Here is a 72089-nt window from a genome sequence, read left to right on the forward strand (position 1 = left end):
GTCTCTCAGGTCTTTTTGCTCCTGCATCCTGTGTAATACTCCACTCTCGACAATGGTATCAAGTTTTTTTTTCTTTTTAATTATGCACACTGAGAGAGTAATAGAAATAAATCACTATTAAAATTATGACAATATTAACAGAATCTTACTTCTTTTCATGTAGGATCAAAGGACTAGCTCCACGGACACGCTCTATAAAATTTGCCTTCTTAGTCAATGATCTTATATGAAATTAATTTATAAATATATACAATAAATCAAAAAATTTATGCACTTGTATGTATTCTCTTCATTTAAGATTAGGTGATATCCGTGAATATATATACTCTTATCTCACAATAAGATGAGATTCATATCTCATCATTAATGAGATAATTAAAAATTTATGAATATATAATGTACTAAAAATTAATACATAATGAGATATCTTATAATTTTTTTTCCTTGAAAGCGTTCAGGCGTTGCTGTATTGCAAAATATTGAGGTTGAACTCTCCACTGCATTAATTGTATAAAAAAAAAAAATTAAACCGAGACCTAAATTGATCAAATCAAACCACTAAAAAACTGGATCAAGAATTTGATTTTTAATTTTAAAAAAAAAACTAAAATTTTGATTCGATTTTAACTTTTCAAGAATTGAACCGTATATCCACACCATAATAAGCAGCAAAATAAATTAAATACCAAATTACAGTCTAAAAAATTACGAACAGTCCATAATAAAAATTAATTATTTTAATATTGTGTGATTTAAATCTCACTTATTTTATTTTATTTTTTATGACACAAATATTTTTAAAATAGTAATGTTAGAAACACCATTTAACGGCTTAAAACACATAAAACAAATTTTTAGAATTTCCCTTGCATCTATTTTTTTTAATGAGTTATTAAAAAAATGCATTATTTTTGCTTTGCCACCACCCATAGAAGCTGTGATTTCATTTAAACAATGATAAATTAATAGAAGTTAAACATGTAAATAATTTCAGTTATTAATAATTTTGTAAGGTCTAATTTATTTATACATTACTAATTCTTATCTGTTTACCATTTTATGTAGGATATGGCACATAAAATCAACTTCTTATTAGATAATTATTCCAAATTGCAGTCTATCAAGTCACCCTTTCTTGTTTGCTACTCTATTAATTCGTCTTCCTCCCACTCTACAGACATTGGTGCCAAAAACCAAACTTAGCCCTACAACAGCGACCAATTATAAAATACTCCATATTTTACTTTGCATTCTCAAAATTTTAGTTATGGGTATGAATCCTACACATGTATGTGTTAGAAAAGAGGTCCTATATGTAGGAAAATTATTGAATTTTTTATACACGTGCATCTTTACTAATAAAAATATGAATTTTATATTCTAAATCTAATTTGTAATTGCCATTTATGAGTATTTGGTACGCTAATTATCAGGTGTATAAATTAATTTTCTTTATTTTTATGTAAGAAAATAAGCATATACCATAAATAGATAAAATAATTTTTTTTATAAAATTTGCTTATTTTATACGTAAGTTACTATTAACTTAAACTTTTTAAAATATAATTATTGTATATATAATAATTTTATTATAATTATTAATAATAATAAATTTATTAAAATTAATAATTAAAATATATTTATTATAAATACTACCACCGCATAAAATAATTTCTCAAATTTCCCATCCACTTTTTTTTTTTTTTTTTAACAACTTCCTGCCGAAGGAGGCCTCCTGTGGTCGTTGCATGATAGAGCAGGGATAATTTATAATCATTAGTTTTTCTTCTTCTCGAACTTTGCACCCGTTTTTCCACGAATATAATAATAATGAAATGTCTACTTTTTCTTTTTGAATTGTCTGCCACTTTCGTTTTTGTTTTCTTTTATTATTATATTAGCTAATTATCACTAAAAATAAGTGTTTCCTTATATATATAAAAAAAGGAAACCTTTACGCTCTGTTTTTATAAATTATTAAAAATAAAAAAATAGAATTTTTTTTTATTTTTATTACTTTTTTTTTGTGCTTAGATAAGTAAAAAATAAATAATGAAAAATAAGAAATAACAAAAGATAAGTTATTTTGATTCTTTAATTTCTTATTTTCTCTCTAATTTAGAGAGAAAATAACTAGAGAAAAATAGGATAAATTTTCCTTTTCCTTCTTATTTTCTCTTTTATCCAAATAAGAAAAAAATTTCTTTTCAACTTTATTATTCTCTTATTATTTTCTTTATTCTCCCTTTTTCACCTATCCAAACAAGGTATTAGCGTACAAAAAAAAAAGTTTACAAAAAAATGTATAGATAACTTGAAATGTCTACTCTACCCTTGAACTATTTTAGCTCTAAATTAGTTTGCTTTCCCTCCAAAGCCATTACCCTCCAAAATACAATCAAATAGTCCTCCTCTGCTTTAATCAATCAGCTTTCACTAATCTTTCGACCAATCATAGCCCTCCTCTTTTTTGACCAGTCAATTCTCACAAATCTCTTAATCAATCATAGCTCTCCTCTTCTTTGACTAATTACATCCCATCAAAATTATAACCAATCAATAATTTTTATTAATCTTTCAACTAATCTCAGTCAACAAAAAATTCAACCAATCATGCTTAACCACACAAAAAATTCAACAAATTACAATTGATTTCATACAGTATTGTTAGAATTGGGCTGGGCTGGACTGGCTAGTCGGTTCAATTTAAGCTAAAATGGGAACAACGATTCGTTTGGTTTGACTGGTTTGGTCCAACCTTCAAACCCTTTGTTTAGCATATCGGAGTTGACATATTCGAATCGATTGGGTAACTGGTGAACCAATTAGATTAAAAATTAAGTAATTACGATCAATTAAATCAATTAATCAAGTAATTATAATTAATTATATTATAATTAATTAGATCAACTTATCAAGTAACTACAATCAATTATATATTAATCAGGTACTATCAAGCAATTTATTAATTAATCAAGTATATCATAATCAATTAGATAATAAATCAAGTAACTATGATTAATAATCAAGGTTATTTTATCAATTAATTAAGTAGATCATAATCAATTGGATAATAAATCAAGTAACTACAATTAATTAGATCATAATCAAATACTATTGAGTATTTTATCAACTAATCAAATTGATCATAATCAATTAGGTTATAAATCAAGTGAATATGATTGATTAAATCATAATCAAATACAATAGGGTATTTTATTAATTAATCAAGTAGTCATATTCAATTAGATCATAAATCAAGTAATTATGATTAATTAGATTATAATCAAATACAATAAGGTATTTTATAAATTACTCAAGTAGATCATAATCAACTAAATTATAAATTAAGCAACTATGATTAATTACATTACAATCAAGTATAATTGAGTATTTTTTTTTTCAATTAATCAAGTAGATCATAATCAATTAAATCATAGATTAAGTAACTATAAGCAATTAAATCATAATCGAGTACAATATGTTAATTTATAAATTAATAAAGTAGATCATAATTAATTAAATTATAATAAAGTATAATAGGATATTTGATTAATTAATCAAGTAGATCATGATCAATTAAATTATAAATTAAGTAAGTATGATTAATTACATCACAATCAACTACAATAAGGTATTTTTCCAGTTAATTTAGTAGATATTAATCAATTAGATTACAAAGCAACTAACTATGATCAACTGGATCATAATCAATTGCAATCGCGTATTTTACTAATTAATTAGGTAGACCATAATCAATTAGATAATAAATTAAGTAACAATGATCAATTACATTATAATCAAATATAATCAGGTATTTTATCAATTAATTAAGTAGATCATAATCAATTAGATCATAAATCAAGTAGATATGATCAATTAGATTATAATCAAATATAATATGATATTTTATCAATTAATCAAGTAGATCATAATCAATTAGATCATAAATTAAGTAACTACGATCAATTACATTACGATCAATTACATTACAGTCAAGTACAATTGAGTATTTTTCAATTAATTTAGTAGATAATAAATCAAGTAACTATGATTAATTACATCATAATCAAATATAATAAAGTATTTTATCAATTAATCAAATGAATCATAAATCAAGTAAATATGATTAATTAGATCATAATCAAGTACAATAAGGTATTTTATCAATTAATTAAGTATATTATAATCAATTAGATCAAAAATCAAGTAACTATAATCAATTACAATACAATCAAGTACAATTGAGTATTTTTCAATTAATCTAGTAGATCCTAATCAATTAGATTATAAATCAACTAACTATAATTAATTAGGTCATTGTCACACCTTACACCTCCGTAAGGCATAACATGATCCCGTAGAATACTTAATGAACTACCGAACTTCACCTACCGATAACTCATTAAGTACCCTACAAGGGATTTTAAAACAATTTTCTTACATTTTGGAAGTGGTGAGCATTTTAGTGAGAATTAAAAACCATTTATTCAAAGCTTAAGGACTAGTAAAAATTTTTGTCCATTTAAATTTTACCGCAAATTTTATAAAAATTTTGACAGAGTTCCCTCTATATTTTGAGAAACCAGTTCTTCAAAGACCTGAAAAAAACACTTCCAAAATATTTCACAGCTCCCAACCACCAATAATTCTCAAATCAACTCAATACAAGGCACTTCAAATAATTTCACAATACAAATCAAGATTTCTCATATCAAAATATTTAATATCTTCATTAACAAAACATAAAGTAGTAAATTCATATGTACAAATATTAGATTTACAGAAGAAAATCAAAGAAAAATATTATTATAATTTATTTACAACTGCTCAATTTACATTGATACTTATGACATTACAGTATTTACATCAAAATAACCACAAGGGTCTAAAATAATACCCGTACAAAAGGGATCAAGAAGTTCTTGTCAATCCCACAGTTCACTCTGCTGCTTTCTCCTTACTCTTATCTGCGATAGTAAATTAAACTATCGCTGAGTATAAACATACTCAGTGGTGCACAATAAAAATTTAAAATGCGATACATAAATCATTTATTAATGAAATATAATTTGAATACTTCATAACCACATTTCACAAATATCAAAGCTCATAATAACTCATTTTTGTCAAATAATATATTAAACACAGTTTAGTCAAATAATTTCATAAACACAGTGTTGCCAAAATCATACACAACTTAAGCCATGACACAAAATTTCCGATCAATGTCTCGTTGTACACCACGACAAAGCAATCTACAACCCTATTAATCGAAATCAATGAGGGAGGTGGCTAGCTAGCTAATGAGTACTCATCCGATCTATAACCTCAACTGGCAAACCAGAGAGGAAGGAAAATAAATGATCTCAACCCCATAAATGAAGGAGGAAATGTGATACTGTCATGCTAAGTGTGAATCCAAAATCAATTTAAAACAATTATTTTCAATAATTTATGAGAGATCCCAAACAATTTTCAAAGTCATTTTTGTATTCACAAAGTGGCAACACAATTCATAAATAACATAGCGATTTCATAAAGTATAGCAACTCAAATTTTCAATTGGAAAACAATTACATAAATTTATTGTGCACAAACCTGACTGGAGTCGCCTCTAGGCATTGACTCAGTCTCTCCGAGCTTCCAAGTCTTTTTCAGCTGAAACACACAATTTCATAGTGTTTCAGTACCATAACTTAACATAAGTCTAAAAATAAATTTAACTTCACTTTAACTAGCTCTATTGCGTTAAATTCGACGTTCTCAAAGTTTTTGTGTTTCGGGTTACTATTCACTACACTATTCAAGTCAAATTGTTGACTTTTTAAGGATTAATAGGTATGGGAACTCCAACTTCACCCACATACCACATTTTGGTCACCAAACTTGTTGGTTTTGGTCATTTTTTCAAAGCGTAGGTCATTTTGGCAAAATTGCCAATTTTCGGTTTTGGTGCTCCAAAGTTGCACTGTTCCATTGGTCGATCTACTGTTGGAATTTGACAAAAATTCCTTCATAGAAAATTTTCCTTATTGTCTTAAGTGTATTCTCATTTTCTGATCACCTCAATCGGAGTTTTGTAGCTCAAGTTATGACCAAAATAAGTTTACTGTTCACGCAATCGCTCATACCGGGTATCTTGGGTTCTGGCAGATTTTGATCCAACTTTGGTCAGTAATTTGATCAAGTTAAGTTCATAATTTGGTCTAAATTTCTTCATATGAAATGTTCTACTATGTCTTAGGTTTCCATCGGTTCAAGAATCGCATAAATCCGAGTTTCCTAGAGAGAGTTATAGCCATCCAAACATTACTGCTCAAATGAAAATCTGTAGAGTTGCAGGTTTGGTAACTTAACTTTGCTCAATAATTTGAATGGGTTAATGGCATAATTTGGGGTGATGTTCTTCATGAAAGTTTTAGATCTATATCTCCTCTAACCCCTGGCCAAATTTCAGGTCAATTTGACCTGTCTAACTCGAGTTATGACCAAATGAACAGTTACTGTTCATTTGGTCAGTTTGGTGCAGTGGCAGCCTGCTCTCATTTCACTTTGGTCAATTGTTTCACTAAGTTTTAGTCAGTTTTTGGCCATGGTTCCTTAATGAAAATTATGCTATTTTATGTCTATTTTCATTCCCAATTGGTGGCATATCAATTGGACTTATAAAATTTGAGTTTTGGTCCTTCAAATTGGGTTTGGTCATGCTGCCAGCAGCATGACCATTGGACCTACGAATTTGGTTTTCATTCCAACAATTCCCACACAACTTATTTGGCCATAATTGACCATTATTTCATTTCACAATAGGTCAAACATGCCATTTATGCATTTCTCCAAATTTTGGTTCATAAACCCTAGCCTCCAAACCTTAATTCACTTAAATTGTGCAATTAACTAAATTCAAAACTTTAAACTATAATCAATCAACTAATTAAGACTTTTAAACTCATTCTATCTCATTTAATTCATGCAATTCATACTCCCTTCAACTAGGTCAAAATTTCAGTTTAGTCCTTCTCCCATGTTTGTTTCATTTAATCAAGTTCTAAGCTCACTTTCAACCATCACATATGCATTTGAATGGGTAAATAAAGAGTTTAGCATACTAACCTCAATTTAAATGCCAAGCCTTCAATTGTTCTCTTTCTTTCCTCTTTCTTTCTTGTTCCTAGGTTGAGATTGCAAGGTCTAATGAAGTTTTTAGGGGAGTTATGTGGATTGGGTGAAGAAATTCAAGCTTAAAAGTAAGCTTAAATGGAAGAAGCTTTCATGGAGATGAGAGGGAGAAATGGGGCGGCAAAGAGAGAAGAAGATGAAAGGATTTTTTTGTTTTTTTTTTTTTCTTTATTTTCTTTCATCTTTATTCCTTTTAGAAGACCAAAAATTCCAATTTAATAATTCACTTAATTAATTTGTTTATGACATCATTCATGATGTCATCAACTTTGACTTTTCCATCTTTTTTTTTTTCTATTTATTTTTTTCTATTAGTTTTTTAATTTAATTCTCAATTCCGAAATTTTCTTTTCTCCGATTTTATTGGACAGTTAGGTCAGGAGTCAGCTCTCGGGGTCAATTGACCAAATTGCCCCTCGCCGGTTCATCCCGGTTTGCAAATAATCCAATATTTCTTCCGGCTCCCTGACCTAATTATTTGACTGGCTTAACAGTTCTTTTTCGTGACTTTCTCTTTTCCACTGTGTTTATAAGGGTCCTAAGGACCACAGCGTCACTTTTTACGGTTCGAAATTTGAGTTTAAAATGACTTGTGATCGTTCAGGAGGTCACTCATCGCCGTGACTCGGCTGCTTTAACTTCTTATGTTCTGCTTTTTCTTATTTATGGTTAACTAATTAAACATTACTAATTATTTGTGTTTATGGCTTCTCAAATTGTCTTAAGTGTGGCCCTAGTCCCATTAATTGTCCGACCGACAGGCCACGGAATCAGTTCAATATACCAGGCTATGCAACGGGGGTGTTACAATTCTCCCCCCCTTAAATAAATTTCGTCTCGAAATTTTTACCTGGTATCAATCTCTGAACAGCTGTGGGTGTTGTCTCCTCATGTCCTCTTCTCGTTCCCAAGTAGCCTCTTGGCCCGAATGATGGTTCCACAGCACTTTTACCAATGGTATAGGCTTATTCCGTAGCTGCTTCACCTCATAAGGCAGAATCTTTATGGGTTCTTCTTCATATGTGAGGTCTGGATTCACTTCTATTTCTTCTACTGGTAGTACATGAGATGGGTCTGATCGGTACCTCCTCAACATAGACACATGGAAGACATTATGTATCTTCTCCAACTCTGGAGGTAGTGCCAACCGATATGCCAAAGGACCCACTCTTTCCAGAACTTCATATGGCCCGATAAAACGAGGACTTAGTTTCCCCTTTCTGCCGAATCTCATAATCCTCTTCCAAGGAGAAACCTTGAGGAAAACTTTCTCACCCACTGCATACTCAATATCCCTTCTTTTCAAATCAATATATGACTTTTGACGGTCTGATGCAGCTTTAAGTCGACCTCTGATCACCCTGATTTTTTCTTCAGTCTGTTGAACAATTTCGGGTCCAATCATTTTCCTTTCACCCACGTCATCCCAACACAACGGGGTTCTACATTTCCTGCCATACAAAGCTTCATAGGAGGCATCCCAATGCTTGATTGGTAGCTGTTGTTATAAGCAAACTCAATCAAAGGCAAGTGTGTATCCCAACTACCCTCAAACTCAATCACACAAGCCCGTAGCATGTCTTCCAAAATCTGAATCACCCTCTCAGGCTGGCCATCTGTCTGTGGGTGGAATGCCGTACTGAAGTTCAATCTAGTTCCTAGGGCTCTCTGAAGACTACCCCAGAATCTAGAAGTGAACCTACGATCTCTGTCTGATACAATGGATACTGGCACTCCATGCAGTCTCACAATCTCATCGATGTATAACTTGGCCAATCTTTCTAAACTGTAGTCCATCCGAACTGGCAGAAAATGAGCAGACTTAGTTAGTCTGTCAACAATGACCCATACTACATCATGACTCTTCTGTGTTCTCGGAAGTCCCATCACAAAATCCATTGTTATTCTTTCCCATTTCCATTTTGGCACTGGTAGTGGATGTAACAACCCAGTGGGTACTTGATGCTCTGCCTTTACTTGCTGATAAGTTAGGCATTTGGATACAAACTCTGCCACGTCTCTTTTTAAACCCATCCACCAGTAATGCTCCTTTAGCCCTCTATACATTTTTGTACCACCAGGGTGCATGGCAAAAGGAGACTCATGTGCTTCCTTCAAAATGATCTGCCTCAAATCAACATTATTAGGAACACATATTCTACCCTGGTGTAGCAATAGACCATCATCTCTGATTGAGAACTCTGGTTTCTTGCCCTGCCGAACTTCTTCCAACGACACGATACTTTTCATCATTCTGAGCAGCCATTCTAATCTGATCAATCAACACTGGCTGTACATGCCATGCAACTGCTGTCTGCTCTTCATCATTAATCTCTAAACTGGCATGTAATGATCTCAACTCATGTATCAAAGACAAAAGAGTAACTTGTAGACTTGCCATAGTCTTGCGACTTAGGGCGTCAGCCACAACATTAGCTTTTCCTGGCTGATAGTCTATCAGACAATCATAGTCTTTTATCAACTCTAACCATCTCATCTGTCTCAAATTCAACTCTTTTTGGGTGCCCAAATACTTCAAACTCTTATGATCTGTGTAGATGTAGCACTTCTCCCCATATAAATAATGTCTCCAGATCTTAAGAGCAAATACAATGGCTGCAAGCTCTAAATCATGTGTCGGATAATTCCTCTCATGCGGTTTTAGCTGGCGTGATGCATAGGCAATGACATTTCGATCTTGCATCAACACACAACCTAACCCGTTGTGGGAAGCATCGCTATAAACTGTATATTCTTTACCCAGTGTAGGTAAAGTCAGGACTGGAGCCTCTGTCAAACACCTCTTCAATTTATCAAAACTTTGCTGGCATTTGTCCGTCCACTGAAATTTCACATCCTTTCTAAGTAGCTTAGTCAATGGAGATGCCAACATGGAGAATCCCTTCACAAATCTACGGTAGTATCCAAAATCTAAAATGCGAATCTCTCAGAACATTTCGGTGGCTTCCAATTAAGGATGCTTCAATCTTGGTAGGATCTACCTTAATACCCTCTCACGATACTATGTGCCCCAAAAAGGATATCTCCTTCACCAAAATTCACATTTTGACAATTTGGCATATATTTGCTTTCTCTCAAAGTCTACAGTACAATCCGCAGATGTCTATCATGCTCTTCTGCATTCCTCGAATAGACCAATATATCATCTATGAATACCACAACAAACTGGTCGAGGTATGGTCTGAAGATAGTGTTCATCAGATCCATAAAAGCAGCCGGAGCATTAGTTAACCCGAATGGCATGACCAAGAACTCATAATGGCCATAACGGGTTCTGAAGGAAATTTTTAAAATACTCTGCTCTTGTACTTTCAGCTGATAATAACCTGATCTCAGGTCAATTTTGGAGAATACAGCTGCACCCCTTAACTGATCAAACAAGTCATCAATGCGGGGTAATGGATATCTGTTCTTTATTGTCACCTTAGTCAACTGCCGATAATCAATACACAAACGGAGAGTGCCATTTTTCTTCTTTACAAACAACAATGGAGCTCCCCAAGGTGACACACTAGGGCGGATAAAGCCCTTGTCAAGCAATTCTTGCAATTGCACTTTCAATTCTTTCAATTCTGCTGGTGCCATTCTATATGGCGTTATGGAGATTGGGTCCACACCAGGCATAACATCAATTTCAAACTGCACCTCTCTTTCTGGAGGTAATCCTGGCAATTCATCAGGAAATACATCCGGAAAAGTCACATACAGTAGGAATGTCCTTCAGTGCTGGACTCCCCACTTGGGTGTCTATCACATATGCCAAGTACGCCTCACACCCTTTTCTAATCATTTTCCTGGCTAGTGCAGCTGAAATGATGTTTGAAGGCAATAACTGTCTCTTCCCATGTATTACTACATCACCATACTGAGGAAGGCCAAAAGTGACTGTCTTCAGTCTACAGTCAATCGTGGCGTGATGCCTGGCTAACCAATCCATGCCCAAGATAATGTCATAATCTCTGAAGGGCATTTCAATTAAGTCAGACAGAAAAGTGTGTCCTTGGATCACCAAAGGACAGTCCCTATATAGCCTATTTACCCTGACCTCCTGGCCTAATGGACTAGTTACTAGCACATCATAGTCCATTGGTACACACTGAATAGCAGTAGGACACATCACACTAGCACTAACATATGAATGTGTGGAGCCACGATCAAATAACACATACACATCTTGGTCAAGGATGGAGAAAATACCAGCTACTACGTCTGATGTTTCAGCCTCTTCCCTCTGACACATAGTATACACTCTGACTGGTGCGCCACTAGGTACTGGCTGGTTAACAGTGCTCTGACTTCCAGGAGTGTTACCAGGACCCCTACCTCTGCCTCTACCTCTAGCAACTGACGGTGACCCTCTAGGTGCAGAGACTTGGGTTGAACCTTCAGATGTGGCAAAAGATCCAGACCGGCACGGACTAGTGCAATCCTTAGCGAAATGTCCGCTTCCTCCACAGTTAAAACATGCACCAGTAGCCTTGAAACAAACCCCACCATGAGTTCTACCACACGTTTCACACTGCCGGACCGATAGAGATCCTCGAGGAGCTTGTTGGCCTACCGACTGCATCGAGGTGGTCTTTGGCCGTAAAATCGCCGCTCTCTACGGAGCTAGATCCCCCAAACTGTTTCCTCTTGCCAGAACCACTTTCAGATGCTTGTCCAGTAGTCTTTTCAGCCTTTTCTTTCTCTTGTGAACCCTTCTTCACTGCCCCTTCGGATTCTATCCTTTCTAATTCCAAGGCTTGTGAGATCAATTCAGCAAAATTCTGATGTCTGAAACCCACAACTTGCATTCTCAAACTCTGCCTTAGCCCGGACTCAAACCTCTTGCATCTGTCTCTGGGGGTGGAGACTAAGCTTCCAGCATAGTGGCTTAGCCTTGAGAAATCTTTCTCATATTCTGCTACAGTTTGGTTCCCTTATTTCAAACTCAAGAATTCTTGCAACTTCATGTCCACATATGCATCGGGAACCCATTTCTGTCGGAACTCCCTCAAAAAGTCTGTCCATGTCAGCACAGGTGGCTCAACCAGCCGTGGGGATGGTCTTCCACCATACAAACGCATCCCCTTGCAACAAGGACAAAGAATACTCAAACATCAATTCCTCTGCATGCTGTAGCTTCACGAAAACTCGTTCCATTCTTTCCAACCACTACGCCTCGGTGGATCGAAAGGTGCCTTTAAACTCAGTGGCCCCAAATTTCATCAATTTTTCATACTGCCGAGCTGAGGGCTGTGGTTGGGCTACAGGTATTGGCATCTAAGCTTGGGGTGGCACATTACCCGCCATTTGCTGAAAGAAGGCAGCCATCTGCTGCATAAATTGAGCAGGAATCGCGGTGCCGAGCAGAGCCGGAGTGGTGACCCACTCACATTCTGGAGTGCTGGGGCTTCCTCTTGAACCTCAGCCTCAACAGATTGTTCTTCGGAATGATCTCCTCCTTCCATTCCGTTTTTCACAATTTTCTACTTCCTGAGATCAAACACAAGGAGGTTGACCTCTGTTAGTACATATTCATGATGTAAATATATCATATGTATCAATTAAAGACACTTGAGCAGTTATACTTATCAAAGAAATATTCATATACATAGTCAAAATTTATTGCAAAACCATGCTCTGATACCACTAAAATATGTCACACCTTACGCCTCTGTAAGGCATAATATGATCCCGTAGAATACTTAATGAACTACCAAACTTCACCTACCGATAACTCATTAAGTACCCTACAAGGGATTTTAAAACAATTTTCTTACAATTTGGAAGTGGTGAGCATTTTAGTGAGAATTAAAAACCATTTATTCAAAGCTTAAGGACTAGTAAAAATTTTTGTCCATTTAAATTTTGCTGCAAATTTTATAAAAATTTTGACAGAGTTCCCTCTGTATTTTGAGAAACCAGTTCTTCAAAGACCTGAAAAAAACACTTCTAAAATATTTCACAACTCCCAACCACCAATAATTCTCAAATCAACTCAATACAAGGCACTTCAAATAATTTCACAATACAAATCAAGATTTCTCATCTCAAAATATTTAATATCTTCATTAACAAAACATAAAGTAGTAAATTCATATGTAAAAATATTAAATTTACAAAAGAAAATCAAAGAAAAATATTATTACAATTTATTTACAACTGCTCAATTTACATTGATACTTATGACATTACAGTATTTACATCAAAATAACCACAAAGGTCTAAAATAATATCCGTACAAAAGGGATCAAGAAGTTCTTGTCAATCCCGCAGCTCACTCTGCTGCTTTCTCCTTACTCTTATCTGCGACAGTAAATTAAACTATCGCTGAGTATAAACATACTCAGTGGTGCACAATAAAAATTTAAAATGCGATACATAAATCATTTATTGATGAAACATAATTTGAATACTTCATAACCACATTTCACAAATATCAAAGCTCATAATAACTCATTTTTATCAAATAATATATTAAACACAGTTTAGTCAAACAATTTCATAAACACAGTGTTGCCAAAATCATACACAACTTAAGCCATGACACAAAATTTCCGATCAATGCCGCGTTGTACACCACGACAAAGCAATCTACAACCCCATTAATCGAAATCAATGAGGGAGGTGGCTAGCTAGCTAATGAGTACTCATCCGATCTACAACCTCAACTGGCAAGCCAGAGAGGGAGGAAAATAAACGATCTCAACCCCATAAATGAAGGAGGAAATGTGATACTGTCATGCTAAGTGTGAATCCAAAATCAATTTAAAACAATTATTTTCAATAATTTATGAGAGATCCCAAACAATTTTCAAAGTCATTTTTGTATTCACAAAGTGGCAACACAATTCATAAATAACACAGCGATTTCATAAAGTATAGCAACTCAAATTTTCAATTGGAAAACAATTACATAAATTTATTGTGCACAAACCTGACTGGAGTCGCCTCTAGGCCTTGACTCAGTCTCTCCGAGCTTCCAAGTCTTTTTCAGCTGAAACACACAATTTCATAGTGTTTCAGTACCATAACTTAACATAAGTCCAAAAATAAATTTAACTTCACTTTAACTAGCTCTATTGCGTTAAATTCGACGTTCTCAAAGTTTTTGTGTTTCGGGTTACTATTCACTATACTATTCAAGTCAAATTGTTGACTTTTTAAGGATTAATAGGTATGGGAACTCCAACTTCACCCACATACCACATTTTGGTCACCAAACTTGTTGGTTTTGGTCATTTTTTCAAAGCGTAGGTCATTTTGGCAAAATTGCCAATTTTCGGTTTTGGTGCTCCGAAGTTGCACTGTTCCATTGGTCGATCTACTGTTGGAATTTGACAAAACTTCTTCATAGAAAATGTTCCTTATTGTCTTAAGTATATTCTCATTTTTGGATCACCTCAATCGGAGTTTTGTAGCTCAAGTTATGGCCAAAATAAGTTTACTCGCTCACGCAATCGCTCATACCGGTATCTTGGTTACGCGATTTTGATCCAATTTTGGTCAGTAATTTGATCAAGTTAAGTTCATAATTTGGTCTAACTTTCTTCATACGAAATGTTCTACTATGTCTTAGGTTTCCATCGGTTCAAGAATAGCCTAAATCTGAGTTTCCTAGAGAGAGTTATAGCCATCCAAACATTACTGCTCAAATGAAAATCTGCAGAGTTGCAGGTTTGGTAACTTAACTTTGCTCAATAATTTGAATGGGTTAATGGCATAATTTGGGGTGATGTTCTTCATGAAAGTTTTAGATCTATATCTCCTCTAACACCTGGCCAAATTTCAGGTCAATTTGACCTGTCTAACTCGAGTTATGACCAAATGAACAGTTACTGTTCATTTGGTCGATTTAATCGATGGCAGCTGCTCTCATTTCACTTTGGTCAATTGTTTCACCAAGTTTTAGTCAGTTTTTGGCCATGGTTCCCTAATGAAAATTATGCTATTTTATGTCTATTTTCATTCCCAATTGGTGGCATATCAATTGGACTTGTAAAATTTGAGTTTTGGTCCTTCAAAGTGGGTTTGGTCATCTCACAAAGACCATGACCATTGGACCTACGAATTTGGTTTTCATTCCAACAATTCCCACACAACTTATTTGGTCATAATTGACCATTATTTCATTTCACAATAGGTCAAACATGCCATTTATACATTTCTCCAAATTTTGGTTCATAAACCCTAGCCTCCAAACCTTAATTCACTTAAATTGTGCAATTAACTAAATTCAAAACTTTAAACTATAATCAATCAACTAATTAAGACTTTTAAACTGATTCTATCTCATTTAATTCATGCAATTCATACTCCCTTCAACTAGGTCAAAATTTTAGTTTAGTCCTTCTCCCATGTTTGTTTCATTTAATCAAGTTCTAAGCTCACTTTCAACCATCACATATGCATTTGAATGGGTAAATAAAGAGTTTAGCATACTAACCTCAATTTAAATGCCAAGCCTTCAATTGTTCTCTTTCTTTCCTCTTTCTTTCTTGTTCCTAGGTTGAGATTGCATGGTCTAATGAAGTTTTTAGGGGAGTTATGTGGATTGGGTGAAGAAATTCAAGCTTAAAAGTAAGCTTAAATGGAAGAAGCTTTCATGGAGATGAGAGGGAGAAATGGGGCGGCAAAGAGAGAAGAAGATGAAAGGATTTTTTTGTTTTTTTTTTCTTTATTTTCTTTCATCTTTATCCCTTTTAGAAGACCAAAAATTCCAATTTAATAATTCACTTAATTAATTTGTTTATGACATCATTCATGATGTCATCAACTTTGACTTTTCCATCTTTTTTTTTCTATTTATTTTTTTCTATTAGTTCTTTAATTTAATTCTCGATTCCAAAATTTTCTTTTCTCTGATTTTATTGACGCTTAGGTCAGAGTCACTCTGGGGTCAATTGACCAAATTGCCCTCGCGGTTCATCCTGCCATAAATAATCCAATATTTCTTCCGGCTCCCTGACCTAATTATTTGACTGGCTTAACAGTTCTTTTTCGTGATTTTCTCTTTTCCACTGTGTTTATAAGGGTTCTAAGGACCACAGCGTCACTTTTTACGGTTCGAAATTTGAGTTTAAAACGACTTCGCAGTCGTTCCCGAGGAGGTCACTCATCGCTGTGACTCTCGGCTCGTTTAACTTCTTATGTTCTGTTTTTCTTATTTATGGTTAACTAATTAAACATTACTAATTATTTGTGTTTATGGCTTCTCAAATTGTCTTAAGTGTGGCCCTAGTCCCATTAATTGTCCGGACCGACATCGGTCACCGGAACAGTTCAATATATCAGGCTATGCAACGGGGGTGTTACAGTCATAATCAACTACAATCGGGTATTTTATCAATTAATCAAATAGATTATAAATTAAGTCACTAATATCAATTGCCCTATAATCAAGTACAATCGGTTATTTTATTAATTAATCAAGTATATCTTAATCAATTAGATCATAATCAAGTATAATAGGGTATTTTATGAAGTAGTCAAGTAAATTATAATCAGTTAGATTATAAATCAAGTAAGTATGATCAATTACATCATAATCAAGTATAATTGGGTATTTTATCAGATGATCAAGTGGATCATAATTATTTAAATCATAAATCAAATAACTATGATCAATTATATCATAATCAAGCACAATCCAGTAGTTTTTTCAATTAATCCAGTAGATCTTAGTCAATTAGATCATAATCAACTATAATCGAGTATTTTATTAATTAATTAAGTATATTATAATCAATTAGATCATAAATCAAGTAATTATGATCAATACATCATAATCAATTTTATTAGTTAATCAATAAGATAGAGGTGAGCATTATTTGGTTCAAACCAAAATAACCGAGCGAACCGAATTACTTTAAAAATATGATTCGGTTTTCATAGAAATTTGGTTTGATTTAATTTTCATTTTTAAACCAACCAATTAATCAGAGCCCTCTCCTTCTTTGATCAATCAGCTCTCACCAATCTTTCAACCAATCACAACCCATCAAACGTTCAACAAATCAATAGCTCCCACCAATCTCTCAACTAAAAATTGAACCAATCATGTTTAACATTTCTAAAAATTAAACCAATTAGAATTAATTTCATATTTTTCCATTCAAGTCATATTTTCATCTCTTGGAAAAAAAAAAAAACACATTTCCTTTGTCCATGGTTTAGGGTAGAAAGAAAATTATTCATGTTCTTCCTTTCTAATATAACATTATACCAATACCATCTAAGATTTTATGTGATAGTGAGTGAATCTTATGGTATTCATTAAGGAAAATAGAGGTTGAGAATGAGAGAAAACAGAGAGAGTTGAATGATATATTAGCGATTAAAGATGATAATAGCTTGTTTGATGAAAACTCTCTTAGCATGAACCTTCCAATGGCGTCAATGGCACACTTTCACGTGGTGATGAAGAAGGCACGATCAAAGAATCTCAGTCGGGCAGTGATGGCCAATGTTCAAATGTTCATGAGGATGAACGTGTTTATAATATGGAGGAAGGTCCAAAAACTTCGCAAAGGATAATTTAGGTACTAAGCTGAAGGAAGTTTATCTCTGATGCCCAGCTGCAGGGAGGGGGGGGGGGGGGAGAATGAATTTCAATGTGAAATATGTCCCTAGATTGGATAGCGAAGGTCACTTGTACAAGAACAAGTTTAAAAAGGGATGGCGGCAATTTCTTAGCCATCGTGAAGTGAAGAGAGGGGATAAAGTTTCTTTCCAGCAGGTTGATAATTCTATTAATGGGATTGTGTTTACTACAACCATTATAAGGCAATAGATGATGATGTCTCCACTGCCTTATAGGGTTGATTATGCTATTTTTTTTTTGGATATTGTGAACTTGTATTTAGGTCTGAATTATGAAATTATCTTTAGTTGATAGATAAAATCCTTGCACTGTATTATTGAGATTATCATTAACTTGCGAATATTATTATGTGTGGTTGATATTTCAAACTCTTATAATGGATTGCTTATTTACAAGTAGTGTTAATATTATATAAGATAATTATATTTGCTTATATTTGAGTGCCAAATTTTGTTATGATAATGTCATATGGCTTGCTTAAATTTTGTAAATACTGGAATTTGATTTGCTTTGCACTTAACTTATGCTAGAAATTATAAAGCAATGTCCAATACCACTAGGGATGGAATGCCTTGCTTTGGCTTCTTCTGTTATTTCTTTATTTCCAAGCCATATCACTTGTGCTACTCCAATATCCATGAGGGATGAGTGGTCAAATTTATATGATGCACGGAATTTGTATGTCCAGTCATCATGTAAAATGGATAATGAATTATACCCCTCCTTTTTGCTTCGATTTGCACTTAATTTTTACTTGAAATGGCCAAAAAATAACCAATACCACCAAAGCTAATAGGTTGTATAACTTTTTTTTTTCACATGCTGCGTTGGGCATGAAATACAAAATGGAATTGTTACTTTGTTCAAAACTCTTTGAAAGATTTTTATCTAATTTCCATCTATGTATAGGCATAAATTCATAGCAAATAAACCAAAGGAAATAGAAGAGAATATTTACTCTTTCAATAATAACTAATAAGTACAAGACATAATAAAATTATTATATAAAACTATGGATTCTTTCTCCATAACAAAATTATCAGTAATCCTGCTTTTTATTTCCTTCAAAATTAGATCAAAATGAATCAAATCCACATAATATTATACATAAATCATGAAAACATTATGCCTATTAAACCAAACCATTGGGTTTAGATATTAGTAGCTCAACTAAAACTTTAGTGAGGAAATAGATATGAGCATTCTTATTTGTACCTTCGGATTCTTGTATGCCATTTTGTTCAATGTCAAGGACTCGAAATGTGCCTTCACCTATCTTCTTATAGTTACAATATTTATGGTAGGCATCAAGAGTTTCGTCGTAACTATTGAAAGACTTGTAAACACTTCTACTCTTATCTAAAATAGTCGATGCACAATCTTGCCATGAAGAAAATACTCTATGAGTTTTACCTTCGAAGACAACATAATATTTTTCTTTTTTCTTCCCTTTTGTAAAAATTGAATCACCTCCCATTGTTATAGAGCTTGAAGTGTACATAAGATGGAAAATATAAATTTATTTCAAAAATAATAAAAAAAATTAAACAAAAAATGGATATTGAAAGAAAATTAAACAAAAAATTGCTTGAAATGGATTGTGGAGTCTTCAAGATAGGTTATGGAGTTAAAGGTGAAGATAGGTCATTATTAGTTAAATTAATGATAAGTTTGGATAGGTTAAAGAGATGGTGGACTCTGATAGGTTAAAAGGATGAGGGGCTCTAATAGGTTAAATGGATGGTGCGATGGTTTTTTATTGGTTTAATAATTAGTGGAAGATGATAGGTTAGAGAATTGGTGGTATTTGATTAGGTGGCCAATAATGAAAGAGAGAAAAGTTGCAAAATTTGAAATTCAAATCTGAACATTTCATTAAGGGCTAAATAGACATTGTACTTCCAAAAAGTGCTTAGAATTTACCATACTACCCTTATTTGTACATTTTGTACATAGATTTTTGGACACTTAATCAAGTCCTATATAAAAATTTAATTTTAATCTATTAGTAATTCATGACATCAGAAAATTTTCAAAGACAACGAAAAGTAAACCAAGCAACAATTGTCCATGGCAGTACAATGCAACGGTGGCAGAGAAATCAACTGGTTAAAATTCAAAATGAAGCTGGTGATTGGATTCAAGATGAGGTTTCTATCAAATAGGAAGCTTTTTTCCTTTTTTTCTGATTTATTTGAAGCCACGCAAGTGGAGATTACTGATTTTGTTTTGCATCTCATTCCTTCGGTGATTAATGAGGATATGACTCAAGATTTGTGTAGGCCAATTTCGGAGGAGGAAATCAAAGGAGTGATTTTTGGTATGGGTGCTTATAAGGCTCCACGACTAAATGGTTTTCAAGGTTATTTTTATCGTAAGTATTAGGATATAATCAAGGCAGATGTTGTTCAAATGGTGACGGGTTCTTTTCAATCAGTGTTCTACCTGAAAACATAAATGCAATGAACATAGCTTTAATCCCAAAGAATAGCAATCCACAATCTTTCTCAAAGTATCGGCTAATAAATTTGAGTAACTTTACATATAAGATTATATCCAAGATGCTTGCCAATTGTCTCAAGTCATTACTTGACCGTATAATTTCACCTCTCCAAACAGCTTTTGCTCCGAATAAAAGCATTCAAGATAACATTCTTATTGCCCATAAGGCTTTTCATGGTTTGAAGCATTGAAGAAAAGGAAAGATAGGGGTGTTTGCTATTAAGCTTGATATTCATAAAGAATATGATAGTGTGAATTGGGAGTTTTTAGTGTGTATAATGTGAATAATGGGCTTCTGTGAAAAATGGATGTCTTGGATCTTTCAATGTATTTCCATTGTTGCATCCTTTATCATCATTAATGGATCTCCATCAGCATCCTTTCATCCTACCTGTGGCATAAGGCAAGATGACCTAATTTCACCTTATTTATTTTTATTAGTTTTTGATATCTTATCTAAAATGATGGAGTAGGCTCTTCAAAGTCGGCACCTCATAGGGTATCAAATTAGCAGACATTGTCCAACTCTCACCCACTTGCTATTCGCGGATGATACTATCCTTTTTGGTCAAGCTTTGGTGCAAGAAGCTAACCAATTGAAGCAGATTCTAGAGGAGTATAGTGCAGCTTCTAGCCAGTCTATAAATCAGAGAAAGTCTTATTTAACCTTTTATCAAAACACCTCATTACTGGTCTAGGAACAAATAGTTAAAGTGCTCAACATTCCAAACTCCGGATTACTCTTAAACTACCTTAGTCTTCCTGCATCTTGGAGTCGATCCAAATCCTAGGCACTTGGTTTTTTGAATCAGAGACTCATCCAGAAGCTACAAGGGTGGAAGAGTAGATTTTTGTCACATGAGGGGAAGGAGATTATGCTTAAAGCGGTAATCCAAGCTATTCCATCTTATGTCATGTCTGTTTTCAAGCTTTTGTTGTCTATCATTAATGATTTCCATCAATTATCAACTAAATTTTGGTGGAGGAACACTTTTGATAAAGTGAACGTTCATTGGTTAAATTGGAAAAAGCTATCATGGAGTAAGAGGGATAGGGGCATTGGTTTTATCCTTATTTAATCTTTCTTTGTTAGGGAAGCAAGCTTGGAGATTGCTTCTAAATCCCCATTCTCTTTGGGCAAAAATATTAAAGGGTATTTATTATCCCTATTTAAATTTTCTTGCTGCTACGAAAGGAGGTCACCTTTTGTAACACCCCAATTTTTGAAGAAACATTACATATGGTTATTATTTAAATAGAAATAAAATTTATAAAGTTTTGGGGAGAAAAATTTAATTTGAACTTGGACTTGAAGAAAAAGTTGTAAAAGTTTTGGGGTGGAAAATATGATTTTTGAAAAGTTGAAGCACCAAAATGAAATTTTGTTAAAAAATTTGGACAGCAAGTTGCAATCCATGTGAGCTAGTTTCTCCAGTAGTTTCTATAAATAAATAAATATATAAAAGAAAAGAAGAGGACAACAGAATTGGGAAAAAGAAAGGAAGAAGGAGAAGAAGAGAAGGGAAGAAGGAGTTGGTGCTGGAATTTTTTTTCTGAGTTTCTCTAGCAAGAAAGAACACTAACAAGGGGAAAAGAAGGATTTTGATCTAGGGTACAAGGAATTTGAGAGAGAGAAATGGAGAAGAAGGTGAACAGTAGCAAAAACAGGGGTTCATTAAGGGCAGCATGTTTCTCTTCCGTCTAGGTGAGTTTTTCACCCCTATTTTTTGGATATGTTTGAGCTTTGTATGTGCAGAAGCTATGGTTAAAATTGGGTGATTTTTTAATGGTTGGATTTGGAGAAATATATTGTTAAACACAGGCTGTCTGCAAATGAGAATTGTAAATTTTGGCTATTAAAATTTGAGGAAAATAAATAGTTAGGTTAATTAGAAAATTATGAAATTTGGTATAGATGATTTGTAGGATGTTGAGGCTGTCGTGTTAAAATTTGGTGAATTTTAGACTTATGGTTTATGAGATATAAATTATTTTGTATAAGTTATCTGATTAAGAATAATTTATGAAAAATTCAGAATTTGAAGGTTTGGCTAAATATGTTGATATCTCATGATGTAGTGACAATTTTAGGCTAAAAGTTTTACTGATGTTGTATTGGGATGTCTTGAATAAATGGTTAAAATTTGGGATTTATCTAACGATTGGATTACTATATATAAATTTGAATGCACAAGCTGCCAGATTGGGTATTAATGGTTAATTTAAGTTGAATAAGTGATTTTGATGGAACTAAGATTATTTTGAGATAGGATATGAAGTTGTTGAATTATTATGTGATTGTGGAATATTTTTTTGAGAAATATATATGTGGATTTTAGTTGGAATTTTGGTGTATGAGTATATTTTAATGATTAAGGAAATTATGGAATTGAGTATTATTTTTGATATTATAATTTTTATAGAGCTATAAGTTGGATAATTGAAAATATTGATATGATTAATGGCTTGTGGATTTAAGATTTATGATGGAGAGTTTAGTCCAATTTAAATGGAAATGCTGTTAAATTTTATCAGATTTTTAATTAGAAAAGTAGAAGTTTATGGTTGATTTTGATTGATTGTTGTTATGATTTTAGGAGGAGCTTTTGATTATGGTTTTAAGTGGATGAAAGGTGATATTTGCTAGTTGGTATCATGAGGTTAGGTGAGTGGTGTTTACAATATATGGCATGAATTTTCTTCTCAATTGATTCTTGATCCTTTGAAAATTGAAAATGGTGATTTTCTTCCTATGTTATTGTTGATTATTTGATTCATTTTTATCGTTCAATCTAATTCCATTCTATTGTTGATCATTGTCATTCCAACATTTCATGCATACTAGCAAGTCTAGAAAGAGAGTTGGAGGTTATGAAATTGAGATAAATGGTAAATGATGATGAGACTAATAGCTTGTACAGAGAGATAGATGATAGTAGCAAAGTTTAGCAGATGTGATTTAATATTTTAGAATTATAAGAAGAATTATGAGATTGTGGGCATTTATGATGGAATTTCTTGGCTACTTTGGGTAGCAATGATTTGTTTGGCAGAAGTTGGATATTGGAGTTTATAAATTTGATGGTCTATAGTATTGATAATCATGATATGCTCTTGTATCACTATGAGATATAAAATTATATTTAACATATTTGCTCTAGTTAGAGCGGTGCCAGTAGTTCAATTTAGTACAGTAGGAAATGGCTGCCCATAGAGAGGGTGGAGCTGCTGCTGGGAGATTTGACACAATATTGCTATGATTTTTTTATATCTATTTCGATACTCCGGCATATCTTTGGATGCAAAGTACCAATTATCAATAATTTTTATATATGTTAGGAATACTTGGAGACTAGGAAGAATATAATTTGAGTTATTTGGAGATTCTAGAATTGCATAGCATGTTGATTTGATTATTCAATTTATTCAGCTTATTTTAATTTTTTTTTTCATCTGTCCATTTAGCTTATTTCTTTTTGTTGCATGATGTATATTGTAAATGCCAACTCACTGAGTAGCCTATACTCAACCTACCTAACTCACTAATTTTGCAGAGGTTAATTGAAAAGAGAATCAGGTTGATGGTTTTTAGAGCTCTGATTGGCTAGACTCCATGGTTCTGGGGAAGCAAGGGAAGGAAATCTGCAGTAGAGAATAAGGGTGTGATAGTTTAGTGGTATCAGAGCTTAGGTTTAGATTTTGTAGACACCATTGGTAATTAATGTTCAGGTCAATATGGATATAAGTAAAAGATTAGTTTGAACTTGTTAATGAACAGAGCTTTGGGATTTTAGTCTATGATAGTTGTTAAAGAGCTAGAATTTTCTCTAGAAATGTGATATTATGAGCTAAAAGCTCTATATTGAATTAGAAGTGTATTAATTATGAAATTTGTTTTTAATTAAGGAAGGAGTTTGGAATCCTAGTTGAGAGAATTAGACTTTAAAATATATTGGTGAAGGATATTATAAGGGAAGAAAATTTGACAATGGAAACTTGGCAAGTATAAATATGGATAGTAAAAATATGAATATGTGATAGAGTGAACTAGAAAGTAAATACGAGTTGGGAAAAAAAAAAAAATTAGTTCAGTGATGATATGTTTTTAAAATTATAGTTATATAAGTTATGTGATCATGATATACTTGGTGACAAAGATTTTTTTTTTTTGAATTATGAGGAATTGGCTCAACATGGCCATGATGTTATTATGATTGTAAATGACAATTATGGTGGTTGTTGATGCTAGTAAATTCAAAATATTAAGGAGTATGAGATATATTAGTAACTGGAGAATTTTATTTAAATATTATATTATAGAACATATATCTTGATGGAGTGCTACAAGATAACTACGAGTCTTATGAAGATATCAAATATGATATGTGAATATAAGGGTGTTAGCAATAAGAAGAAGTTATAATGTGTGATCATTGAATTTTATTTGGAATCTTATCCTTAAATGGTGAGAAAGAATGGTTGGTTCTAATGAGAATTATGAAAGATTAAGGTGAATTAAGAGCTTTGTTACATTCTTATATGTACCTATTAGATCACCCTTTGATGACGGGGTTAATATTTTAGCATTATACTGTCTTTAAGACAGCGCTTGATATACACATAGCCTTTGGGGCGTATATCAGGTGGTTCGCCTTATGGGGGTAGTTCTGCACATGCGTATGACCAGATTATTTTTAATTGCTCCCCTAGAGTGATGCCAGCAGCATTTGTATTTGCATCTGCATAAGCATCATCATCAGCATCAGCATTCACATTAGCATCATTAAACAGTCATTGCATGTTGTCAGCATTTGCTCTTCTAGGTGGATGCCAGCTTATTTTGCTCTTTGAGGGCCGCTCTGTGCATTGTGTATGACCAGTATTTTTATTGCTCTTGGGCCTTCAGCAGTGTCATCATAGAGCCCAAGATGCCAACATTGCTCTCACGCTGTCAGAGTTTATTACATACAGCTAAGATTCCAGTAGATCTAACAAGATACATATATGAGTGTAATGACATTTAAGCCTTGGAAATTAATCTGGAGCACTAGTAAATAAAATATTTTGGATTGAGAAATTAGCATGTCTTGAGGAATATGAGATTATTGTACTATTACGAGTAGTTTGGAGTCGATAATAGTGATGTGCCATCAACTATTGAAATGACTAAGGTTAGATGATGCCTGAGGTTATAAGGGAATAATAAGTAATTAGAAATATTCATAATGTAAGGCACATTATAGTTTAAGGGTTTTTGACAAACTAGTGATTGGCCACTTAAGGTTTAAGAAGGGTTTGCTCATGATTTAATGTGATTATGTAGAATTTTATAAATAGTTAGCTAGCTTGACTAAGACTAAGAATAGAGAAATGACTTCAGATTTAAGGACTAGCAAGTAGTGGTGATGTATCTTTTATGTTTGATGTAGAGATAAAGGAATGGGAAAAAATATTTGAGTACAGTTAGAGGTATTTAGAAAAGATGGAAAAAAAAGTTATGCATGGAAGTCGAATATTAGCATTAGGTTTGATCTTGTTTGATTAGGTTGTTAAATGATTGAAGTATGATAAATCTTTTGAGTTTATGGAGGAATAGATTTTAATTTTAGCTTAAGCATAGTAGTTTTGGACTAAACTTCGTGGCTGTCTAAGTTGTGGAATTTCGGGGACCGAAATTCATTTTTAGAAGGAGAGAAATGTAACACCCCAACAATTGACTTGTTAATTATGGGACTACTATAAATGTAACAGCCCACATAGGTGGAAAACAAAAAAATTAATGGTTTTATGTAACCCCTAGCTCAATTATGGCGATTTTGGACTAGTAATTTAGGCCTGAAAGTTACGTGGGTCAGTTAGAATAGTGGCATTACACTATGACTTTGTATCATGAGTTTGAAGATCCTCCTAACGATTTTAACTAAATTTGATTCATTCATAGTATAGTGAATATTTGTCTAATTCATTAGACAATCAATTACATGATATATATATACATACATATATATATATATATATATATATATATATATATATATATATATAATAAATGAAAATTTTGAAAGCACCAATACAAATGTGACTAGAAGTCTAGTACTAAACAAATAAACTACAGATTTTGAAACCCCCTCGTTTATCAATTTCGTTCTACAATTTTAATTCATAAGATAGTTGTTTGAATCATCAAGAAGACATGGTAACCTAACCTCCAAAGTGAGCTTGAAGCTTGTTATATTGGCAGGAAGGTTAACAGGTTTCTTTTGCAGAAGCAGGAAAAGATTTTGTGGATTTCCTATATTCAGCATTCTTTCTTTGCCTGTAGGAATATAACAACGATCACAGTTCTTGAGCATTTCAAATCCCACATGAGAAAAACTAACTAAATTAAATTGAATTAAAATTTAAAGACAAATTATCAATAAAAATAAAAGTAGAATCAAATTAAATTTATGTTAGTGACAGGAATGGTCTGTTTTTAAAACTATGACAAAGCACTTCAAATCCAACATTAGAAAAACTAATTAAATTAAATCGAATTAAAATCTAAAACAAATTATCAATCAAATAAAAGTAGAATGGAATCAAATTTACATTAGTGATAGAAATCCACCGTATATGCATGTGTTTTATCTTTTGACAAATAAATTTATGTTACTGTCAGAGGTCAAATCTTATTTGTTATTAAAATTTGAATTTAAATTGATAATTGGCTCAAACTGAAAAAATCGAAGGCAAAAGTAATTTTATGCAGACATTTTTCAATATATATATATATATATATATATATATATATATATATATATATATATATATATATATATATAATTGATTAAATTAAGTCAGTTTACCAAAAAGTTTATGTCAAAAATTTTTTTCATATCCTTTATTTATACTAATAGTTATTAAAAAATTTGAATATTTTGACTAGAAATATTAATTTCTTATTCTAATGATAAAGATGAGATTATTTGTTAGAAAATATTAATGTCTGAATGCAAACGTTATAAAATTGACTCAAAGTGTAAATCGATAACTTAATTAATAATTATTTTATATTATTACAATACAATTTAAGTTATACAATAGGGTAAATGATTTTGGATATATGAATTTTTTTAAGATTGAAAGGACGTATTGTAATTTGAAAATGTTATAACAAGCACGCAAATCTAAAATGCACACACACAAATCACACAATCACACGGTATTGAAAAGAATAACATAGGATTTAACGTGATTCAACCGTAAGGTCTACGTCCACAGCCAAGACAAGAGAAAAAATTTCACTATGATGAAAAGAGAAAGATACAATCAATCAGAACTTTTAAATTTTAATCCCAGTGCGTTTTCTGAATATATCACAATTCTGCCGTAAAGGTAGAATATTATAATATTTATACTGGTCCATATCATGGAGACTTTGCCCTCACACAATTCAGGTCCATGAAAAAACATATCCCAAAATTCAAAACCACAAAAATAACAGAAAATATGGAATGTGCGCCATGCCTTCTCTCTATCATTCTTGTTAGTAAAATTCTAGGATGATCTAACTCTCCCAAATGTAATTCAAGGTTTCTTATTTAAATCATGTAATAATTATATGATTTTGAATATGTAGATTAAAATTTTATTTTGTATGTTTTTTAAAAAAAATTATTTTATAACTCGATAAAAAAAATGTCAATAAGGATCTACTATGCTTTTTAAGTTATTTTATTATATATATAAATTAGGATTGAGTTGAGCTCTCCGTTATGTTATCTTATTATAGTTGATGTATTGTGAGACTGAGCAAAACTCCCTTTATTATATTGTATTACATTATTAACATTTTTTGAGATGTATGTTGCCTTATATATTACGTTGAGGGTAAGTTGAACTTCCCAATTTATGTAATTGATGCTTGGACGGATTTTATTTGTATATTTTTTGAAATTAGACCTCCTTAATGAGATCAATATTGAGTTTGCAGATTTTATGTTAATTAGGCAAATATTATGTATAATTTAAATAAGGAAAAAGACTAAATAGCTTTTTATGGCTAAATGAATTTAAAATTAAGTTTTGATTAAATAAGTCCACGTACTTAAATATTATTTTTTTAATTTTTAAATATTAAAATTATATATTATTTTTAATTAAAATCATTTAAAAAATTGAAAAATATGATAAATAAAAATGAGTTAATATTAAAATTATTATTTTTATTTTTATTAAAAAATATAGAAAATAATATTTTAATTTTTTGTAAAAAAATGGGTCATTTGGCTTTAATTATAAAGTTTGATTCTTATTTAATTCAAAATTTGATTCTGATTTTATTTGGTCAGATTCTAAAAGTATATGAGCTTATTTTTTTTTTATTTTAATAATCATGTTTTACTTATTTTTATTTATTGTTTTAAGCAAAGAAGTAATTTTTATATAAAATCTACAATAAAAGTATTTTGATAATTTACGAAAATATAATCCACATATATAACTTTCAACTGGGCATGCACTTCACTAATTTAGGCCTAAACCATTGCATCTCAAGGACTTCAGACTGAAACCCAGCCCACAGCTTATCATCATGAAGGCTGAAATGGTAATTTAGAGAGTCCTATATAACCCACCTTTTTTAATTTTCTTCCCTTTCTAAACCCTACTGGGCGTCTGCAGCTGGTCAGGTCTGTAATCTTTCCCTGTTAATCATTTTCGTTTGTGCTCCTTAATTCATCTGTTACCCACTACTCTCTGCTCCCTCTATAATCTTTATCCAAAGCTTTTTTAAACTTATATTGCTAGCTTGAAGTGAATTGAAGTTAGCCTAGTTCTAAGCAGGTTTTTTTTTCTTGATAATTTCTTTTGGGATTATTGTTTGTTCTAGGATGAATATGTGCACGCATTTTTCAAAATTTTGTCTTAAATGTCTTTGATATTAAGCTTTACTTTTGGTTTTTGCCAGGTTTAGTTGTGCTTCTAGGGAGAGTTTTAATCAATGGCTCCGGCTAAAGGTACGCATGTTGCTTCTGGTTTTGCTGGGTGTTCTGTTAGCATCTCAAATGATAACATTTCTATGGTTAATTATTATTTTTTTTATGCCCCTTGTTGTAGTCCTTTCTTTGGTTATTGAGGACTTTATGTATGGCTGTGCAAATTGGATATGTCTTGGATTCTAATAATAGTAGTGACTTTCTATTAGTTGTTGGGGTTATTTGTACATGCTGCCAGTTCCTTATATGTTGCCGTATGTATGATATCTAGTAGACGTAGAAGTAAATCCACTTGTGTTACATTTGGATGTAATGTTTTCAAATAAGTGATTTACATTTGATTTTAGTTGAAATTGTTGGATGAAAGTTAACATACTCTTTAATTAATTAAATTCATGAATATGATTGATATCATATTTGAGGTAGAATTGAAAATTGAAATGAGATTTTCAATAGATATCTCTAATCTGTACTCAAATAAGGTTTTTATTTGTATTTGAGATTTAACATAGTTTCATCTATCTATTTAATAAAAGAAAATCGTGTCTTGTTCTATTCAAAACTCACAATTTCAAATCCATCCGCCTAAACACAAGGCCATGTTTATACATGGTCTAACTGCTATATGGTTTTCCTAAAACTTAGAAAAGGGATCTTATAAGAGGGACTAAAACGTAGACAAGGCCTTGTTTATACACAGTCTAACTGCTATATGGTTTTCTTAAAACTTAAAAAAGAGATCTTATAAGAGGGACTAAAATGTATGTTGTGTGGGAAAAGGGAAGTTTCTTCAGCATGTAGTTCGTTTAGATTTCAAATTTATTTTTGTGGGCATATTCTGCATGAACGTTTAAGCGCTTAAGTTCCAAAATGTATAACAAAAAAAAGGTCTGTGTTAGCCCTTTAATTTGATTAAGGGTATATCCCCTTTGGCCATGCTGATATTCTTAAAAGTAGCAGGAAGATGACGTTTGGTTAATTCTCTCTAGTTTTTCATTTCCACGCTTTCTTAGGTTTTTGTTTTGGAAAAGAAAATATTCAACATTTTTTATAAAATTTTAACAATTTTAGGGCCATAATGACAGGCAAAAATAACTTGAAAAAATTGTCATTGGATTGTACTCTTTTGCATAGCGGTTGATGTTTGCTAAGCTTATTGTGATTTGAGTTTGTTGGTGTTTGAAATGAAGTTTTCAAATGCATTCTTGTCTTCCTATGTAGTTTTTACCTCTTTTTCATCTAAGAAATATGCATTCTGTACCTGGCTTTGTTTGTGCTACAAAAATTTATTCTTCACCTCTTGCAGCTGATGCTACCAAAAGGACTGATCCCAAGGCACAAGCTGTGAAGGCTGCCAAGGCCGTGAAATCGGGCCCAACATTTAAGAAGAAAGCTAAGAAGATCAGGACAAAGGTCACATTTCACCGGGCCAAGACATTGAAGAAAGAGAGAAACCCAAAGTATCCTCGCATCAGTGCTCCACCAAGAAACAAGTTGGACCACTATCAAATTTTGAAGTATCCATTGACTACTGAGTCTGCCATGAAGAAGATTGAGGACAACAACACCCTTGTGTTTATTGTTGACATTCGTGCAGACAAGAAGAAAATCAAAGATGCAGTAAAGAAAATGTATGATATTCAGACCAAGAAAGTGAATACTTTGATCAGGTAAATTATATTTAGTTAAGCTGGAGCATCTTGGTGTTTTTCAAGTGGCGTAATAAATCTATCTTGATAATGCTTTGTTGATACCTACTTTTGATTGTTTGTTGAAATGGTTGAGATGTGGGATTGCGTGATTTACGCACTCTTTGTTTTTAAGTGAATCCTTACCTGTTCTTATTCTAATGCCAGGCCAGATGGAATTAAGAAGGCATATGTTAGGTTGACTCCAGACTATGATGCCTTGGATGTGGCAAACAAGATTGGCATCATATAAATTGCGGTTTTGTAGCTATAGATCACCAGCAAAGTGATACCAACATCCTTTATAAACGGTTTTGTTACGAGTAATTCAGTGTTTTAGGGCCTCAATATCATATCTGTTTTCTTCAACATATGTTGAGAACTATATTCTGTTTAACTTAATCTCAGTTAAAATTTAATCGGTATGGTTAATTTTTCAATCCTTGTTTACTGCATGGCTTTAATTCCAGAATTATGTTCAAACTCCTTAATTTTGCAATTGCCATGTAAGGGGTTGTTTTGAATGAGTATGAAGTCGTGAATACGTAAGGGGTTGTTTTGCTCTTTTTGTGAAATATGCATTCAACAGATTTGCGGCGACTCTAACTTTTGCAGGCTATGAACTCGTGAATGAGTCAGACAGATGCAAATGTCAAGGAATTTATCCTTCCTTGTTGGGTTTTGCTTCTGGCTGTGCATAGTTAATTATGTTTCCTCCAGATAGGAGTTGAACATACAATCTTGCAGGAATTTAGAATTTTAAAACAATTTTAGCTATTTTATTTTTTTGATATCATTCGTTTTAATTTCTTGCGAACAGACACAGAAGAAGGAAAGGAAACAAAAAATAATAACAGAGCACTGGATCTTCCACTTCAGGCGGCAGCTGCAGAGGCATCCAAATTCCTTCTAGTTTCATCAAGCATCTTTGCAATTTCTGTGTCAGAATAACCATGTTCTAAAAGTTTTATCTTCAAATTCAAAAAGCTTCGCATAAATTTTTCGTTTGCGATTATGTTCAACCATGTCTATGTTGGGTTTCGAAGCCTGAAGTCGCTTGGTATGATGAGCAGCTTTTCCAGTTTTTGATTTGACCAAAAACTTATTGGTCTGGATATATCCAGACGTTCCAGACCCTCTTGGAGTTTCAAGTCCTACTCTCTTGTACATTTTAATCCTAGCTCCCTGCACAAGGAAAGAAAATTTAAATATAATAAACTATAATTATCAAAAAATGCAAAATCTCACAACTGAAATCTATAATCTAGTGATATATAAGCAACTTTTGATCATTTGTTATCATGTAAGCACCAAAAACGCATCTAAACTTTGATATCAAATGTGTTAAAACTTCTTTGGAAAATCCTACGCAGAGTATCCAATCCATCTAATGCAAACCAAATATATTGAGCCGAAGTAACATTACAGTAGATGAGTTAAAAAGACTTAAAAAGCAACTAAAAGGGCCAAAACAGAAGCAAAGTTGCAGCTGGATCAGCTTGCATCTGCATATAACTGAAGGTAAATTTTTGGAACAAAATGTTATCACCTTTTCCCCATTGATTCAGAGGTTCTAAAATGAAATTCTCTATCATACAATCTTTTTCTTTGACCATTTTTATATGTTTAAAACGATAGTCATAAAAATTACCTAGCGTGTCTAAAAATTTGCTTTACTCTTCACTTCTAAGTTCCAAAAAATGGAGAAGGAACACCAGAAGATGTAAGCCATTGTCAATGGGAACAAGTTCTTGCTTCCTTGTTTCCACAACTAAAAGCATAAGATTTGAAATCAATATACTTCCAACAAATGCCTACATCATGCCACTTCTTTAACCAAAGTCCATTGGAGTGATAAGCGAGTTGTGCGATCAGTTCAAAGTTTAGAGCTGATTCACAGTATGAAAATAAAGAGCAGACCACAACTTATGCAAAAACCAGGACTAGGAACCCAACACCATCCAAAGCCACCATCCTAATCACAAGAGTTAGTCCCAACAGGTTTGAACCCCGATCCTTTGGAGATAATATGCCATGAATCTGAACACAAAGCCATATAACAGAGTGATTAGCTAGCATAGGACACTATCCGTAAACTTCACACAATCATCAAAATTTCCATAAGGGACGAATGATCAAACACTATAAAGGCAGAAGATCAAAGCAAAACTAAGCAACTAAACCATCAAAACAATGGAAGACCCAGAGAAGCTAAAAACTGCCAGAGCACCACAAACCAAAAGCAAACAATTTAGCATCCTAGAACCAAACAATACCAAAATAGACACGGAGACCCAAAGCTGAAGCCCCCACAAAGATCCATGGCAGTGCACAAGGAGATGAAAGCCGCTATCCATAGGTTTAACGATAAAAAGGCTAGATGCGACATAAGAAGACTGATACCACTAAGCGATGCTCCAAAGGCCAGGCCAAGAATTCTTGCTGAGACCGCTTCTAACCAACTGGAATTTGAGCAAACAAAGACACAACGAAAAAGAGATTCTCACTACTGCATTGTTCCCTGCCCATATTGAAGGCACTGTGATTTCAACAATTTAGCAACACAACAAAAAACGCAACTAAACTTTGAGATCGAATATCTTTAACTTCTTCAGAAAACTTAGGCACATTATGGAATCCATCTAATTGAAACCAAACAAGTTGAACATATATATATATATATATATATATATATATATAAACCCAAATTATCGAGTAAGAGAAATTAAGGAGAATAGAATTGAAGAACAGATGAAGGAACTTACAATTTCTGAAAGCTTGCTTGTTCGTGTGGATAGAGATTTCAAGTCTCTCTTCTGTTCTACTCCTAATAATGGGCTCTTTATGTATATATAAGGAATTCCAAACCCTTTTCTTTTAGGATTGGTAAACCTTAAGCCTTTAGCCCTATATTATTAGGATTTATATATTTACTAACTTAAAAAAAATCATTTCAATTAATTTTTTTTAATTATTATTATTAAAAATATTACTTTGTAGTATTAAATAATAATAAACTATCATGACTGATATTTAAATTCTGTTTCGTTCTCTTAAATTATTAATTGACAATTTAAAAATCTTTTTATAAAAATAACAATATAAAATAATATTGCAAATTAAAATTTGATGAATATGGAAAAAATAAAAATATTAATAAACAATTTAAGGCTAAACTTATTATGCATCGAATTACTTATTTTGATTATTAGGATAAAAAAAAAACTAAGATTAAATTAAAATAAATTAATATAATAAATAATATATGATGGATAGTTTTGTTTTAGTTTAAACATTCAAATAATAAATTTTATTTAAGTTAAAATATATTGTTTAGTTTGAAATAATTCCAAATAAAATATAATTAATAAATAATTTAAACATTAAATTTATTGTTCTTGATTAAAACAACAAATAAAAAAGAAAAAAACATTTGGAGAATGAATTGTGTGGATAAATTCTATCAAAGTTATGTAACTTCGATTAGTTTTTAAGTTGAAAATTTTGAAACATCTCAAAATTTGTAACAAAATTATATTTCAAACGTTAAAATTTCTTATATTTTTTATTAATTAAAATTCAATTTTATTAAAAATATTTTAAAATTACTTATTTTAAATTAATATATCATATTGAATAAATTTTTACAAAATCACTAAAATTTCAATTTTAATATGTGAAAATTAACTGAAAATACCTTTTATTGTAAATAAAAAAAATTAAAAAAAAGTTTTCCCTCATATAGACAACGGATATTTCTAAACATTTGAATATTTTAAATGAAAACAATAAATTTCTTGTTAATATGTGTATATAAGAGTTTTAATTTGTTAATTTTCAGTAATTGGTATTCGCGCGCGTGTATATATATATATATATATATATATATATATATATATATATATATATATATATATATATATATATATATATATATCCTCAAATCAATTGAATTTGACATGTCACCGATTTCATTAAATTAATACCACAAAATGGCAAACTCATAAACTCAAGTAAAGCTTTTGTTTTCTAATTTTCTCTGCTTGTTGGGATAAATTTTAACAATTATCCTTAAACTTATCTAGTTATAATATTACAGTCCTTCAACTTGAAAATGTAACGTAAAACTCCATTAACTTTCATATTTTGCATAGTAAAATCTCTCTAACCTTTAATTATCAATTTTTCAGTTAGACGTTGACCTGGACAGTTTCAGCATGGAGCTTACTCAGTATTTCTCTTTTCTCTCTCAAGCAATGTGTAAATTGCACCATTCTTCTCTCTATAGACAGAATAATTTTTCACATGTAGAGAAAATAATTTTACACTTTGCATAAGAGAGGAGAGAAAAATATTGACAAAACATCATATGGGAGCTGCTCACATCAGTTTCTAATTGGAAAATCAATAATTGAAAGTTAGAGTGATTTTACTATGCAAAATTTGAAAATTTAAGTGATTTTATGTTACATTTTAAAGTTAAAGGACTGTAGTGTTACAACTATATAAGTTCAGGGATGGTTATTAAAATTTATCTTTGCTTGTTGCTTTCTTTGTGATGTTGCCAATTTTCTCTGGTCACTTGACTTTGACAACCATTATGACACTCAAGTCATTATCCTTATTTGGAAAGCTTAATTAAGAGTTGTAAATGAATGTAGACTTAAGTAATAAGAGAGACAAAATATGCATAGTTGATAATAAAGTTGTGTTACCTTATATAGACCAATATAGAATCATTGTAGATGGTTACTCAACATTCTCGTAATCTCAAGAAGTATTAGTGGCTTGATAATTAAAGAAGAATTAATCAGAAGAATTAAAGATTTAATTATTCTCTTGCTGAATTTAATTAGAAGAATTTAATTGTATATTTCTTTAGAAAGAATTAAGCATAGGTTTAGTTGGTGAATTAAACTAAATAAGAATTAATACAAATGTGATTCCTTTCCATGATTTTTCTAATCAATGAAATTGATTAATTATTATTTTGACCAAAATATACATGAGTAAGTTTGTGTTAGTGTTTAAAAATGTAAATGATACTTATATATTGTTATTCACATAATCATAATTTTTAAAAATTGTTTTGGGATGAAAAATAATATTTATAAAAGCTTTAAGGATGAAAGTATAATTTATTGTTGGACTTAAGAGTAATATGTTAAAATTTTATGGATAAAAACACAATTTTTAAAATTTGGAAGATACTTTTACTCTTAGAAGTGAGGAGCATTTGTGGTGGTTGCAAATAAACAACTGCTGTTAATAGTGGCAATTGCATTTAAAATGTACAAGTTGAAAATATTTAGGAGTGAGCATTCGGTTCAAACCGAATCGAATTAAATTATGAAAATTGAATTATATATTTTAAAAATGAAACTGAATTGAAATGGATGAAAAATTAAATAGAATCAAACAGTTTTATTTTGGTTCGGTTTGGTTCAAACCAATCGATTTTAATTTTTGATTATTTTTTATTTTAGACTTAATTTTCAAGTTATTTAATCTGATTTTAACCTTGATTTGAACCTAATAGCCATTAATTAATGAAATTAAACCATTTATATATATAAAACTACATATAATTAATAAATTCCCTATAAAAATAAATTAATTCAAAAATCAATAAAAATATTTGGTTTGGTTTAATAGATTTTTTTTTTTCAAAACTGAACCGAGTAGAAATAATTGAAATTTTTATAATATAAAATCGAATCAAACCGAACAATATTATCTTAAAAACCAAATCAAATTACAAATTAAAATAATTCAATTTAATTTAATCAGTTTGAACCGAATAATGCTCACCCTATAAAACAATTCTCATTATACAGATTTGCCATTTGCAATAAGCTGCGGTCCAAATACAAATGCCTTGCCCCTTACACCCATAATTAAAAGGCACAAATAGCAAAGTACAAGCCAAAAAGCACAACATTAAGACCACAAATTCAGCAAAACAAATCTCGCAGAGAAGCAAATAAATGGCAGAACAAACAACAGAGACAAACAGCAATACCCAGAGCCGAACTAACCAATACAACAAAAAACAAGTAACACCATCAGCCCAAAGAAACTAAAAGAAAGTATCAGCAATTGAAGATAGGCATCCTAGCATAAAATCCATATCCACTCTTCTAATCTGAACTTCTCAAAATATCGTTGAACATCTAGCAGAGCCTCCTTCCCATCAACAGAATCATCACAGAAAGAGACAAAGCATCAAACACATGGAGAGTACAATACCACAAAAATATAAATCACCCAACTTCCTGAAAAAGAATCCCAAAATTATGTAGGAGAAGGGATAAATAAGATTGTTGAACAGATTTTTTGAGTGGGCATTTTGTGTTTGCACGCTCCAACGGACTGATTGGGTACACCGATGACCAGAAGATATTGAAACAGCCACTATACCGCCACCCATGCGAGAATGTTCTCTATGCCAAGTAAGTGAATTGCAGATGGTAGGTGCTATGCTAGCTGCTCTCAACTATCTACAAGCTATACACTCTATTTTCTCCCTTTTTAAGATTCTCTACGATTCTACTCAAACCAATCTTGAGAAAAGAAATATCCAAACCCGCGCCTTGTTTATCTCCTTACTAGATCAAATTAAAAAAAAAAAAAAACAAATTTTATATTCATGCTACTTATTACGTTTACTAATTCCTACTTTAACCTTTCACTCATAAATATATAATTTTTTTTTTTGGATTAAATGTAACATACTCACTTTCGAAGTTCGTACATTCTACTATTCTGGTGATCAATATCTGTACAGATAGTTAGAATGTCTGGAACTATATTTAAACTAGAAGGAGGGGTCATAAATAAACTAAATAATGATAAAAAAAATTAAAAAAAAAATTTAGAAATGAAATGCAATGAAGTTAAATGAGCCGTAGCTACAGCGATGGGTAACCCTAACAGTAAACAACTTTGAAGACAGTTAGCAATCCTAGACTCGTGAGGAACGTTGTGACATAATTTTTGAGACTCCAGTAAAGAGTTATTGAGCCTTAGATAACAATAGAATGCCAAGAAAATGCTAAGAAAATTTTCTAAGTCGATACAAAAATTTTAGCTCGTTAAGCTAAACGAATGACATTTTAGTAATTTCTCCTCTAGAGATGATTTTTGACCAACTTGTCCATCCAAGTAAGTGAAAATTATGACATAAAATATGAATAAATATTGATAAAAAATGAATTAAAAATGAGTAAAGAAAGAAAAAGAAAAAGAAATTTAAGCTCAATTATTACATAAGCATTATGTATGCATGATGTAAATAAAACCCCTTAGCCAATCAAAATTCAACAAGCACATTTAACATACATTAAAAAGAGTAAAAGAAGTCAAAATTTGAAAAACAAAATCTGCTCCTTTCTTCTTCCCCAACTTTGGCCGAACCACTTCCTTGTCTCTCCTCCATTGTTGTTCTTTCATTAAACCTTCAAATTCCTTAAATTCTCACCCCAAAATCCATAAATTTCTTTACTAGAACTTGTCATAAAACCTTGTTAAGGTGTTTGGCAGCCAAGAAAGTGAAGATTAAACAAAGAGAAAATTCTGCCCTACTAAGGTTAGTGTCAATTTCTCTCTCTTTCTCATTAGATTTTATATTAGGAGTATGAATTAAGTTAGAAATTGAATAAAAATACCCATGTATGAGCACTCTTAATTTTCGGCAGCCATGAATAGGGAGCGTGTGATGAGTTTTGATTTAATTAAAGTTATCTATGGATGGCCTTGAATGAGAATATGGGACTTAGAGCCTTAATTGCTATGTGTGAAGCAAGATTGAAGCATTTGGGAATTAGGGTTTAAGGGAAAATTAGGGTTTTGCTAAATTGATGATAAATTAGTGTTCTTAAGGTCAATTGATGACCAATTGGCATGATTTGATCTTAATTTGGGATTAAATGTGGCATTGGATATTGAAATGGTTAGGCTGCCCTATGTGCCAGAAAATCCTAGACTTGAGTCTAGTGTGTTTGGACAGCCCTAACTTGACTTGTGTAGTTTCAATTGGTGCAAGGCCAATTGAGGTGAAACTAGGGATAAAATTCCACATTTTTTATGAAGGGACCCTACCCAAAAAACTAACTTAAGTTGACCTAAAAATTGCCTAAATCAGGGTGACCAAAATTCTGGACCTGGAAAATGATCAAATAAACAGTATTTGTTCAATTAGCCATAGCTTTGTGTAGAGAGGTCCAAATGACTTGATTCTTGAACCCCTGGAAAGCTTAGATAATGTAGAACAACTTTTATGAAGAACAGAAACTCAAATTATGATTAGAACAAATTCAAATTGCTAGCCAAAATTAGGATACCAAAACTAATAGAACCAAATTTTGCCCAGAAAATTTGGACAATGACCAATCCGGCCAGTTATGGTAAAAATGCCATAACTTGAGCTACAAAACTCCAAATAGAGTGATTCAAAAAGGGAATTAAAGAAGACACATTAAGGAACAACTTTGATGAAGAAAGTTTAGCTAAATTCTCACTGTAGATCGGTCCAATAGAATAGTAAACCTAAGTGACCAAATATGAAAATTTGAAATAACTTCCAATGAGCTTTGAATTGAAATTGGCAACCAATGCCAACAAATGTAAAATCCAAAATGTGGTATTTTAGAGAAATTAGAACTTGCCTACCTATTAATTATGAAAAAGTCAATATTTTTGCATGAATAGTAAGGTGAATAGTAACCACTAAACCTCAAATGCAATGAATTAAACAATTAACTTTGTAATATGCCCTAGTATGCCTAGAATGATTAGTTTGGATAGGTTGGCATTCCAATAGGGTTTCGATAGCAGTATTACATATGGCTTTGTGCCATTTCATGATTTATGGCATATCGTGCCATTTTGTGATATTATGGCCTATGGCCATTTTGCTATGATTGATACACTTGGCTTTATGCCTGATGTTTGATATGGCTTATTAGCCGTTCTGTTGCACACCTGGCAGACACTTTGTGACCGATAGTGTGACAGCTCGAGGTACTTAGTACCCAATGCTAGTTTACCCGTTTATCCAGTCTAGTAAACTAGTATAGGTTACTTGGGCAACTAAAATAAGTCTTAATAATTTATAACCAAATAATGAACATAAAAAATACTAAAATTAATAATATTATGATTAATTACCAGAAATCCAGTCTGTATGAAATAACAACATAATTTTTGCATATTTATTTATTTTAATTTATTTTTATTTTATATTGGCACCACTAAGCTGTATTGCTAAGCGCGTCGCTTTTTGCCACGTGTAGGTACTGGTGAGACAAATAGAGAGCTCAACAGACCTCAGACTGGGTGAGCATCCCGATCTGCATTGTTTTCCAATGTCACCACATCTGCAGTGTATTTTGGGTAGGACACTAGGCTATATCTTGTATTTTGTATTTTGTGTTAGATATTTATTTTGTCATGTAAATTATGGAACTATGTAATTATTTGTAATTATGTACATTAATGAAATGTAGTATTTCATCTACATTTCATTTATGAATGAGTACCAAATTTATTTGTCTATGTATGAATGAAAATCGAGAAATTGAGATAAATGATCTGAAATATTAGGATTATGAGAAAATTTATGCTTTGAGATGATATTGTTGAAAATGTTAACAGGTGAGGAAATCGTCAAAATGCTAATAAATTAGGAAAAACTCCGTCAGTTTCTCCGGCGAATAAATTGACCGCAAATAAAGAAAAGAAAATGTGAGTAATAAGAAATGCAATAAAATAAGTTAATGTGCTCCGACACCGAGTGTGACATGCTTTGCTCGGCTACACTGTAGACTGGTAAAGGAGTGTCACATTTAGTGATATCAAAGCATGGTTTAGGCGTTTCTGGGTTTAGATAGAGCCCATACCATGCATTGCATTTGTAAGAGTCGATGTGACACTAATGCAAATCTATTATTTTTTTATTATTTTCATTAGGATATAGACCCGACATCGCAAAGAGCGGTTGAGAAAGAGGTGGAGAGTCATGCTTTACCCATGGCTGAAGCTAGAGGCAGGAGAGAACCTGCTCCACCAGCACCAGAAGCACCTGCACAGCCTCAGTTTGCCCTATTTCAACAAATGACTAAATTCTACAGGCAGATTTTGGGGGCTATCCCACCACCATGACCACAACCACAGCCACAACCTCCGCCACCACCACAAAAGTCCCATTTGGAGAAATTAAGAAAATATGGGGCTATGGAATTTTTAGGAAAGAAGGAAGATGATCCCATGGCAGCCAAAAATTGGCTAGACAGAATGGGAAGGGTGTTGAGACAACTTCACTGCACCCCAGAACAAAACCTAGAGGGTGTTGTGTCCCTGCTTCAGGATGATGCATATCAGTGGTGGGACACAGTATCCAGGGAGGTGCAGCCAGACCAGATCATATGGGAGTTCTTTCTTATAGAGTTTAGAAAGAAGTATATCAGTAATGTGTACCTGGAAGAGAGGAGAAGAGAATTTATCAGTCTGAGGCAGAGAAAATTGACAGTGGTAGAATATGAGAGAGAGCTTGTCAGACTGAGTAGATATGGGAGAGAAATAGTACCCACAGAAACTGAGAGGTGCAAAAGGTTTGAGGAAGGGCTGAATGACAATATCAAGCTTTTGATAACAGTTTTGGGGATTACTGACTTCGCAAAATTGGTTGAAGCTACATTAAAAGTAGAAAAGGGTCAGAATTAATGAGTAGAGTAGAAGGGATAGACAGTAGAAGAGAGGTCTAGGTCAGACCAGTTCATCCTCTGCACCTGGTAAAAAGTTTAGAGGTCCTCCTGCTCAGAGTGCTAGCCAGCCACAAGGTCAAGGCCAGTCCCAAAGGCCCAGATCTCAGTTCACACCGAGGAGAGGCTAGTCCACACCATCAGTGGGTAGCTCTCCAGGGACGATGTTTAGGGGACTAGCCCCAGCAGCCTCTTCAGCGTGTCCACATTGCCATAAGTGGCATAACGGTGAATGTTGGCGAGTGATTGGGGGTTGCTTTTAGTGTAGGTCTACTGAGCACCAAATCAAAGATTGCTAAAGGAGGACTGTTACAACTGCTCCAGTACCAACAGACAGGCCTGCCCCTGTAGCTCAAAGGGGTAGAAGGCCAGGTAAATATGAGGTAGCTGGTACATCATAGAGGCCAACAATGGAGTCAACTGAGAGGCCAGAGGCCAGGGCACCAGCAAGGGTATATGCCATGAGGGCTCAGGAGGAGCAGGATGCCCCAGATGTCATCAGGAGTATGTTTTCTCTCTATGACATACTTGTGCATGCATTGGTAGATCCAGGATCTACACATTCATACATCTGCATCGAATTATCCTTGGAAAGGGGAATTCAAGTAGAGGAAAGTGACCAAGACATTTTAGTTACTAACCCACTAGGCCACAGTGTGGAGGTAAATAGAGTGTGCAAAAATTGCCCGTTGAGCATTCAGGGGTATGAGTTCTTGGCAGACCTAACTGAATTGCCCTTCCACAAGTTTGACGTGATCTTGGGAATGGACTGGTTGTCACGTCATCAGGTAATAGTAGATTGTAAATTGAAGAGGATTACATTGAAAGCTACTGAGAATAAAGAAATAACAGTTGCGGGGGAAAGGATAGATTTTCTGTCTAATGTCATCTCAGCCACTACTGCAAGGAGACTGATCAAGAAGGGTTGTGAAGCCTACCTGGCGCATGTGGTTGATACCAGAAAGGCTAGATCTAGTCTCCATGACATTCCCACTGTAAGTGACTTTCCTGATGTGTTTCCTGAAGAATTGTCTGGTTTGCCACCAGAAAGGGAAGTAGAATTTGCCATTGAGGTCCTGATGGGTACAACACCAATCTCCATTGCTCCTTATAGGATGGCACCCACTGAATTGAAGGAGTTGAAAATCCAGTTGCAGGAGTTACTGGATAAGGGGTTTATACGCCCCAGTGTGTCACCGTGGGAAGCTCCGATGTTGTTTGTGAAAAAAAAAGATGGGACTTTGAGGCTATGCATTGATTACCGTCAATTAAATAAAGTGACTGTGAAGAACAAGTATCCATTGCCCAGAATTGATGATCTGTATGATCAATTGAAGGGAGCAGGTGTATTTTTCAAAATTAATCTCAGATCAAGGTATCATCAGCTAAGGGTAAAGGAGGCAGATGTGCCTAAGACTGCATTTAGGACTCGGTATGGCACTATGAATTTTCGGTGATGCCGTTTGGTTTGACAAATGCACCAGCAATTTTAATGGATCTTATGAATCGTATCTTCCATCCATACCTAGATTAGTTTGTAATGGTCTTCATTGATGATATACTGGTGTATTCCAAGAATAAAGAAGAGCATGATGAGTATTTGAGGATTATTCTGCAGACACTGAAAGAGAAGAAGCTATATGCTAAGCTGTCCAAGTGTGACTTTTGGTTGAATGAAATTTCTTTTCTTGGACACATAGTATCAGCTGATGGGATTAGAGTGGATCCCAAGAAAATTGAAGCAGTGATGGAATGAAAGTCTCCCAGAAATACAACTGAAGTCAGAAGCTTTTTAGGGCTAGCTGGTTATTACAGAAGGTTTGTGAAGGGGTTTTCTTTGATAGCTACTCCACTGATCAAGTTGCTACACAAAAATATAAAATTCGACTGGAATAACAAGTGTCAAACTAGTTTTGAGAGGTTGAAGGCTATGTTAACAGAGGCACCAGTGTTAACACAGCCAGTTTCTGGGAAGGACTTTATAGTTTACGGTGATGCTTCCCATAATGGGTTAGGGTGTGATCTAATGCAAGAGGGGAAAGTGGTTGTCTATGCTTCCAAGTAGCTAAGGCCACATGAAAAGAACTACCCCACCCGTGATCTGAAGTTAGCAGCGATCATATTTGCACTGAAGATATGGAGGCATTACTTGTATGTTGAAAAGTGCTACATCTACATAGACCACAAAAGTCTGAAATATTTGCCAACCTAGAAGGAGCTCAACCTTCGACAAAGGCGATGGATTGAGTTCCTGAAGGACTATGACTGTGTGATAAACTACCATCCTAGGAAGGCAAATGTAGTTGCTGATGCTCTGAACAGAAATCCCATTGTAGCATTGAGATCACTGAATGCCCGTTTGTCTTTGGCTCATGATGCAGCTATTTTGGCTGAGTTGCAAGTGAAGCCAAACCTGCTACAATAGATACAGGATGGGCAAAAGGTAGATGAGAAACTAATGGCTATTATGAGCCAAATCACAGAAGGGATGGAGACAAAATATGAGGTGAAAGAAGATGGGTATCTGTATTACAAAGGAAGAGTATGTGTACCAGATGATGGGGAATTAAAGACAAACATTCTGAAAGAGGCATACACTAGTGTTTATGCTATGCACCCTGGAAACACAAAAATGTACCATCACAAAAATGTACCGTGAGCTAAAGCCTCACTATTGGTGGCTTGGTATGAAGAAGGATATTGCTGACTATGTGACTAGATGTTTAACATGTCAGCAAGTTAAGGCAGAACATCAAGTTCCATCAGGTTTGTTATAGCTTATAAGTATACCTGAATGGAAATGGGATCGGGTCACCATGGATTTTGTTAGTGGCCTACCTCTCACCAAGAAGAAGCATGATGTAATATGGGTGATAGTGGATAGATTGACTAAATCAACACATTTTCTACCAGTCAGAACTGACTACTTACTGGAGAAGCTAGCAGAGTTATATATTAGTGAGATAGTTAGACTGTATGAAATCCCACTTTCCATCATATCTGATCGAGACCCGAGGTTCACATCTAGATTTTGGAAGAAGTTGCAAAAAGCCTTGGGCACACAACTCCATTTTAGCATGGCTTTTCATCCTCAAACGGATGGACAATCGGAATGAGTAATTCAGGTAAAACTTTAAAACTCATTGAATTATTACAAATATTGAAATTGAAATGATAATAATAACATGAAATATGTGATAAGTCCTTGAGGATATGCTAAGGAGTTGTGTTATTGAATTTGAGGGAAGTTGGGACAGATACCTCCCACTGGCAGAATTTGTATACAATAATAGCTACCAAGCTAGCATTAAGATGGCTCCGTATGAAGCATTGTATGGGAGGAGGTGCAGAACACTATTATGTTGGACTGAACTGAGCGAAGATAAACTTATGGGACCAGACCTGATGAAATAGACTGAGGAGAAAGTGAAGTTAATTAAAGCCAATTTGAAGGTTGCCTCAGATAGACAGAAGTCTTATGCTGACTTGAAGAGAAAAGATATAGAATATGAAGTTGGCGACAAGGTGTTTCTCAAAGTCTCACCATGGAAGAAGGTATTGAGGTTTGGAAGAAAGGGTAAGTTAAGCCCTAGGTTCATTGGCCCATATGAAGTCATTGAACGTGTGGGTCCAGTGGCCTACAGGCTAGCTTTACCGCCAGAGCTGGACAAGATCCACAATGTATTTCATGTGTCCATGCTGAGAAGGTACAGATCAGACCCTTCACATGTCATCTCCATGGAAGAGATTGAAATCCAATCAAATTTGATATATGAAGAGAAACCCATAAGGATCCTGGCTCGGGAAGTAAAGGAATTGAGGAACAAGCAGATTCCACTGGTGAAAGTGCTTTGGAGGCACCACAACACCGAGGAGGCAACTTGGGAAAGCGAAGAGATGATAAGACAACATTTCCCTCAACTGTTTGCATCAGGTAAATTTTGAGGATGAAATTTTTGTTAGAGGGGAAGAGTTGTAACGCCCTCACTTTAGAAGTCTGTACATTCTACTGTTTCGGTGACCAATGTCTGTTTGGACAGCCAGAATGTCTGGAACTATAATTAAACTAGAGTGAGGGGTCATAAATAAACCAAATAATGATAAGAAAAATTAAGAAAAAATTTTAGAAATGAAACGCAATGAAGTTAAATGAGCCGTAGCTACAGCGATAGGTAACCCTAACGGGAAACAGCTATGAAGATAGTTAGCAATCCTAGACCCGTGGGGAACCCTGTTAAATAATTTTTGGGACTTCAGTAAAGAGTTATTGCGCCTTAGATAGCAATAGAATGCCAAGAAAATTTTCTAAGTCGATACAGACAATTTTAGCTCGTTAAGCTGAATGAATGGCATTTTGGTAATTTCACCTCCAGAGATAATTTTTGACCAACTTGTCCATCCAAGTAAGTGAGAATTATGACATAAAATATGGATAAATATTGATGAAAAATTAATTAAAAATGAGTAAAGAAAGAAAAAGAAAAAGAAATTTAAACTCAATTATTACATAAGCATTATGTATGCATGATGTAAATAAAACCCCTTAGCCAATCAAAATTCAACAAGCACATTTAACATACATTAAAAAGAGTAAAAGAAGTCAAAATTTGAAAAACAAAATCTACCCCTTTCTTCTTCCCCAACTTTGGCCGAACCACTTCCTTCTTTCTCCTCCATTGTTGTTCTTTCATTAAACCTTCAAATTCCTTAAATTCTCACCCCAAAATCCATAAATTTTTTCACTAGAACTTGTCATAAAACCTTGCTAAGGTGTTTGGTAGCCAAGAAAGTAAAGATTTAATAAAGAGAAAATTCTGCCCTACTAAGGTTAGTGTCAATTTCTCTTTCTCTTTAGAATTTATATTAGGAGTATGAATTAAGTTAGAAATTGAATAAAAATACCCATGTATGAGCACTCTTAATTTTCGGCAGCCATGAATAGGGGAGTGTGTGATGAGTTTTGATTTAATTAAAGTTATCTATGGATGGCCTCAAATGAGAATATGGGACTTAGAACCTTAATTGCTATGTGTGAAGCAAGATTGAAGCATTTGGGAATTAGGGTTTGAGGGAAATTAGGGTTTTGCTAAATTGATAGTAAATTAGTGTTCTTAAGGTCAATTGATAACCAATTGGCAAGATTTGACCTTAATTTGGGATTAAATGTGGCATTGGATATTGAAATGGTTAGGCTGCCCTATGTGCCAGAAAATCTTAAACTTGAGTCCAGTGTGTTTGGGTAGCCCTAACTTGACTTGTGTAGCTTCAATTGGTACAAGGGTAATTGGAGGTGAAACAAGGGATAAAATGCCATATTTTTTTATGATGGGACCCTACCCAGAAAACTAACTTAAGTTGACCTAAAAATTGCCTAAATCCGGGTGACCAAAATTCTGGACTTGGAAAATGACCAAATGAATAGTATTTGTTCAATTGGCCATAACTTTGTGTGGAGAGGTCTAAATGACCTGATTCTTAAACCCCTGGAAAGCTTAGACAATTTAAAATAACTTTTATGAAGAACAGAAATTCAAATTCTGACTAGAACCAATTCAAATTGCTAGCCAAAATTATGACACTAAAACTGTTAGAACCAAATTCTGCCCAGAAAATCTGGACAATGACCAATCCAGCCAGTTATGGTAAAAATGCCATAACTTGAGCTACAAAACTCCAAATGGAGTGATTCAAAAAGGAAATTAGAGAAGACACATTAAGGAACAACTTTGATGAAGAAAGTTTAGCTAAATTCTCACTGTAGATTGATCCAATAGACAGTAAAGCTAAGTGACCAAATCTGAAAATTTGAAATAACTTCCAATGAGCTTTGAATTGAAATTGGCAACCAATACCAACAAATGTAAAACCCAAAATGTGGTATTTTAGAGCAATTAGAACTTACCTACTTATTAATTATGAAAAAATCAATATTTTTGCATGAATAATAAGGTGAATAGTAACTACTAAACCTCAAATGCAATGAATTAGACAATTAACTTTGTAATATGCCCTAGTGTGCCTAAAATGATTGGTTTAAATAGGTTAGCATGCCAATAGGGTTTCGATAGCAGTATTGCATATGGCTTGTGCCATTCCATGATTTGTGGCATATCGTGCCATTTTGTGATATTATGGCCTATGACTATTTTGCTATGATTGATACACTTGGCTTTATGCCTGATGTTTGATATGGCTTATTAGCCGTTCTGTTTCATACCTGGCAGATACTTTGTGACCGATGGTGTGACGGCCCAAGGTACTTAGCACCCAGTGCCAGTTTACCTGTTTAGGGGTGGTCACGGTCCGGTTTTGAACCAGAACCGATTCAGTCAAAACCGGACCAAAACTGGTCAAAACCGGAATCGGCTTCGAATCGGACCGAAACCTTCCTTCTGTGGTTTGGTTTAGGTTCATATTTTTTAAGAACCGTAGACCGGTGGTTCCGAACCGGATTGAACCGACGATTTTGAACTGGATTAAACCGACGATTTAAATATAAAAAAAATTCAATAAATATGTTACGTCACTCCTAATTCATTTATATATATCATTAATTCTCTACACAATTATTCTCTGCATTTTCTTCAATTCTTAATATTTTTTCAATTTTTTTCAAATTCTCTAAATAATTATTTTCTACACTCATTTTAATTTCCAATACTCTCTCAATTTTCCTACTTTATTATTTTATATACTTACTGAAATTTTAAATAATATCTCAATTACTTTGTTATTACTTTAAATCCTCAATGAAATTTCCAATACCCTCTATTTTAATTTTTTTTCTCTTTTATAATTTTTAATTATCAATTATTATATAATTTTTTAAAAAAGGCAAGTAATAGAATTAGAAATTTTTATTACTCTAAATCCTAAAGGGATATATAGGCAAAATTAAGTTCATATACTTTTTGCTAATTTCTTTAAAAAAAATTAATTTCATCTCTGGTTTTTTAATCAGGGTCAAGTCTTTATTTATTAAATTTTTCTTAAAGATAAATTATTTTCTTTCTTTTTTTTTTCTTATTTTATTTTGATTGAAAGATTTCTAAGAAAAATTAAAATATTTTTACAAATAAAACTTAAATTTTGAATCAATAAAATTTTTCTCTAATTTTTTTTTGTGTAAGCTACCCTTAAACCATCCCTAAACCGCTTCCAAACTGTTCTCTAAACTGTTTTGAACCGTTCTTTTTCGAACCGCCTTTCAAACCGTTTTAAACCGGGGCTCAAACCGGAACCGACGGTTCAGGAACTGTCTTCCAAACTGTCCTCTGGCGGTTTAGTTCAGATTCATGATTTCATTGAACCTAAACCAGCGGTTCAGAAACTGTAACAAGCGATTCCTGAACCTTGGCCACCACTATACCCGTTTATCCAGTCCAGTAAACTAGTATAGGTTACTTGGGCAACTAAAACAAGTCTTAATAATTTATAATCAAATAATGAACATAAAAAGTACTAAAATTAATAATATTATGATTAATTACCAGAAATCCAGTCTGCATGAAATAACAACATTATTTTTGCATATTTATTTATTTTAATTTATTTTTATTTTATATTGGCACCACTAAGCTGTTTTGCTTAGCGCATTGCTTTTTGTTACGCGTAGGTACCGGTGAGACAGATGGAGAGCCCAGCAGACTTCAGACTAGGTGAGTGTCCCGATCTGTATTGTGTTCCAATGTCACCACATCTAAAGTGTAATTTGGGTAGGACACTAGGCTATATAATGTATTTTGTATTTTGTATTAGATATTTATTTTATCATGTAAATTATGGAATTATGTAATTATTTATAATTATATACATTAATGAAATGTAGTATTTCATTTATGAATGAGTACCAAATTTATTTGTCTATGTATGAATGAAAATCGAGAAATTGAGATAAATGATCTAATTATGAGAAAATTTATGCTTTGAGATGATATTGTTGAAAATGTTAACAGGTGGGGAAATTGTCAAAATGCTAATAAATTAGGGGAAACTCTGTCAGTTTCTCTAGCTAATAAATTGACTGCAAATAAAGAAAATAAAATGTAAGTAATAAGAAATGCAATAAAATAAGTTAAGGTGCACCGACGCCGAGTATGACATGTTTTGCTCGGCTACACTGTAGACGGGTAAAAGGTGTCACATTGAAGCTCAATTTCATCCCTGTACTTATTGAGGGAGTTCAATTTAGCCAAATTTTAACTTTTTATCTAATTTAGCTTAGAAATTTTAATTTAAGCTCAATTTAGCCCAAAAATAAAAAAATAAAGAAATTGAGCTTCTTAATTTTTGAGTTAAAATCAAAAAATAAAAAAATTCAGTCCCAAAATTAAAAAACTGAACTTCTTAATTTTTTATTTAAATCAAAAAATCAAGAAATTTAGCTAAAAAATTTCAAGTTTAGGGCTAAATTGATCTTAAATTGAAACTTTTGAGCTAAATTAGATAAAAAGTTGAAAATGAGCTAAATTGAGCTTTTTGTCAATTTTTTTATATTCTAAGAATAGTTGCTTTTCTAAAAATATAAAAACCACTAATTTTTTTTATTACTTCAAATGTAATCTATAATGGCCCGGCCCACTAATGATACTGTCCGCTCTGGGCCGAAGCCCTCACGGTTTTAAAACGCGTCACTAGGAGTTACGAACCACCAATTTATAAACCCAGCATCTCTCCCGTGTTTTGCCGATATGGGATTTGCCTAGGGTGTTACAATCCACCCCCCTTATGGGACTTAGCGTCCTCGCTGAGGTTTGCCCCACCATCGTTCAAGGTTGCACGTGGAGCGGCTCTGATACCACAAATGTAATGGCCCGACCCACTAGTGATACTGTCTGCTCTGGGCCGAAGCCCTCACGGTTTTAAAATGCGTCACTAGGAGTTACGAACCACCAATTTATAAACCCAGTATCTCTCCCGTGTTTTGCCGATGTGGGATTTGCCTAGGGTGTTACATAATCTATAATTTTTCTCCAGTATTAAAAGTTGTTGGTTAGTAATTCAATTGATCTGTGGAGATGTATACGCATGAAACACAAATTATTGAAAATTAACATATTAAAACACTTATACACATCGGCAAAGCACGGAGATGGTTTTGGGTTCAAAAAGTAATGATATATAAAATGGGAGAACTAATCACTAGAGGCGCCTTTTGGTGGAATGGCCTGGAGAGTTGGAAGAACTTCAGGGTTAAGCATGCTCGCTTAAGAGAAATCCTAGGATGGGTGACCTCCTGGGAAGTTCTCCATTCCACCTATGGGACAAAATCGTGAGGCTTATGGCCAAAGCGGATAATTCCTCTAGTGGTTGGAGCCCGATCGTTATAATTGGTATCAGAGCAACTCGGGTGTCCTCTTGGGCGATGGTGGGGCAAACCTCAGCGAGGACGCTAAGTCCCGAAAGGAGGGGAGAAAGGTCCCTTAGGCAAATCAAACATCGGCAAAGCACGAAGATGGACTTGGGTTCAAAAAGTAATGATATATAAAATAGGGAAACTAATTACTAGAGGTGCCTTTTGGTGGAATGGCCTGGAGAGTTAGAAGAACTCCGGGTTAAGCATGCTCGCTTGAGAGAAATCCTAGGATGGGTGACCTCCTGGGAAGTTCTCCATTCCACCTATGGGACAAAATCGTGAGGCTATGGCCAAAGCGGATAATTCCTCTAGTGGTTGGAGCCCGATCGTTATAATTGATATCAGAGCAGCTCGGGTGTCCTCTTGGGCGATGGTGGGGCAAACCTCAGCGAGGACGCTAAGTCCCGAAAGGAGGGGAGAAAGGTCCCTTAGGCAAATCAAACATCGGTAAAGCACGAAGATGGACTTGGGTTCAAAAAGTAATGATATATAAAATAGGGAAACTAATTACTAGAGGTGCCTTTTGGTGGAATGGCCTGGAGAGTTGGAAGAACTCCGGGTTAAGCATGCTCGCTTGAGAGAAATCCTAGGATGGGTGACCTCCTGGGAAGTTCTCCATTCCACCTATGGGACAAAATCGTGAGCATTATGGCCAAAGCGGACAATTCCTCTAGTGGTTGGAGCCCAATCGTTACACTTTATAAATAATAGTTTGAACAGAAATCTATTAACATTTTCTCTTCTATCACTTCATTTCTATTTACAATCAATATTGTTATTCTTTAATTCATTCTTGGGAGAATTCTAAAATTGCTATCTAGAATTCTATTTTGACTTTATTATCCTGGAGAGATCTGCCTAAACTACCTAGCAACAACATAGTAAGGTCATAATTCCCTTAAGAAGAGTGAATGATCAAAGCCTATTGTTATTTTTTCTAACAATCTTAAGGGAATTATACAACAATGGAGGCTTTTGGTACTAATGTTTCTGATTTTTTCTTCAACAAAATTGTCAATCCTAATATCTTCAAACTAGAGCATTTTGATGAAACCAATTTCACTCGCTGGAATGACAAATTACTATTTTTGTTTACTAAATTGGGTATTGCATGCAAAATTCCTAAACCATCTGATAATGAGGCTGCAATAGTCACAACATCTTGCAAAAAATGTGAAGAAGATGAAGTTCATCGTAGAGGATTTATTTTGACTTCTCTCTCGAATAAACTATATTATTTATTTTGACCCATCAAATCTCCACAAGAAATTTGGTAGACCTTAGAAAATAGGTATACTTCTAAAAAAATAAGATACAGATAGATTTCTATGTATGAAGTTTTTTGAATTTCAAATGTCAGAAAATAAATCTGTTATGAATCAAATAGATAAATTGTTTGTTTTATTATCTAGACTCAATGATTTGAAAATAAAAGTGGCTGAACAACTTTAAGTGGCTGCTATGATTGGAAAATTACCCACCACTTGGAATGTTATAGAAAGAAATTATTGCAGACTTATGGAGATTTCACCATAGACCAACTTATAAAGGATGTTTGTATTGAAGAAAAGACTTGCAATCGTGAGAATAAATTTGCTTTAGAGTTTGGTGCTAAGGTGAATAATATAGAGTCTAACGCTAAGAAATCTGAAAATACCAAGTATGGAAAAAAGAAGAAGTATATTGATGTTGCTTCACGTTTTGATTCTGCCAATAATAAGAAAAACAAGTTATTTTTTTTTTGTGGAAAAAATGTCCATTTTAAGAAAGAATGCAAGTTTTATAAAAAGTTGAAATTGGAGGAAAATGTTATTCAAAAGAAGGCAAATGTTATTGAAAATAAGCCATCTCTTTTAGAAAGTATTGCCATGGTTGCTAGACTTAATATTAGTATGGTAAAAGAATGCAACATGGTAACAATTGAAAAATCTACTAATTGGGGGTATGATTCTAGTGCCATTGTTCATGTCCGCAACAACAAAAATCTATTTAAAAATTATGGTTGTAGCTAAAGATGAAAAAGTTTTGATGGGAAATCAAGATAGCTAAGGTTATTGGAAAATGAACTATTGAGCTTCAATTCACTTTTAGAAAGAATTTAATTTTAACAAATATTTTTTCATATTCCAGATGTGAGGAAGAATTTGATTTCTACAAATTTACTATGCAAAAAGGGTCTAAAGGTTGTCATAGAAGTAGAAAATGTTATTTTCTCTTTAAATGGTGTACTTTTTGGATAAGGATATTCATGTGATGGTATGTTCAAATTAAGTATTAATAAAGCCGATGTTTATGTTTATATGATTGAGTTTTCTTTTAATTTATAGCATGCTCATTTCTCACATGTTAATTTTTGATTAATTAAATATAGGTCTAAGTATGGATTGATTCTTAGCGTTAATAGCAATTCTAGAAAATGTGAAATATGCATACAAGCAAAGATGACTAAGAAACATTTTCCAAAGAATGAAAGAATACTAGAATAGCTTGAAATTGTATATTATAATTTTATGAATTAAATGGTCATTTAACTAAAGGAGGAAATAGATATTTTATTACTTGTATAGATGATAATTCTAGATTCACTTGTGTTTATTTTATGAGAACAAAATCAAGCTTTTGACATGTTTAAAAGTTATAAAGCCTTGGTGGAAAATTAATTGGAAAGGAAGATTAAAATCTTACAAAGTGATAGAGGTGGTGAATACTTTCAAAATGAATTTTCTTTTCTTTTTTGGAAAAAACAGTTTGATTTATCAAATAAGTGCTCCTTATACTCCACAATAAAATGGTTTAGCCAAAAGGAATAATAGAACATTGATAAATATGGTTAATGCTATGATTATGCACGCAAAATTACCAATAAATCTATGGGGAGAAGCTTTGTTAGCAGCTTGCCACGTGCATAATAGAATACCTTAAAAGAATTATAAAGTCTCTCCATATGAAATATGGAAAGGAAGAAAGTCTAACTTAAATTATTTGAGGATATGGGGTTGTATAGCCTATTATAGAGTTTGAGATCCTAAAAGAACTAAGTTAGGACCTAATGCTCTTAAAAGTGTTTTTGTAGGATATGCTGAAATTTCAAAAGCATATAGATTGCTAGATTCAGATTCCAATGTAATTATAGAATCTAAAGATATTGAATTTTTAGAATCAAATTTTCTTGTCAATACAAACATGAATCCACAATCAAATATAGAAGGCTCTATTCCTACATTAACTCAAGAAGCTAATTTGAATTCTAGTTCTTCTTTAAACAATAAAAGAAAACAAAATTGATTCTCCCATTGAACCTGGGAGGAGTCAAAGACTTCAGAGAGTGAAGAACTTAGATTCTGATTTCATTTCTTCACAAGCAAAAGTCTTCCTAGTTGAAGATAGTAGAGATAAGGTATTAAATAAAATACTTATTACTTTAAATCTAGAAGAGGATCCTAAATCTTATAGTAAAGAAATTACTTCAAGAGATCCTGCTTTTTGGAAAAAAGTAATAAATGATGAAATATATTCTCTATTATTAAATGGTACATAGGCATTAGTAGATTTATCTCCTGGATTTAAACCTATTGGATGTATATAGGTGTTTAGAAGAAAATATAATACCAATGGTTCTCTGCAAACTTTCAAAGCTAGACTAGTTGAAAGGTTTTAAACAATAAGTAGAAGTTGATTATTTTGATACATATGCTCATGTGGCAAGAATTATTTTAATAAGAGTGTTGTTTGCTTTAGCATCAATTTATAATTTATTTATTCTAAATTTACAAAAGATTATAGTGTAATAGTGTGTCTTTATGTAGATGACATGCCAATAATAGGGATTAACATGCAACGTGTGAATGATACTAAGAAGTATTTAGCTTCTCAATTTAATAAAGTGGATACTATCTTAGATATTAAAATTAAAAAACATAGTAGGGGTTTTACTTTGAGTCAATCTCATTATATTGATAAGATTCTTTCCAAGTATAATCATTGGGTATTAAAGAAGCTGATACTCCTTTTAATATTTCTAACAAATTAGTTGAAAATTTGAGAAGATTTGTAAGTCAATTAGACTATGCTAATGCAATTGGTAGTTTGATTTATGCTATGCATTGTACTAGGCCAGATATTGTTTTTTACTATTTGTAAACTTTCAAGATATTCTCATAATCCTAGCATAAAGGGCTATTAAAAGAGTCTCGATTATCTTAAAAGGACAAAGTCTTTTTGCTTTGTTTTGCAATAAGTTTCCTTCAGTGCTTAAGGGTTATAGTGATGCCAATTAGATAACTAGTATTAATAATAATAAATCTACATGTGGTTAGATATTTACTTTAGGTGGAGGAGCTATCTCATGGGTTTCTAAGAAATAGACATGCATCACTCATTCCACAATGGAGTCTAAGTTTATTACTTTAGCTCCAGTAGGCAAAATAACTGAGAAATTTATTGCTATATATAAAGCTGTAACCACAATCGATGCTAGCAATCTCTTTGCACTATGATAGTGAAGCTACTATGTCTAGAGCATTTAGCAAGATTTATAATGGCAAATTTAGATGTATTGCTTTAAGACATAAGTATGTTAGACAACTAATTTCTAATGGTATCATCACAGTTGTCTATATCAGATCAAAGAATAATCTTGTTAACCCATTAACCAAATGGCTCCCAAGGGATATGATTAATAGCACTACATGTGCAATGGGTCTAAAATTTTCTTGAAATTGTCACTAATAATGGGAATCTTTGCTCTTCTTATTGCTAAGGTTGTGCAATAAGTTGATTCACTTCCGAACCAAATCAAATCAAAAAAATTAAAAATCAAATTTCATAAAAAACTACACCGAATTGAATCGATAATGTGGTAATAATCGAACTGAACCAAACTGACAAATATCGATTCAGTTCATAGCAAACTGAATATCAAAAATTCAACATCAACGCATACAAACATGCATAAAAATCAATCCACACTTTCATGTCCTCTACTATCCCAAATAAATTTTCATAAAATTCAAATTTTTATTTTATCCCAACAACCAAACAAATGAGATTCTATTTGAGAAATGAGTCATGATACTTCTTGAAATTATTCCAATATTGGAGGTATGATTGTCAGCTATTTTGAGTGGGTTTAGAATATTCAAGTTTCATGTGGGAAGAACAGTTGAATAAAGAGCTTCGAAGGAGCTAAATAAACTCCAATCAAACAAATAAATTCAAATTATTAACAATCAAACTTCATACCTTATCAAACTTCACAAATAAACTCAAATTAGCAATAATTACATAAATTCATATATTTTTTTCTCCAAAATTTTTTCTCCCAAATAAACTCCATACATCAATTAAACGACACAGAGAAACCAAAATATACTCAAACAAATTAAAAAAAAAAATCTAAGCTCAAATTATCAACAATCAAACTTCACAAATAAACTCAAATTAGCAATAATTACATAAATTCATGTTTTTGTTTCTCCCAAACAAACTCCATACCTCAATTGAACAACACAGAGAAACCAAAATATTAAGCTACTGCAATCTCTGATTCAATACGCTAGCACTTTTTATGGAAGCATTGTGTCGAACCCTAATCCGCAATCAATCAATTCCATTAATTCAATAAGCAATCATGAAGCATGAGCATCTCTAGTCTCCCTTGTCGTGATATGTGAGAGAAATGAGGATGATGGAGAGTCAAGACTTGAGAATCAAGTTTGAGAAATTAATATGAGAGGATTCGAGAGAGAAATGAGAGTTGAGCTCCACAATCCACAGAGTATGGCAACGATATGATTGAGAGGTTGAGACTTGAGAAGCATTGAGATCTGAGGGTATGAGACAAAGGTTAATTAGTCGACGAAGACAAGAAAAGAAATAAAGAGGAGATCAAAGAAATTGAGAAGATGAAGGTAAGGGAGGTATAAGAGTCATGAGAGCTGAGAGGAAGAATCTGAGAAGTGAGAAAGAGATTAGGGATTTAGAATTTTATAGGTAAAACGGTAGTTTCATGAGCATAAAACGACAGGGATTATAATGGGTTCAATATAATCGGTTGGTTCAGTTTTATCCGTTATTTTGAGTTTATTAACCGAACCAAACTGAAAATTGATTTTCACTCAAAATACTAACCAAATTGAATTGATTGAATCAAATTGATTCGGTTCTATTCGGTTTTAATCAAAATCTACTCAGGCCTACTTATTGCTCAACAATTTTAAAGGTTTAAAAGGTAATAACAAGTTATAGTTTGTGATGGTTTGCAAGTGCTAAAAATTAAGCATTGTTTAAGAAAAAGAGGTTGAGTATTTATTACTCTTAATGAAGATACTGGGTTTGGTTTAAAACCAATAAGTCCATAATTGCGACTTAGTTTAAACTTCACCTATATAAGTTTAAGAATTAGAGTCGCTTCCATCAAAGTTTGAATAATAAAATTTTTTAAGTGTTTATGAATTCAAGAGGCAGCACAAGGCCATAATATGGTGCTAAAGCTCATAGTGAATGTGTTAAAGAAGTAAATACGATTTATGTGTATGGTATAACCATTAATTTAGATGAGATTTGAAATATTTATTGATATAAAAGGCTAATAAATAGACCCAGCTAAAGCTCGCCCATCTGAGCTTGGAACTGAACAGAGCTCTCCCATCTGAGCTTAAAAACCCAACACTTAAAGAACTGAGCTTTGAGGAGATCTCTGAGAGCATTCCAAACCTGTTTTGAGAGATCGAACAAATCGAAGAGATCTGTACTCTTTGAGTTCGGACCAAATGAAGATTATGCCACCGATTATGCCACTGATCGCACTTAATTCCCAGCATAATCTGAGGATGATTATTGCTATAACTTAAATAGGGAATTGGTAAAGATCTGGCCAAGATTTTATCCCAATCACTATATAAACAGGTAAAGCTTCAGAAAGAGGTATGCAAACAAAACACTTACTTCTGTTATACTGAATACTCGATTCATAATCATATTTACTAACTTGAGTGCCAGAGGGGTTGCCTACCACCATCGCCTCTCACTTGTTCTTTGATTTTCAGAAGACCCTCAACCCGGTCAAATCCAATATCCAGGAAATCCACGACAACATCATTTATACTAATAGTAGGTTTAAGTCAAAACACCTTCTGTATGCATAAATCTTAATTCATATTAATTGTGTTGATCACTAAGTGGAGGATTCTTAGAAATAGTTGGTGATAGGAAAACTTGTCCCATATTAAAAGAGTTATATTTGTTTATTAAAAGGCATTAAAACAAATTGTTTATTGCCAATAGTTGGATCTGTTTTAAGAAATATAACTTAATAGATATAATTATTCTAAAAAATACAAAATAAACTGTTGTATCTGTTGTAAAAAGTATAAATGATCAGATGTAATTGTTCTAATAGATATAAAGTGAACTGTTGTATTTATTTAAAGAGGTGCAAACGCTTTATAAATAACAATTTCAATAGAAATCTATTAACTTTTTCTCTTCTATCTCTTCTGTTCATTTCTACTCACAATCAATTTATTATTCTTTAATTCATTCTTGAGAAAATTCTAGAATTCTGTTTTGAATTTGTTATCCAAGAGGGATTTACCCAAATTACCCAACAGCAACATAGTAAGGGGTATAATTGTTAGGAAGTTTTAGTCTTTATGTTCTGTTGAAATAATTTCTGTTAGATAATGGACCTATTCTTTAGGGAAGTTCTATTCCTTAGGGAGTCCTAATTTCTTGTGATTTATTCAGATTTCGTGTGTTCTTTTTAGTCATTGTAAGGCTATATATAGCCAAGTCTGTACTGGTTATGATTGCAGATTAGAAATCCAATTGTGAGTATTCATAGTTCAGTTTCTTTGCTTAAAGTTATTTAACAATTGGTATCAGAGCCCCCACTGGGTTTCTGAAAAGTGAGATTGCAATCTTCAATTGTCAAACACTGAGAGAATGTCAGACGACAAAACTTTAACAAAGATTCCTCACTTCGATGGTCATTATGATCATTGGAGTGAACTGATGGAAAATCTGCTTAGAGCTAAGGGTTTGTGGAACTTGGTGGAGAAAGGTTTCACAGAACCAACAGAAAGGGAAAAATTGACTGAAGCTCAACAGGCAGAGCTGAACGACGCAAGAACCAAAGACTATCAGGTCAAACATTACCTGTTTCAGGCCATTGATCGAACTGTCTTCGAACAAATCTTAGACCGTCGCACATCTAAGATTGTTTGGGACTCGCTGAAACGGAAGTTTGGTGGTAATCAGAAGGTTAAGAAATCTCTTCTCAATGCTTTACGCCGAGATTTTGAAGTCCTGGAGATGAAGAATGAAGAGACGATTACAGAATATTTTGCTCGGGTGATGTTGGTTGCAAACAAAATGAGAAGCAATGGAGAAGAGATGCCAGATAAGAAGATTGTGGAAAAAATTCTGCGCACCCTTACAGATAAATTCACTTATGTTGTTGTGTCTATAGAAGAATCCAAGGATACAGATACTATGTCTATTGATGAGTTGCAAAGCTCATTAGTGGTACATGAGCAGAAATTTCGTCGGCCCAACAACAGTGGTGAAGATCAGGTTTTAAAAATAGAAGGTCGATCAAACACAAGCAATAGAGGAAGAGGCAGTTCCAGAGGAAGGGGGCGTGGAAGAGGTAGAGCAACTTTCAACAAAGCTACAGTTGAATGCTACAGATGTCATGATTTGGGACATTTTCAGTATGAATGTCCTCAGAAAAATGAAGCAAACTATGCAGAGCTGGATGAAGAAGACGAGCTACTACTAGTGGCTTATGTTGAACAACATGAAGCAAACAGAAATGACGCATGGTTCTTGGATTCTGGTTGCTCAAATCACATGGTTGGTGATGAACATATGTTTTCAAGCTTAGACACTACATTCAGGCACAGTGTCAAGCTTGGAAACAATACAAGGATGGAAGTTTCTGGTATTGGAAGTGTCAAAATAGTACTGCAGGGAAACTGTTACACTGTTGAGGATGTTTTTTGGGCACCAGAACTCAAAAACAATCTCTTGAGTGTTGGACAACTTCAAGAAAAGGGAGGTGCAGTGTTATTCAAAAATGGAACATGTAGTGTTTTTCATCCACAGAAAGGGAAAATTGCAGAATCAATTATGAGTGCTAACCGCATGTTTATTCTGCTAGCAGAAATGTCAAAAGCAAGAATGAGTAAGTGCCTCCAAGCTTCTAATTCGGATCAATCTGCTCTGTGGCACCAACGATATGGCCATCTCAGCTACAAAGGTCTTCGTACCTTAAAGAACAAAAACATGGTGGAGGGTCTGCCACAAATTGAGGAACCAAACAGCACTTGCGACGCATGTATGAAAGGAAAACAGCATCGAACTCCAATTCCAAAATCAAGTTCCTGGAGAGCCTCAGAAAAATTGGGTTTGATACATGCAGATTTATGTGGTCCAATTTCTCCATCATCAAGCAGTGGAAAAAGGTATTTATTGTGTTTTATAGATGATTTTTCACGAAAGGCCTGGATGTATTTTCTGGTAGAAAAGTCAGAAACATTTTATCTCTTCAAGTGTTTCAAGAATCTTGTAGAGACAGAAACAGGAATGCACATAAAATGCTTAAGAACTGATAGAGGAGGGGAGTTCAATTCAGCAGAATTCAGTGATTTTTGCAAGAGTCATGGGGTTAAGAGACAACTAACCACTGCATACACTCCACAACAGAATGGAGTCGCAGAGCGCAAAAATCGAACGGTGATGAATCTGGTTCGAGCTATGTTATCTGATAAAGGTGTGCCCAAGAAATTTTGGCCAGAAGCAGTTATGTGGGCAAATCATGTCTTAAATCGCTCTCCCACACTTGCGGTAAAAGACATGACGCCTGAGGAGGCTTGGAGTGAAGTAAAACCAGCTGTAGATTATTTCCGAGTTTTTGGATGCATCGGGTATGTTCATATCCCAGATGCTAAAAGAACGAAGCTTGAAGACAAAAGCGTGGCTTGTGTATTATTCGGAATCAGCAATGAATCCAAAGGGTACAGATTATTTAATCCAGCTGAAAAGAAAATTATCGTGAGCCGTGATGTAGTGTTTGTGGAAGACAAGAAGTGGGAGTGGGAAAAATATGACAAAGAAGCAGATCTGATTTGGGAAGAAAGCATCGAAATTCCAGGAAAAGAAGAAACACAAACTAGCACTGGTACTGTAGAAAATTCCAAGGAATCTGCAGCTATCTCTGCTGAATCTACAGCAACTACATCAACTAATGAATCCGAATCAGCCTTAAGGGAGGGCAGAACAAGGCGTCCACCTATATGGACAACTGATTATGTAACTGGAGAAGGTTTATCCGAGGAAGAGGATGTCAACATGGAAGATGATATTAACTTTGCGTTTTTATCAATGACAGATCCTGTAAACTATGAAGATGCTGTAAAGAGTTTAAAATGGAGATTGGCCATGGATGCAGAGATTGACTCTATCGAAAGGAATCAGACTTGGCAGCTTGTAGATCTACCTGCTGGAGCAAAGAAAATAGGAGTAAAATGGATTTACAAGACCAAGTTAAATGAACTTGGTGAGATAGACAAGTACAAAGCAAGGTTAGTCGTGAAAGGTTACACACAAAAGCATGGGGTTGATTACACTGAGGTTTTTGCTCCGGTCGCCAGAATGGATACTGTAAGGATGATTATAGCTCTTGCGGCTCAAAATGGCTGGATAATTTATCAACTGGACGTTAAATCAGCCTTTCTGCATGGTGAATTGAAAGAAGATGTCTTTATTGAGCAACCAAAAGGCTATGTTAAGAAAGGGAGTGAACAGCAAGTGTACAAGCTGAACAAAGCACTCTACGGGCTAAAACAGGCTCCTAGAGCTTGGTTCAGTCGAATTGAAGCTTATTTTGTCAAGGAAGGATTTCAAAGCAGCTCAAGTGAACACACTCTGTTTGTCAAAAGAAAGGGAGGTAAAATTCTGCTTGTAAGTGTATATGTTGATGATCTATTGTTCACTAGTAATGATGAATTAATGTTGGGAGAATTTAAATGTTCTATGAAGAGTGAATTTGATATGACTGATCTCGGTCAAATGAGATATTTCCTTGGAATTGAAGTTCTACAAAGATCAGATGGCATTTTTATTTTTCAGAGGAAGTATGCTGCTGAGGTTTTAAAGCGTTTTGAGGTAGAAAATTTCAATCCTGTGTGTAATCCAATTGTTCCTGGACAGAAGATTGGCAAAGATAAAGAAGGCATTGCAGTGGATGCAACAGTGTACAAGCAAATTGTGGGTAGTCTAATGTATCTGACTGCCACACGACCTGATTTAATGTTTGCAGTAAGCTTGATTAGCCGTTTCATGGCATGTCCAACACAATTGCATTTTGCAGCTTTGAAAAAGGTCTTGCGATATTTGAAAGGCACAACTGGTTATGGAATTTTCTATAAGAAAATTGGAGATGGTGAATTGATTGGGTATACAGACAGTGATTATGCTGGCGATATGGAGGACAGCAAAAGCACATCAGGTTATGTGTTTATGATGAATGGAGGAGCTGTAGCATGGTCTTCTAGAAAGCAACCCATAGTCACCTTATCAACAACAGAGGCAGAGTTTGTAGCTGCGGCTGCGTGCGCATGTCAAGCTATTTGGATGAGACGGATACTCAGTGAGATCGGACATTCACAAAAGGAAGGGACAAAACTCATGTGTGATAATACTTCTACTATTAAGCTTTCAAAGAATCCAGTTCTACATGGGCGATCAAAGCACATCAGGGTAAGGTTCCACTTCCTCAGAGATCTTACAAAAGAAGGGACTGTAAACTTGTTGTTCTGCAGCACTCATGATCAGCTTGCTGATCTATTCACGAAGCCTCTCAAGTTGGAAGTCTTTCAGAATTTACGCAGGAAACTTGGTGTCTGTGATGTCTCTGATTTAAACTAATTCTTTAACCAAGAATAAGTTTAAGGGAGGGTTTTGTTAGGAAGTTTTAGTCTTTATGTTCTGTTGAAATAATTTCTGTTAGATAATGGACCTATTCTTTAGGGAAGTTCTATTCCTTAGGGAGTCCTAATTTCTTGTGATTTATTCAGATTTCGTGTGTTCTTTTTAGTCATTGTAAGGCTATATATAGCCAAGTCTGTACTGGTTATGATTGCAGATTAGAAATCCAATTGTGAGTATTCATAGTTCAGTTTCTTTGCTTAAAGTTATTTAACAATAATTCTCTTAAGAAGAATGACTACACGATTGAAGCCTATTAGTATCTTTTCTAGCACCTCGAGTACTATAAAATTATCTCTAATTGAAAATGCAACATACGACTTCTAGACCATCCATTATCAAAATTATTTCTTCTCACATGCACAGACTAAATAATAATGGAAGAGCACTGCTATATATATATATATATCGGGAGCAAATTATGCAAGCACTTACTTAGCAGTGACAACAATGAGCTAACCGAGAAAGAGAGCCAATATGTAGAATCGTCTTATTGCCACCATTCTTGTCTGTCATGAATGGGCTGACGGGCTCCCTTTCTTGGTTGTTTAGGAGCCAAATATTGAAGCTTGACATGAGGAACCAAAATTGCAAACACAATGAGTGTGGTTACGATGAAAAAACACAAACTCAAATTAATGTCGGACCATATTTCCGTTGGCGATATGACCGACATTTATATAGAGTAGCATGAAAACAACAAAGTCACCGACGGTGGGACGCCAATAGTTATCATTCGTAGGATAGTTGCGAGGAAGGTGAAAGTGTTAATGGTCCAGAATAGCGTAAAGGAGTGTTTGCCCATGACAGTTGTCCCCACATGATTGGATGGACTTGTGCTGCTGAGGGTGGTGGTGTTAATGAAAGAGGCATTCACTAGCCGCAGAAAGTTTGGTATTTGTGAATTAAGATCAGCAGTACCATTCCAAACACCACCAGGTGGGTGTAGTGCCGCCTGGTACGTGATTGTTGCAATCAAAGCGTCAACAAGAAGTAATGCGTTGCGCGTTTCCCTTGACAATTCCCATTTACGAGCTGTGTTTATTTTTAAAAAACTATAAGTTGATATTTGTGACCTTAAATTCTTTGCACGATCTGTAGCGTTAACAAATTTGCGTTTGGCGAGTCGTTCCATTTCCTCAATCTCTGTGTCAAAGATTTGTGGCTGGCCTCCTATGATGTCCAGAGCTGTATCTCCATTTGAATTCTTGATGGTTGTACGAGCTTTCCTCTTCGCCAATTTTTTAATGACCTGCATATATGATAGACATGGTGATGGAAGTGGATAACTAAATTACAAATTGACACTGTATTTAAACCCTGAGGATCAATTTATTTAAATGGCAGGCGGCTAAAGAAAATAAAACAACTAAAATTTTGGAATTAAAAGACGTCCAATTTTTAATAAATAAAAAATGAATAACGTTTTAAGCTCCTTAATTAAGATCAATGAAATAACGTTTTAAGCTCCTTGTTCGGATTTTGATTCGGTGTGTGCAGGATGAAAGAGTACGCACGCTGCGCTGACTCGATGAAGCAGCAATGTGCAAGACAGTGTCGCCATCCTTGTTCTTCCAGTTTAGGAGTTCTCTTTCCCAAAACTCAGCATCTGGAAAAACTGCTTTTTCAAGACTTTAAAAGCTCCCTCCTGCATGTTCCTTACTGCGATGTGCAACGCAGTGTCGCCTTCATTGGTCACGTCTATGATGGATTCAGGACAAGCTTCAAAAAATTCAGCCAGAATAGACGAGTACCCTCTCTCAGCTGCAAAATGCAAAGGAGTAATACCTCCCCTTCCTTTCACACGGACCAGATCTTTATCCATATCTAGCAGCCATAGCACTATCTGTTTTTTGTCATTTTGAAAAGCGAGGTGCATGGGACTAAACCCATCTTGGTTTAACTTTCGAGCAAATGATGCCTTCAAGTTCATTATCTCCATTGCAAATTCGATATGCCCTGCAGATGCAGCCACGTGCAATGGAGTATCTACAAAAGGTTTCTCATCAACGTCTTCCAGAAGGTTTGCATCTTCACTGATTAGAGCATACAATCGGTTAATGTCTCCAGCACCAGCAGCCTCCTTCAACCTATCACCCATATTTAAGGAAATTAACAATATATGTATATTGCCAGGCAACTAGAAATGATAAAACACTCAAACTATTAGCGGTATTTAAAGAGATCATGGGAAAACTGTTACCTTTATATAGGTGACATCCATGGAAAATTATACCCTGCACCGGAGCTTTTAAGATATATTTATAAGAGAACGAGACTGGGAGAACATACTTTGAGAGCTTAATATTTTACAATATACACAAACACACGATTGAAGTGGCATTGAAGCTCTCTGCAATATATATATAGAGAGAGAGAGAGTTTAAAATGAACTTGTCTTAAAAAAAATTGAACTATATATGAATAAGAAAAATCAAAAAGCAAATCAATAAGCCCTGCAGGTGCAGCTACGTGCAACGGAGTATCGACAAAAAGGTATCTCGCCAAGGCATTCTAGGATACGTGAGCATTCTGCCTGATTAGATCAGGCGAGGCGTGAATGACCCATCACCATTAGTCACCTTCATGTTTAAGGAAGTAATGTGCAGGATAAATTATAACTTAATTTTTTAAATTTGTTAAAAATTATAAATGACATTTTTATTTTCAATTCGTATTAATTATATGTCCTTAAATTCTGTTTTATTTTAAAAAATATATCTCCATTCAAATTTAATTTAATTTACTGTTAATTATAAGTTAAATGATTAAAATAAACCTGAATTATATTTTTAATGTAAAACAATTATATTTTTAAATTTGTTTGTGTAGATTTTACAGGCAAGATTTTATTGTAAAATATATAAATTTATGATAAAATTATTTTAGCCATCTTAAATTTAAATTTTCCTTGTCATACTCCCACATATTTAATTAGTCTATAATTTACAAACAAGGACAAAATAAATTTACAATATGATATAAATATTTTAACATAATTATTTATAAAAATTTAACACTCGAAACATGAATGACATACTAATAAAAAAATATTTATTATATTTTTAATATAATAAAAAATGTAATTATTGAACTATAAAGTTTATATTGAAGGACATTTTATTTTTTTTAAAAATAAAATAAAATTTGAGAGATATAATTGTTTTGAAAAATAACGTTAAATTAATTTTTGTCATTTACTCTATAATTAGTGGTAAATTAAAACAAATTTGAATGGAGAGAGACAATAAAAATTGACAAAATAAAATTTGAGAAAAATGTTTTTAATATTGAAAATAGAGAAATTGAATTTACCTTAGTATGTATTACCAAGCAAATGAAAATGATGAATCACTAAATTAAACTGATAATATTTGTAGACAAGGAAGAAGGGAAAAAATAACAGGAGTTTGGTAATTCCTATAAAAAAAAATTTTTTACCAGTGGAGCGCAGGAGAGAGCCCATTTATTAATATAACCCAGTGCGTATCATCGTTCACAGAGCGGCATATAAATGGAGAAATTATTATTTAGCTTTTGTATTTTATTTAAATTAATTATTTATTTTAAAAAATATATTATTTAATTTTTTTATTTTTAATTAATTAAATTATTTAATCTCTTGTTAATTTTTTTTGTTAGTCAAAGATTTTAATGTCAGTTAAATGATTATTTAATTTTTTTTATTTTAATAAAATTAATTAATTAGTCTATATATTTTAAAAAATATATTAATTAATCTCTGTAATTTAGTTCTATTTACTATTTAGTTCTTGCTATTATTTTTTAACACTCAAACTACTTTGACCCACTTTCTCCTATTTCTGTCTTCTTATATTTCTTTTTCTCTGTACTCACACCCTTATTTCTTTTATTCATTTACTGTTTTTCATGTTTTGATAGAAAACGACATAACTGCATAAAAATATTAATTAGTTCCGTTAAATCTCCAAATAATTAAGCTAATAATCCAGAAAAGTTATTTCTCAATTAAAAAAATCACAAAATTAATGTCCATAGAATTAAATAAAAATACTTGAACAATTTTTTTAAAAAAATGAAAGTTCATATTTTGTCTCAACACACAACAAAATCTCCATTTTCAATTAGGAACATGCTTTTAAAAATATTGAATATTCTTAAATACATAAATTAACTAATTAGTTTCATTAAAATGTAATAATTAAATAGTAAGATTTTCAAAATAAATTGAATAATTAATTAATTTCACTAAAATAGGGAAACTAAACAGTAATTTTATTATATTGACTAACAAAACAATTTGATCAATAAACTAAAGAGTTTAACAAAAATAAAATACAATGACTAAATAATGTAATTTTTTAAAATATAAAATCAAATAATTAATTTTATTAAAATATAAAAATTAAATAATAATTTTCCCTATATAAATTCACCGGAAATGTTGTGAGTGTTAATACATATACATCTATAATAATTTAATTTATTTAATTCGTTAACGTGTAATATTAATTGCTTTGTGTTCATGACTTCAAAACAACAGTCCAATTTATTTTTATTATTAGAAAAATCAGAGCAGCTGGAATCTTCTAACCTGGTATTGGGTCACCATCCTTATGCCATGCGAATAATTATTCGTTTATGTGTAATGTTAATGTATTTAGTAAACACATAAGCTTCTATAACTTCAAAAAAACCATCCAATTTAAATTTATTATTAAAAAAATAATAAACGGAGTGGTTGGAATCTTCTTACCCAGGATTGGGTTACCAACTGTCTGCAAATATTAGTATTCACATAAATGATTTATTTTTGTAAGACTGGTTCTCATTTCAGATTAAATATATTATTATTATTATTAGTGATTCTTGCATACATGCTGGAATTGGGTCAGCCCAAAGAAAGGCTGCAACCATGCATTCTTGAAAGTTAATCCTTCAATGAAAGGAAAAGGATTTTAAGATCCCGTTCCATAATATCAATAATTTTAATGGTTATTAATTATTTAATTAGTAACTATTAGTTATTTTACTAATTGTTAAATATTAATAGTAAGTGGTTAGCTATTTATATTATGATTTAAAATAAAAATATTATATAAAAATAGTTATTGAATTAACCGTTAAATATAAAAATAATAATATCTTCTTGTTGATCTTAATCAAAATATTCCTTTAACCTATAAAAAAGTTAGAGGAAATAACTTTTTATGAACCACTCCTTCAACCTTTAGACATTATTATAAATAGTTAAAACACTAAACATTACTTTAAAAATTATTGCCAAATAAGCCCTACATATAATCAAGTCTTCTGGCTGATTAATGAACAAATAATACAGTCAGTGTTTCTTACATTTCAAATTTATAATTTTATTTGAAAATATAAATTATTTTTTATTTTAAATATTTTATTTTTATGTACAATATAAGTGATTTTATATTATTTATAAACAAATCAATATATGAATAATTATCAAGATAACATTTTTAGAAAAATCAATATTTAAAATTTAAATTTTAAACATTAAAAATTATAATTTTTAACTATTATAATCTTTCACACATGTGTTATACTATTTTCGTCTATTTTTATCTATCGCATTTGAGTTTTACATAATAATTAAAAATATATTCAATAACCTCATTTTTATAAAAATATACCAGTAATTAATTAAATTATCTTTTATTTCACCTAAAAAAATTGTATAAATATTTATTGTATTTAATAGAAAAAAATATTAAAATTTGAAAAAAAAATTAGTTAATACTCTTTGATTTTCCAAAAGCAACAAATAATTTTGAATAAAAAAAATTCAAATGCAATAGATAAAAATAGATGGAGGTAGTATTATCTTACATGTAAAATTATTAATTTAAATCAAAATTCAATTTATGATGGATTCAAGACACATGTAAAATTTATATATTTAATAGGTGAGTCTTATTATATATTTTATATCATGGATTCATGATATATCGAATCTAAACGAAAAACAAATTTTATATATATTTATATATTTCTCTTCTTTTTCCTTGGTGTATGTTGTGCAAGAAATTGAACGAATGATATCAAGGAAAATAACTAGATTGTTTTAAAAATTTTAAATACATGATATTTGCTTTATTGTTTAGATATTTGCTTTATTGTTTAGATTTTTTTTAAAAAAAATTAAAATATAGAGTTTTCATTAAATGGAGATGGAATACAATTTTTATGTATAAAATTTCATATTACTATAATTTTACATAAAAAAAATTAAAATAATTAACTTATACAAAATATAATAGCAATTATCTTGATTTGAATTATCTAATTGTATTGACAAAATATTTGATTTGATCATTCAGTGGGAACACATTCTACTCTATGGTAATATGCTATTGTTCAACTCCGTAATCTTTTTACAAACTCGATTTGGAAATTATCAAATTTTAATGTTCTCATAAAAAAAAATATACACTTCTTATTATTGTATTTCAACCTAAATAATAAAAGCAAAAACCTGACTCCATGATAAAAAAGAAAAAATAGACTCTCACAATGAAAGAAACAATAAATCCTCACAAAAGAGGAAATACCAAATCTTCATAAAAGAGGAAATACTAAATCTTCTCAAAGAAGGTGATAAAACTTAAATTTATTAATAAGAATAGATTGAGAACAAACACATATATATTTCAAAAAGATACAAATCTAGAGATTATTGAAGAAGAAAAAAAAAAAGGAGGGGTAACCCAAAAAGCTCACAGAGGGAAGAAGAAGAGAGAGCAGGAAGTGAGTTTATAGGAGGCGGCGGCTAAGTTTTTTTTTTTTTTTTTTTTACCCTTAATACAACAATCAACCGATAAATTTTCTGTTGTTTGGATAATTTTTAATATAGCTACTAAATCTAATTTAATTTAAAATTTCAAAATATGAACATGATCTTTCATAATTCGTTTACATAATTTTTTTTCCCTTATTGTTTAAGTAGTAAAATTATAGCTACTAAATTTATTGTGAGTAGCTTCTCTATATGTACCTTATTTAAATATAATAAACTTTAGGAATATTAGTATAATAAGAATTATAAATAACTGGTAAATGTTTGATCAAATCCAATTCCAAACAGTATTTAGAATTTCAAAATATAAGTCAAGTTTGTCAAAGAAATAATTTAAAAAAAAATTGGTTAAAAACAATTGTACTATAAAATCCATTCTTATTTACATGAGAATTTTAAAAAATTAGAAGAACTCACAATTGTTATAATTAATTATTCACTTTTTATTTGTGAATGAGAGAGCATTTAATATTAAATTTGTTAATATAAAAATGCATCAATTGGAAAGATTAGCCACAAAGAAAGAGGCAAATTATTGCGTGTTTTGGAGAAATGCGGCCTCTTGACTTATAGCTCATCTACTTAAATTCAAATTACGTTTGTGTTTTATGTGAATATTCAATATATTGTTTTTTAATACATCAAAAGAATTAATATGTTTTTTTATTAATATAAAATTTATTTAAAATTTGTTTAACATTATTATTGGGGCTGAGAATAATACCTTTTTAATTAGAAAATATTAAAAAATGTTAAACTTTTTAATTTTATCAATTTAATTTTTAATTTTTTAAATTAATTTCAATTTTAGCAATTAACTTAATTGAATGATTCAATTAATAAAAATAATTCAAATATTTTTAACAATTATTAATATTAGCTAATTTCTTTTTATCAATTTTAATAACTATTTTTAAATTGATAAAATATTATTTTACTAAATCATATAAATTTTACTTTAATTAATTTTTCATCTCTTCATATATATATATATAAAATTTTATAATGGGATTTCTTTCGGTTATATCATTTATATTTATTCTGTTTTTAAATTATTGAATTTTTTATTTATTAAGTTTTAAATTTGAGATAAAATGGTGAGAAAAATGTGTTAGAAGTATAAGCAGAGAGATAAATTTTAAAAATTAAAATAACCATATTAGATATATTATTTAATTATTAAATTTTTTTATTAATATGAAATTTGATAAAATTAATGAAAATATTAAAATTATTAAAAAAAAATTGGCTAAAATTGAAAATAAGCAAAAATATTTACATTATTTTTATTGATTGATTGATTCAATTATTTTAATAAATTATTGTTAAAATTAAAAGTAATATGAAAGATAGAGATTTATATTAATAAAATTAAAAAGTTTGACTAAAATTAAAAAATATTATAAAGGTTTGAATTTTTTTATCATTTTGTATTATAAAATATTTAAAAATTAAATTTATAAATTTAATTATTAAAATAATAAAATAATTTTTTTCAAATTATTTTTTAACAATATCTAAAATATGTATTTTTTTAAAAGTAATTTTGATTATTAAACCACAATGTTAAACACATGGACTTGTCTTAAAACGGAAAGAATGTAAAATAATAATAATAATAATAATAATTTTAAAAAAAAATGCCGGAAGGACCGTACAGGTGTCCACGGGGACCCGTGCCCCTTTAGCATGTAATGAAAGGCGGTTGCTTCTAATAGCTGATAAGCAAAGCGCGACAGCGAAAATAAACTCTCCACCACAAAAATCTTGAGAATAGCCTGTTCTTGTCATTACAACTTCTACCCTCTTCACTCAACAATGGCTTCCTTACAGAATTCACCTTCACTTTATCACACATTATCTCCCAACTTTGTTCCCAGGGTCCTCCCTCTCTATATATACTTGCATCTCAAAGTTTACTTTATATATATGCTCTTTATGCTTACATGGGTTTAATTTCGTTTGCTGTGCTTACATATAGATAGGACTACAAAGGTATCATAGTTCGTTTCGTTGCTATAGAAGAGGCATTTCGTTTATTGTTCGTGCTGAGCAATGATGGGATCATTCTCAAGGTTTGTTCTATATTTGATTAATTGCCTGATTCTCTAATATCGATAATATCATAATTAATCGTGGGCACTGTTTTAGCATTATTTGATTTCTGCAATTCTGATGGATTACAATATTAAAATTGCTAATCATCTTGATATTTA

General features: G+C 32.4%; 4 protein-coding genes, 1 long non-coding RNA gene and 1 pseudogene across 12 annotated transcripts in view; 4 read left to right on the top strand and 2 right to left on the bottom strand.

Annotated features, from left to right (window-relative positions):
- Positions 1 to 283, top strand: part of LOC110646661 (uncharacterized) — a 1193-nt gene extending 910 nt beyond the window's left edge. Inside the window, exons 2-3 of one of the 2 annotated variants that reach the window (XR_009150700.1) lie at positions 1 to 55; positions 164 to 283. The exon at positions 1 to 55 is cut by the window's left edge and continues 195 nt beyond it. The gene's annotated coding sequence lies outside the window, so the exon portion shown is untranslated. Of the gene's footprint in view, positions 77 to 163 lie in introns of those variants that run through there. The other variant, XM_058151701.1, reaches the window with a different exon arrangement.
- Positions 284 to 21792: 21509 nt separating this feature from the next.
- Positions 21793 to 23959, top strand: LOC110651680 (uncharacterized). The gene is made up of 3 exons (XR_009150701.1): positions 21793 to 21998; positions 22891 to 22958; positions 23848 to 23959. It is a non-coding gene; the product is annotated as an uncharacterized LOC110651680 (long non-coding RNA).
- A 4896-nt stretch (positions 23960 to 28855) lies between these two features.
- LOC110651681 (60S ribosomal protein L23a) lies at positions 28856 to 31399 on the top strand. 2 transcript variants are annotated; one of them, XM_021807075.2, is made up of 4 exons: positions 28856 to 28965; positions 29244 to 29292; positions 30578 to 30941; positions 31128 to 31399. In XM_021807075.2, exons 2-4 carry the CDS (start codon positions 29277 to 29279, stop codon positions 31210 to 31212), a joined length of 465 nt encoding a protein of 154 aa, XP_021662767.2. In that variant the 5' UTR covers positions 28856 to 28965; positions 29244 to 29276; the 3' UTR covers positions 31213 to 31399. The 2 variants fall into 2 exon arrangements, with proteins under 2 accessions (XP_021662767.2, XP_058007685.1); XM_058151702.1 differs by lacking the exon at positions 28856 to 28965 and adding an exon at positions 29096 to 29119.
- A 318-nt stretch (positions 31400 to 31717) lies between these two features.
- LOC110651682 (uncharacterized) lies at positions 31718 to 33841 on the bottom strand. 6 transcript variants are annotated; one of them, XR_009150705.1, is made up of 3 exons: positions 33725 to 33841; positions 33363 to 33480; positions 31718 to 32144 (listed from the first exon to the last, which is right to left on the bottom strand). XR_009150705.1 is itself a non-coding variant. In XM_021807076.2 (2 exons), the coding sequence occupies exons 1-2, from the start codon at positions 33314 to 33316 to the stop codon at positions 31902 to 31904; spliced, it is 324 nt and encodes a 107-aa protein (XP_021662768.2). In that variant the 5' UTR covers positions 33317 to 33596; the 3' UTR covers positions 31718 to 31901. The 6 variants fall into 6 exon arrangements, 1 of the variants encoding a protein (XP_021662768.2); XR_009150702.1 differs by having other exon boundaries at positions 32611 to 33480; XR_009150703.1 differs by lacking the exon at positions 33363 to 33480 and adding an exon at positions 32611 to 32999 and having other exon boundaries at positions 33725 to 33833.
- A 29900-nt stretch (positions 33842 to 63741) lies between these two features.
- On the bottom strand, positions 63742 to 65166 carry LOC110666779 (ankyrin repeat-containing protein BDA1-like; annotated as a pseudogene).
- A 6409-nt stretch (positions 65167 to 71575) lies between these two features.
- Positions 71576 to 72089, top strand: part of LOC110643059 (psbP-like protein 1, chloroplastic) — a 4261-nt gene continuing 3747 nt past the window's right edge. Inside the window, 2 exon segments of the mRNA XM_021795283.2 lie at positions 71576 to 71754; positions 71855 to 71948. Of these exon segments, the coding sequence (XP_021650975.2) occupies positions 71692 to 71754; positions 71855 to 71948 (157 nt within the window). The 5' untranslated portion in view covers positions 71576 to 71691.

This window comes from Hevea brasiliensis, chromosome 8, assembly GCF_030052815.1.
Source record: "Hevea brasiliensis isolate MT/VB/25A 57/8 chromosome 8, ASM3005281v1, whole genome shotgun sequence".
Lineage (NCBI taxonomy): Eukaryota > Viridiplantae > Streptophyta > Magnoliopsida > Malpighiales > Euphorbiaceae > Hevea > Hevea brasiliensis.

What these genes read in the sequence shown, in the direction of transcription:
- LOC110651682 (XM_021807076.2), bottom strand. Translation starts at nt 33,316, where the DNA reads ATGGATAGCGGCTTTCATCTCCTTGTGCACTGCCATGGATCTTTGTGG. An exon ending in GGGTCTCCGTGTCTATTTTG is followed by an intron (nt 32,145 to 33,235) that starts GTATTGTTTGGT and finishes TTCCTTGTGCAG; the next exon opens with GGAGCTAGGATTAAAATGTA.
- LOC110651681 (XM_021807075.2), top strand. An exon ending in AAAGTGAATACTTTGATCAG is followed by an intron (nt 30,942 to 31,127) that starts GTAAATTATATT and finishes TTCTAATGCCAG; the next exon opens with GCCAGATGGAATTAAGAAGG.